We start from the raw sequence: 68,903 nt of genomic DNA, 5'->3' as shown, positions 1-68,903 counted from the left end.
TGACGAGACGTGAGACATGCGGATCCATGTGCAAGCTTTTATTTAAAGGCATGGCCATAAATACAGGCAGGGTCGAAACAATGGCAAACAGGTATGGCAGGGACAAGACAAAGAGTAATCCTAGGACAAGCGTGCGTCGACGATCAGTATCCAATGGGCAAGGCAAAGAGATAATCCAGGGAACACGGGCTAGAAACAAACACGGAAAAACAGGCAAGACTAAGACAACTAAATGGGCTCCGTAGAGTAGCTATCGCTAGGAGAGGGATAAGTGCATACAATACTCAGCAGTGAGGGAGAGAAAGTTCATGGTTTAAGTAAGGCATGTAATCAGTGTTTGCGTAGGATCAGGTGTGCCTGTGATTAGTGCAATCAGCTGTGTGTGTTGTCAGTGCAATGGGTGATGGGAATTGAAGTCCAGTGTGATGTATGGTGTGAGAGTCAATGTGGTGAGCGAGAGACCTCTGGTGGTGAATGAACGGAAGTGCAGGGACAGGGTTCGTGACAGCTGCGATACGTCACCGCTTCCGCCATGTTAATCGAGATGGTCCTCACTGCAGAACACAAGGTCCAGGGGGTGGAGTTGGATCTAGATCCAACTCCTCCCACCTTACATAGACCTAAACCTACCCGTCTCCACCCCCTGATCCATAAACCCACCCATCCCCACCCCTAAACCTACCCATCTCCACCCCTAAACCTACCAATCTCCACCCCCTGGATGTGGATCCAACTCCGCCCCCTGGATCTTTTGTTCTGCAGTGAGGGGCTACTGTGTTAATCCGGGCAAGGCTGCTTTAAAAACAAATGGAGCTGTGAGAGGTGAGCGTCTCTTTTGTATTTTTGTTTGTAGTTAGTGTAGTTCAGTTGTGGCGTCGCATACGCCGAAGATATCGAGTTTGTTTTCTACATTTTTCTTTGGTTAGTTAGGTTAAGAGGGTTTTGGGGACTCAGTTTAGAATATTTATGTTTTATTATTTTTGTTGATTTGACGCCTCCTTCGTTCCTCAGTTTTTCCTAATTTAATGTATTCTTATTATTTTTGCTTTATATATTATGCATTGTATATAGCTCACACATTGTTTAGTGGCTCAGGCTTAAAGAAATTAAGACATTTAATTGAATTCAAGCATTCTTCCTGCCTGTTTTTTTCTACCATCTCTACTCTCCCAGCAATATTGAATAATAATGTTGCGTTCCAATCCCTAGATCTTTAAAGATCGTAACACCAACATTTTAGCTTTTCTTGTGCCTCAGGCAACCCGATCTCATGAAAGTGCGTATAATAGTACACCAAATAAAAACAAAAACTCGTGGTATTGATACGCAAAAATGGATTTTGGCGTGTCTATGCTACGTGATGGGTAGGATTAGGGTTGTGGTGTAGATGCGTATCATATGTACGCGAAAACTGCGTATCATATGCACGCCAACAAACAGGGCCATTTCTAGCCAATTTGATGCCCTACGTGAAATCTCTATCCCCCCCCCCCCCCCACCCAATTACATATATATATTTTATATATATTTTTTTTAAATTATTATTATTATTATTATTTTATTTTTATTTATTATATATTCTTTTCAGACACCAGTTTCTTGTTACATTCAAACTGGTTGTCATAGTAACGGTACTAATTTGTGGAGATTGAGTTCCACAAATCTGAATGCATTATTTTTAAATTGACTTAAAATAAACATTTTGCACAATTTATTATCTGTAATATCATTGTGTTGACACTAGATGCCTGTATAGCCCTATGTAACTATCCCTAGTAGCTAAGACATTGCACATAATTTACACATAAATCACATATAAATTAATTTGATTACATTTCGATTTGGATAAATGTTTAGATACTATCAATGGCTACTTTTTGTCTTTATCTGTTTTTTGTTCAGTTGTTTTGTTGTTGTTGCTTGAAACATTTAAAGTGTCAGTTATTGCATTATTATTTCAGTCAAACCTATAAAACCCTTTGTTGCCCCAAACTACATATAAAAACCTGATCAGTGGCATAAAAGTAATCAATGCAGCTACTTAATCCTTTGCTACTCATTAACGCGTGAACTTCCACTTTAAATAACGTGACGCTCTGCCCTCTATGTGCATGACGCTTCTTCCATTAAGTGCAGTGTTAGAAGTGAATGAATTGATCAGCATTTCGACACCTCCATAAGGATGTATTAAACTCGACAAAGCAGTTTAATAAAGGATGTATTGATCTCGTGAATTATTGAATTTTACTATACCAATATTTTTTAATTGGCTGTTAATGTTTATAAGGGGATTTTACATGACACGCTGATCCTTTAACAATGCATTGGCGCAAAAACGTACACCTTTTGGACAAATCTCGCAACACGATTTATCAACTGCACAAATACTGCATAAACAAAATACTGATTTTGTGCACTTTATTTACTGTACCAATATTTTAAATTGGCCTTTGAGCTTCGCTTTATTGCATGGCAAAAAAAATAAAAAATAAAAAAAAAATAAAAAAAACGTTACCTAGCCAAATCACTGACAGAGCCCATTGATCTAATGGCGTTGATGAGCGCTCCAAATGCAAGCATGCAACGATCAGGCAGCAATTGACAGCACTCTGATCCAATGGCATATGCATCGTCAGATTGACAGTACTGTAGCCCATTGATGTTGGGGATCCAGTGGGGGCGGCAGTCATATTTCAGGGTGACCGTGCCACTCTTTATCACAACCCTGCTAAAATGTAGTACCAGTACGTGCGCTCATTGGCGCCCCTTCAGCTGGTGGCGCCCTAGGCGACCGCCTAGCTCGCCTATGCCTAGAAACGGTACAGCCAACAAATTTAGGATCATATGCACGCGAAAACTGCTTATTATATACACGCCAAAAACGCGCGTAGCATAGACATGCCAAAGTCCATTTTTGCGTATCAATACCACGAGTTTTCGGGTTTTTTTTTTTTTTTTTGGCATAATATCTACGTATTTTCATGAGACCGGGCTCCCTCAGGTCAGAACACAGCTCATTCCCTTTGAAATGCTGGGGGAAAATAATAATAATAATAGGCTACATCTTTAAGTATTACTAATTTACTATAATGGAGAAAATGGAATAAAATCAGCGAATACAAATCAAAAAGTGACAGACTGGTAGTCTGCTTCCTATTTTCATAGCACTCTATACAGATAAAAACTCCTCAACAAACATTAACAAATGTAACTGATAATCCATTATGGATCCAGTAAAACTTAGTTACAATGGTAAAATATTATGCACTGATACAGTGCACAGTAAAAATATAGTAAAAGTGATATGTAATATTAAAAAGTATATGAAGTACAAGTAGTAAGGTTAATAATATAATAAAATAGAGAGTACAACAGTACAATAACATAAGTGATATAGTAGATTTATAATAGCAACAATTATGTGTATAATACCATAATAAATGAATAACAATAGATGAATAATAGCAAGTGGAATATGTAATATCAAAGGTGGAATAATACAGAATAGACAATAATGAAGAATAAATTAATAATAAATTATAAAGTATATTAAATAATAGAGAAAACTAGTTTTATAATAGAATTTGTGTAATAATTATTACACAAAGTAAGACACTACTGAAGACAAGCAAAAATGTATGGTTGTCAAATCCAAGTTGTTTAATTAATTTGTTCCTTGAGTAAAACAAAATATATGAGCTGATATTGATTCAGAGGATTATATATATATATAGATAGATAGATAGATAGATAGATAGATAGAAAATCCTCTGAATTAAGCTCAATGACATTTTATTTCAGTTTTCAGTTCTAGCTTTCCCTGGGAATAGAGTGGTTTAATTGTGACGTCAAAACAACTTGACAAAGCTTGACATTTTGCTATACAATGCAAATTACACTCACCCATGCAGAAAACACAAATTTTGAAAATGTTTATTTTTCAATATATGTTACTACATAGGAATGTTTGGGGTGTGAGTGTATGCAGTTTACGTTGGACAACAAAATGCCAAAGTATAGTTATGTTTAACACAGACCAGAATATGAGATGCCAAAAATCCCCCAAAAAGAGATCCCCCACCCCACCAAAAATAACTTTTTGTTAATCAAAATGAATAATCATTATTACAACATCAAGAGCAATAATCAACAATGATTTTGTCATGATATTGCAGCTTCGCTCATTAAGGAGTTCCTGTGTTTTTCCTTTCTAGGCTATTTATATTATGCAGTTTTTGTGTAAATACACATACAGTACATGATCAGCATTAAACAGCCTGTGTAAATAATTTTAAATGTAGTCCATAGTATTGTGATTGAAGAAACTGGTTATATTTAAATATTTGACAAAAACGACAGAAACATTTAATAAGGTAATTATATTACATAATATTGTTATAAAAAAATGCCCTTACAAAGGTAAACAGTGCTCCTGGAAGTCCATTCTGGAGGCAAATATTGGCCCACAATGGAAAAGTTCATATTTGACCCTGGCAGAGATTGAGAGACAGAGAGAGCGAGAGAAGTTTGAATATGATCAGGGTCATTCTGGCCATTCATTCAGGGATGTTCTGGGCTTTAACTAGTACAAATACAACATTAGGCTGTGGAGGTATAGTCTCTTGGAAATGCAGAAAACAGGCTTTCTTCAGATTTCTTTGAGGCTTGTGTTGTCCTGTTTGCAATTGGCTGAAAAGGAAAAATATATACAGGTGCATCTCAATAAATTAGAATGTTGTGGAAAAGTTCATTTATTTCAGTAATTCAACTCAAATTGTGAAACTCGTGTATTAAATGAATTCAATGCACACAGACTGAAGTAGTTTAAGTCTTTGGTTCTTTTAATTGTGATGATTTTGGCTCACATTTAACAAAAACCCACCAATTCACTATCTCAACAAATTAGAATACTTCATAAGACCAATAAAAAAAAAATTAAAAAAAACATTTTTAGTGAATTGTTGGCCTTCTGGAAAGTATGTTCATTTACTGAATATGTACTCAATACTTGGTAGGGGCTCCTTTTGCTTTAATTACAATTCGGCGTGGCATGGAGGTGATCAGTTTGTGGCACTGCTGAGGTGGTATGGAAGCCCAGGTTTCTTTGACAGTGGTCTTCAGCTCATCTGCATTTTTTGGTCTCTTGTTTCTCATTTTCCTCTTGACAATACAGTTCAGGTCTGGTGAGTTTGCTGGCCAGTCAAGCACACCAACACTATGGTCATTCAACCAACTTTTGGTGGTTTTGGCAGTGTGGGCAGATGCCAAATCCTGCTGGAAAATGAAATCAGCATCTTTAAAAAGCTGGTCAGCAGAAGGAAGCATGAAGTGCTCCAAAATTTCTTGTTAGACGGGTGCAGTAACTTTGGTTTTCAAAAAACACAATGGACCAACACCAGCAGATGACATTGCACCCCTAATCATCACAGACTGTGGAAACTTAACACTGGACTTCAAGCAACTCGGGCTATGAGCTTCTCCACCCTTCCTCCAGACTCTAGGACCTTGGTTTCCAAATGAAATACAAAACTTGCTCTCATCTGAAAAGAGGACTTTGGACCACTGGGCAACAGTCCAGTTCTTCTTCTCCTTAGCCCAGGTAAGACGCCTCTGACGTTGTCTGTGGTTCAGGAGTGGCTTAACAAGAGGAATACGACAACTGTAGCCAAATTCCTTGACACATCTGTGTGTGGTGGCTCTTGATGCCTTGACCCCAGCCTCAGTCCGTTCCTTGTGAAGTTCAAATTCTTGAATCGATTTTGCTTGACACTCCTCATAAGGCTGCGGTTCTCTCGGTTGGTTGTGCATCTTTTTCTTCCACACTTTTTCGTTCCACTTAACTTTCTGAACATGCTTGGATACAGCACTCTGTGAACAGCCAGCTTGTGAAGGGAGTCAATGATTGTCTTCTGGACAAGTGTCAGATCAGCAGTCTTCCCCATGATTGTGTAGCCTAGTGAACCAAACTGAGAGACTGTTTTGAAGGCTCAGGAAACCTTTGCAGGTGTTTTGAGTTGATTAGCTGATTGGCATGTCACCATATTCTAATTTGTTGAGATAGTGAATTGGTGGGTTTTTGTTAAATGTGATCCAAAATCATCACAATTAAAAGAACCAAAGACTTAAACTACTTCAGTCTGTGTGCATTGAATTTATTTAATACACGAGTTTCACAATTTGAGTTGTATTACTGAAATAAATGAACTTTAATATATAAATAAATGAGGGAGCATTTCTGCACCGCACGCGCACAGAACAGTATACGCGCGCAAAAATAAGCACTTTTTCACACAGAGCCATGTGGGTTTGGATTTTGTTTTCCCTTCATAATAAAAAACTTCATTTAAACTTCACTTTTCCAATAACAGGTTGTGGTTGTTGATGCACTTTTTGTTGCGAAACCATGCTGATCCAGGGTAAATAAATACATAATTCAAATATTGAAAAATATTTGACAATTTACTTGTATATCATAATTTATGTAATTTTATATTCAGCAACACAATAATATAGATGTACATGTAATAAAATTCAATAAAGATTGAATCCAGATGTGTAACAAGATCCTATGTTGGGTGTCTGTGTGAGAAAAAAGCAAGAGGGAGAGAAAACATTTCTGAGAACAGCGCTGTGGAGAAGAGATATTAAGTGAGGAAGTTCAATAAAGAAAATTAAAAATAATAAGTGCGCACTAAATAAAACGATAGAGACGAGAGATAATTGAAAAATAAATAAATAAAAATCATTATTAAAGATTTTATGAATATTATGTGATCCTAAAATAAAGAAAAAGCATATAGAAAGTGTACATGCATCAGATATAATAAAAAGGTCATAAAATAAAGAATAAAAAATTAATTGAAAAATAGTGGCAACATTATTATAAAAAATTAATAGATGAATAAAAATATTACACGTGCTTATAACTGAAGACTTCCAAAATTTGTATCTTGTTGTCCCTGGGAGACAGTATGAAGGTTAATCCATTACAGAATTAGAGATTTGGGTTTGAGCTAACCAAATATAACTTGTGTAGTGCAATGTTGAATGAGAGCAAGATTGGGTGACCAAGTTCATAGAAATTTTGAATCAAAAGCTACAGGATATTTAAAAATAATAATGGAATTTGTTGATTAAATAATTAAATTAAATAAAAGGAATTATTTTATGTTGGTTGGGAAAATCCATTCACATTTACTAGATTATTGTGAACCATGCAAATATAGAAGAAAAAATATAATTGATGTCTTTAGTTTACCATACATACTGTTGTAACAGAAAGGATTTTTTTTTTTTTTGATTATAATACATAATAAAGGTAGATTACTGCTGCTTTCTGCATTTTGCAAAGAAAAAACTGCTTGCTATTTTCCTGCAATGAAGAACTTGCTTTACTAAAAAAGAATAAGGGAACTGCTGTTTTTAACCAGATTACCTTTTTTATTTATTTTATTTATTTTATTTATTTTCTTATTTTTACCTTTTTATTAAGGGGCCATAGAAAGAGATGGTTGAATAGTGAAAATTAGATAAAGAGCTGATTGCTCAGAGACAATTTGGTCACAGTTTACAAAGGTGCAATTTGAATAATGCAGTCTCTGAGTGTTAAGATTTCAGATGGCTTCTGGATCAGTGCCTTGACAAAGCAATGGAGTCTGGCGAAGAAGCAAAGACAGCTGTAGAGAGAAGGGGGAGGGGCTGATGGATTTTCAGCTACCCGCCGAAAAGAGGAGTGCACACTTCTGCATGGAGAAGAGCTGACTTAAAGCAGGAAAAGGTGAATCTTTCACTTGAGACTTTTCCTGAGTGTGAAGAGAACATCCTGAAATGCAAAACTCTGGCAAGAACAATCAAAAGCCAGACTGAGGAGAGGCAGAGAAACAACGGAGATCATACACCACAACATCGGGCCTTTGAGTGCCATCACAGACTGACAACCCAGTTCAACAGCCAAACAGCTTCAACAAACTGATAATCTAACCAGAAGGACTTCCATCCCTTCCCATTGTGTGCACAGGTGAAGCACATTTATTTGATCACTTTAGAGACTGTTTCAAAATTTGTTAATTATTTTATTAACGTTATTAATCTTGATTATTCACTGGTCTCACAGCAGTTCTTTGAATTCTGTGTTTTAACTAACATTCTCAATCTGCTTTTCAATAGGTACCAGTCCAGCCTTATGTCTTAAAAAATAAGAAATTTTGACAGACAGAAGTGGGTGCTTGACTCACCAATCAGATAAAAAAAAATCGAGCTGGATTTGGCATAGTGAGGGCTATTTCATTAACAAACTAGGGAAAAATGCACAACTGAATTATTGACAACAATGCTGATCTCTTTGGGAAAGAAAAAAAAATAGACAAGATGTCTAATAGAAAAATATATATGGCTGATAAAATAAAAATATTGGTCACTCCATTTTGTTTAATGGTAAATTTCTAGGGCTAGATTGCATAAAATCATAAACAAAAAAGTTACGCCAAAGATCCAAAATCATGAAATCACATTGCCATCACTGGGGATAACAAGATATAAATGTTGATGGCCATGGATCCTAAATTATGCAGAGATCTCTAATCCTCATCTCAAAAGTAGCTCATGAGCAATAACAAAAAAATATGACTAAACTTTAAATTAGACAAACAAGTGGCATTTGAGAAATTACAATTGGCTCTCTCAACTGCACAATGCCTAAGACAATTATTCTAAGCCAATTAATCTATTAGATTTTGTTTGAGAAAAAGAAAAAGGAGGTTTATACTGCAGTGTTAAAGCAAACCTTATAGTGACTGACGCTGTCCAGTTGCATAATGACATTTAGACACTATGTTGAATGCTACCAGGTCTACGCTCAGTAGAGTGTAACAAAAAAACTTCATGTTATATTCAGAATCCATGGCATTCCACAACTAAAACCATTCAGTTCACAATTAGCTGAAATCTCAAGACAAAATATGTTTATTGGCCAAAAAGGGGGGTGTGAAAGGGTGTGAAAAAGTATGAATGACGGATGGAATGTATGGAGTGAAAGAAGGTGTCTGACGAGACACTGAAACAAATCAATTATTTTGCCAAACAGCTGTATGCAGATTTTAATACAGTATGTGGGCCCACAGGGCAAATAACGCCCAGTAAAATAAAGACCATGGATGAATTCGGTTAAGTTTCCTGGTCAGTACCTAGGTTATTGTTGTGGCAGAAAGAAAAACAGTGCCACACTTGCGCAGCGCATTACATGGGAAGGCAAAGCAAGCAAGCTTGCTCTGTCCACCCCACATCTAACTTTCTTTTCAGCATGTCATGATGGAGCTGATCATGTCTCAAAATGATAAAATATTGTCTTTCTGACTGTTAACATAAAGTGGGTTGAGTGTTTTCCAGGTCAAAAGGCCAATGCTACTGAACAAGATAGGCCTAGGAAATTATCTAGTGATATAGTGGAACTCAGTTTATAAAACAAAGAGATAACTGAATTAGTAAATTGTTAAGAATAAATTTGAAATGAATTGAAAAATTGTAAGGATGCAGATAACTGAGTAAAACTAAATTCTTTATCATATTATAGAAAATAGTATACTCATTTTATTAACAGCAATGGAGTTGTGAGAGCTCAAAAATGGGGCCAGGACAGCCCTCAACCCACATGACACTTCCACAGGTCACACCAAGAAGGATAACTATCCGGATGAGCAAATGAGCATGCTTGATATCACTAACAAAAACTCTGAAAGTTTCCATTTACAGGTGACAGCAGTTATATCAAGGCCCAGGAATGGTTTGCTCCACCATTAAGAACCAGTGAGTGTGCAGTTATGGCCTCAAGGAAGAATCTTGCATTGATCAGCAAAATAGTTGCAAAGTGACACCCGGGTCCACATCTCTCACCTTAAAATACGCCAACCAGCTTCAACAACCCCACACAGCATGAAGTGAGGGATGAAGGGCGTGCTAGTAACGACCCTCCCTTGCCAACGAGGGAAAGACCATTGCAACGATTCGCAAAGAGTCACCCTGGTGAAGATGGAATGAGTGATGGGACAGCTAACGAGATGATCAGAATACTTGGGAGCCAACAAATGGAAAAGAGGAAGTGGAAGGAGAAGGAAACAGACAAGCAGACAACTCAGGAGAAAGTGACGAGGAGAGACGAGTGACACAAGATGAAGTACAAACTGATGACAAATCAAAAAGAGATAAGCAAGGAGCTCACATTCTTTTGTGAGAGGAAGCAGAAAAGTGGAAAGATATCTGATGATCATCACATGCCTAATGCATATTGTAATTCTACAAGCTCGAGCTGAAGACAACGGCAACCAGACTTCCTTTCAATTGCAAATGCAAACGAGAACGTCTCGGTTACGTATGTAACCCTCGTTCCCTGAAGAAGGGAACGGAGACGTCACGTCGGATGACCGACGAATTGGGATCTCGCCAGAGAGACCAATCCACTTCGAGTGTAACTAAACGAGCCAATGGACATTGGCATGCGATCATTGCATCCAGCTGCCGCTGATCACAGCGTGAGTATAAGAGGCAGCGGGTGCACCGTGACACTAATGCTTTCGCTGAGGAGCCGAGCCGGTGACCCGGCCGCTCAGCGGTGGTACAGCAAACTGTGGCGACGGACGTGGCGTCTCCGTTCCCTTCTTCAGGGAACGAGGGTTACATACGTAACCGAGACGTTCCCTTTCAGTCGGTCACTCAATCACGCCGGATGACCGACGAATTGGGATCCCTACCAAAACGCCACAGGAGCTGCCCCTTCCAGTGCCCTGTGTAGACCTCTTGATCCTTCCTATAAGGCAGACGATAGGACCGGGCTCTACACAGAGAAGGTCAACTACTGTTGTTCCTTGGACAACCCAGACAGTAGGACTTGGAAACACTGGGAAGCATGCCCTTCCGTTTGGAAGAGGCACACTGCGGAGTCACCTCCTCCCAGAGGGGGTTAAGTGGCATTTAGACATGTGAAGTAACCCCGTAGGGCCCTATTGCACATGGAAGTCTCTGAGATGGCACAGGCTGCATCACTAGAGATGGCAGAACGTGGTCTGCCAGGGGAAACACGGCTCTAATAAGCATACCGTGGAATACACATATGGGATCCCGGCAGGGTCTCTCATATGGGCACTAGCCTCACATCAGATTTCAAGAATTCATTGGCTGAAAGGCCTGGCGCCGGACGCCGTCCGGACGCCGGAGTGCTGGAGGACTCGACAGGGTTTGCCTGGTTAAGGAACTCTCTGGAGAATTAGGCGAAAGAACGCCGCAAGCCGACTCTGAGCCGGGCCTCTCAGTGCCACTACCCGTTTGAGGTGAGAACACAGGAGGAAACCGGTTCGACACGCAGGCTATAAAACCTAGCGAGCGTGTTAGAGTCGCCCAACCCGCAGCTCTACAGATGTCTGCTAGCGAGGCACCACGAGCCAGCGCCCAGGACGGTGCGACACCCCTAGTGGAGTGAGCACGCAACCTGAGCGGTAGGGCACACCTTGTGCTTCATAGGCCAAGGTGATGGCATCCACTATCCAGTGGGCCATCCTCTGCTTGGAGACAGCCTTCCCCTTCTGCTGTCCTCCGTAACAGACAAAGAGCTGTTCTGAGGTCCTGAAGCTCTGAGTTCTATCCACGCACTGTCGCAGTGCGCGTACAGGACAGAGCAAAGCTAGGGCTGGGTCTGCCTCCTCCAGGGGCAGCGCTTGCAGGTTCACTACCTGGTCCCTGAAGGAGTGGTAGGAACCTTGGGCACATAGCAGGGCCGGGGCCTCAGTGTTGCACTGGAGTCAGCCGGCCCAAACTCAAGGCACGATTCGTCGACCGAAAATGCCTGCAGGTCCCCACCCTCTTGATCGAGGCCAACGCAGTCAGGAGCAGGGTTTTCATAGAGAAACTTCAACTCAACTGACTGCAAAGGCTCGAAGGGGCAGTTTGTAGGGCTCTTAGCACCAATGCCAAATCCCAAGAGGGTAGGGAGGGAGGCCTAGGCGGGTTTAACCTCCTGGCCCCCCTAAGAAACCTGATAACCAGATCGTGCTTCCCCACCGACCTCCCCTCTACGTGGTCGTGGTGAGCGGAAATAGCAGCAACATAAACCTTAAGGGTGGAGGGGACAACCCACGCTCCAACCCTTGTTGCAAAAAGGAAAGCACGGCTCTGATCGAACATCTCCGGGGTCCTCACGGTGAGAGGAACACCATTCGACGAACAGGTTCCACTTCAGCGCATAGGCCCGTCTTGTGGACGGTGCTCGTGCTGAAGCAATAGTGAGAGCTACCTCCTGGGACAGATCACCTAGAACCTCCGCGTCCCGTCCAGGGACCACACATGGAGTTTCCACAAGTCTGGACGCTGGTGCCAGAGGGTGCCCGTCTCTGAGAAAGCAGATCCTTCCTCAGAGGAATCGGCCAGGAGGGGCTGTCGCGAGGAGCATGAGTTCGGGAACCAGGTCCTGTTGGGCCAATATGGAACCACTAACAAGACCTGCTCCTCGTCCTCCCTGATCTTGCACAGTGTCTGTGCTAGCAGGCTCACTGGGGGGAACGCATATTTGCGCAGGCCCAGGGGCCAGCTGTGTGCCAGTGCATCCGTGACGAGCGTTGCCTCGGACAGGGAATAGAACCACTGGCAGTGGGTGGTTTCTGGAGACGCGAACAGGTCTACCTGAGCAACTCCAAACCGACTCCAAATCAGCTGGACCGCCTGGGATGGAGTCTCCACTCCCAGGAAGTGCCGCTCGAGACAGCTTGTCGGCCGCCTGATTGAACACTCCTGGGATGTGGATGGCACGAAGGGACCTCAGATGCTTCTGACTCCAGAGGAGGAGGTGGCGGGCGAGTTGCGACATGCGACGGGAGCATAACCGCCTTGCCGGTTGATATACGCAACGGTCGCAGTGTTGTCCGTACGGACCAGAACGTCCTTGCCCCGAAGGCGCCCTCTGAGGCGGCCCAAGGCAAGGCGTACTGCCAGCAACTCGAGGCAATTGATATGCCAACGCAGTTGGGGACCTGTCCACACCCCTGACACTGCGTGCCCGTTGTACGTGGCTCCCCAGCCGGTGGCCGAGGCATCCGTGAATACCACAGCATGCCTGGATACCTGCTCCAGGGGCACTCCTGCCCGAAGGAACGAGGGATCTGTCCACGGGCTGAAGGTTCTGCGGCAGGCCGGTGTAATCTGAACCCGGTGAGTACCGCGTTTCCACGCCCACCTCGGGACTCGGCCATGGAGCCAGTGCTGAAGCGGTCTCATATGGAGCAGACCGAGCGGAACTATCGCCGCAGCTGCAGCCATATGCCCCAGGAGCCTCTGAAAGAGTTTCAGTGGGACCGCCGTCCTGCCTGATAAAGTCTTGAGGCAGTTCAGCACCGACTGAGCACGTTCCTGGGTGAGTTGTGCTGTCTGGTTGACCGAATCCAACTCCATGCCAAGAAAAGAGATACTCTGCGTTGGCATGAGTTTGCTCTTTTCCCAGTTGACCCGAAGACCCAACTGGCTGAGGTGCCTGAGCACCAGGTCCCTGTGTGCGCACAACTGCTCTCGAGACTGTGCAAGTATGAGCCAGTCGTCGAGGTAGTTGAGGATGCGCACACCCTGTTCTCTCAGGGGAACAAGGGCCGCCTCTGCGACCTTGGTGAAGACGCGAGGCGAAAGGGACAGCCCGAAGGGCAGGACCTTGTACTGATATGCCCGACCCTCGAACGCAAATCGCAGGAATGGCTTGTGTCGCGGGAGAATCGAGACATGAAAGTACGCGTCCTTCAGGTCGATCGCTGCAAACCAATCTAGGGGACGGACGCACCCAAAGATGCGTTTCTGCGTCAACATCTTGAACGGCATCTTGTGAAGTGCACGGTTCAAAACTCGCAGATCCAAGATCGGTCGTAACCCACCGCTTTTCTTGGGCACAATGAAGTAAGGGCTGTAAAACCCCGACCTCATATCGGCTGAAGGGACCGGCTCTATCGCGTCCTTCGCCAGCAGGACTGCAATTTCCGCACGCAAGACAGGGGCATCGACGGCCTTGACTGAAGTGAACCGGATGCCCCCGAACCTGGGGGGACGCCGGGCGAACTGAATCGCGTAGCCGAGTCTGATGGTCCGCAGGAGCCACCGAGACGGACTGGGGAGCACTATCCAGGCTCCGAGAGACCGTGCCAGCGGAACCAACGAGGCCACCGACATACCCGCGGTGGGGCAGCGAGGTGGAACACAGGGACCCGGCCCGGAGCCTGTGACGGCTTGGCCTGTAATGGCAGGGGGCGGAGTCTGGGTGTGCAGTGTAACACTCACCTGATTCCTCCTCGTGAGGGAGGAAACACAGGAACCCGGCTTGAGGCTTGTGACAGCCTGGCGTGTGACGACTTGAAGCGGGGACTCGAGTGCTACCGCCCTTACCTGGTTCCACAAATGGGCAGGAGGGGTGCTCTTGGGCAACCCACTGCTGCCTGCTGGCGAGAGAGGAGAAGGGAAGTGATCCCGTGATGCACGGTTCACCACTCTCCTCCTCTTGAGACCCAGAGATTGAGAAAACTGCTCTTTTACTGATGTTTTGGGTACCGCTGGCTGCTGGGCCAGCGGTGGAACAAAAACAAAACGAAACAAAAGATTCTCCACCCGGCCCTCCTCCGGGGGAGGGAGTGGTGCGGTCACCATCTCCCGACAAGCAGTCTCCACCATCTCCGGGTCGCCCGTCTCAGGGCCTCTTGCACTTGCGCTTGCCGCCAGGTTTGACGGGGGCCTGGACGGGCTGGGCGTCCTGCCTGCGACCGGCTCTACAACGCTGCCTGGTGGAAGGCTGCTGCGGCTGCGCGGGAGCGGGGGCAGCCGCAGGGGGGCGCCCACGGCGACGAGCAGGCTGAGGGGCTGCAGCCGGAGTGGAAGCAGTAGGTTTCCTCCGGCGCATGATGTGTTTGATCGCCTCAGTCTGCTTCTGGGCTGCCGAGAACTGCTGGGCAAAGCTCTCGACAGCGTCGCCGAAAAGGCCGGTCTGCGACACGGGAGCATTCAGGAACTGTACCTTCTCCTGCTCCTTCATGTCAGCAAGACACAGCCAGAGATGGTGCGCCTGGACCACTAGCGTGGACATCGCACGACCCAGAGACTGTGCGGTCACCTTCGTCGCTCGAAGCGCGAGGTCCGTCGCAGCACGCAGCTCATGTAGAACCGCCAGGTCGTGACCACCCTCGTGCAGGTCTTTCAGGGCTTTGGCCTGGTGGACCTGCAGTAACGCCATGGCGTGAAGGGCAGAAGCCGCCTCCGACTCGCAGCCGAGTCATCATCCCCAGAGGGCGACTCGCTCTCCGATGCAGCGACCGACATCTGGTCGTCAGGGGGAGCACCGAAGGAAACAGGCGGTATACCCCGCTCTGCAGAGGTCCCAGCCCGCTCCAACGGCAACCCCACCGGCTGCGGAGCGCCTGAGGGGTGAGGAACTCCTCTTGGGGAAGCCCTCACTGTCACCCTCAGATCACCTCTGACTCCACCGGATACAGCGCCGCCCCGCGAACGAACGCTGGATCGCGGCAGAGGGACTCCGCCATGTTTGACAAAGCGGAGTCTATTATGCAACTCCGAGATGGTCATGTCCCCACAAGAAGAACATGAACCATCCACGAAAGCTTCCTCAGCGTGCTGAATGCCCAGACACGTGAGGCAGCAATCGTGACCGTCCTGAGGCGCCAGGAAACGACCACACCCAGAAACGCACGGGTGATAAGACATCTTTAAAAAGACGTGATCACCCGTGTTGCTCTCTTAGAGAAATTTGCTCTTTATTAAGTGCTGAAGCACGCAGGGGAGCTGGCCACCACACACTCCGAGTGTGACTGTCTTCACGGGAATCGATCTCTTCTCCCATGAGACCGCGACCACCGCTGCTGCGCTGTAACGCCCGCACTCGCTCGCTCTTCTCACTCGCAGGATAGGAGAGCAGCAGTGATTCACCGCCGCTCGGCTCCGAAGCGAAAGGATGAATTAATGCGGTGCACCCGCTGCCTCTTATACTCACGCTGTGATCAGCGGCAGCTGGATGCAATGATCGCATGCCAATGTCCATTGGCTCGTTTAGTTACACTCGAAGTGGATTGGTCTCTCTGGCGAGATCCCAATTCGTCGGTCATCCGACGTGACTCGGAGTGACCGACTGAAAGGGAACCAACAGCAACCAGACTTCCCAAGAATTGACTTTTCAGCCCTCAAATAAATCTAGCAGTGACTTTTACGTAATCCAAAATGAACAAGCAAAAGTTGAGGAGGAAAGAATATCTAGACAAAATAGACGCATTGTAGATGACAATTATAACATCACTATCAAAGGCAATTCAGATATATTATGGGAAAAGGCAGAAGATAATAGTTGGTAACAGCAGAAAAAGAAGAATGGGAAAACTGCATAGTTTGTCTGGAAGCGAGACCGATTTTGTATATTGTACCTATACCTATACACAGTTCTAGTTGCAAAATATTTCATGATGAATTGTTTAAGACATGTCCAGGACTGTCTAATGCAATGGGGTTGGATGTATTAAAAATGGGAAGTAAATGTTTAGTAGAACGAGGCAAAGCGATAAATGTCTTTAGAAACTGTACCCAAAAAATGGCATTTTGCCCATATTGGTGCCAGTTTCTCCAATCCACAACGATCTACAGAGAAGCTACTGAATTGCAGTGTGAACGTACCCGTAAATGGCCTATTATACAAGAAACAAAAATACAAAAGCCGCAAGGAAGAATACAATTAATGGCAGATCAGGAATTTGAATGTTGTGAGAAAAAGGGAAATGTTGATGTAGGAAGGTTTAAAGGAAAGTGTAGCAAAATATGGCAAATACCGCGATGCACAGTTGACTATTTAGTGGTAAAAGAAGGCCCAACACCTATATTTGATGACACTGATATTCCATTAGTAGACATATGGTGGATGTGTAGATTAGAATATGGCCTTTTGACAACATTACCAGAGAATGGTCAGGATTAAGCACTAGGGTTATGTTGACACATAAAATGAGTCACATCTCTTTAGAAGAAGGGGAAACAAAGGAAGAGAAATCTAGATCGAGAAGAGCCTATGAAAAAGACCCTGCAGTTTATATAGATGCTATTGGTCAACCAAGAGGGATACCTTATGAATTTAAGGTAAGAGATGAAGTTAAATCAGGATTTGAATCAATATTCATTTAGATTGCGCAAAATAAAAATACAGAATGGATCAATTATATATATTACAACCAGCAGAGATTTATTAATTACACTGATGACGCCTTATCACTTTTAGGAGAACAATTGGATGCAACAAGTCGAATGACATGGCAAAACAGAATAGCTTTAGACTATTTGTTAGCTGAAAAGGGAGGAGTCTGTGTTGTGTTTGGGGATTAATGCTATACTTTTATACCAAGTAATACTGCGCCAGAAGGAGATCTGAACTATTGTTTCTTGGAATATTCAATGTATTATGTTTTGAATGTGTTTTTATGTTTTTGATACACATAACTGTGACAACCACAGGCAAGCACTGAACCAATTGCACGCTCATGCTTATAACATTGTATTTTACTGTAAAGGAAGAAAGGAGACAGAATCTTTTACTCTCTTTTAATCAAAGGTGAAGCGAGATGTTTGGTCCTGATTCTCCTCCAGAGTGCTACCGCATCATTCAGTGGTTGAGGGTAAACCTGTGTGACTTATTTAGTCACTAGATAGTGTTAGCTGAAAGGACTGGATTATGAAGTAGCACTCTGGGTAGACATAAACAAATTGTGAGACTTAATGAAGTCTCAAAGGGAGGAATGTAGAGGATTTTTATTGATATTAATCAGAACTACTCAGACATAATCAAGGTGAATTTTGCCTATAAGGTATTTGTTGAATCTTCCAATATATTCTGAAGGCCTTTGTGTCAAAATGTGTACGTGGCAAAGCAAGGCCTTTGTGTCAAAGTGTGTATGTGGCAAAGCACATCTGGAAGAAATGAGGAGGGGGCTTTCTCCCCCTTACCGTAAAGTCTAGAGGGTCTCTTCTCCTCTGGGACAGATAGAATTACATACACAAGTGAAATGTATGCATATGACTTAACTTTAGAATCCGCCTTAAATGGCTTGTATATAAACCAGAGACAAAGGACAGTCGAGAAGCTTTTCTGAAGAGAGAGCTTCGGTTTTATTTCGGCCGAATAAAATCTAATTTTTCTAGCATCAAAACTCCAAGTCTTTGTTTCATTCTTCGAACTGTGGGGCGCGACACTTCAACTGCACTGCAGCAGAACACAAACACTGACTGAGGATCCAGTTTATAACACAGTCCTTTGAGAGTTTGAGTGACACTGATCCTCCCGACTAAATCATGACATTTGCATACACTGTATCTGCCCTACAAAGACACATTTTTTGTCTTTGTGGTAAGTATGGAAACACTGGAACTGGGAAAATTAATTAAAATATTTTTGATTAAATTCTGATTGATTTGAAGCAATATTCACACCTTATTGTCTTTGAATCGGAATTTTTACATTTCTCAGCAATGTTTTTTTTAATTATTATTATTATATATTGTATTATTGATGTGTGTGGAGTAAGTGTTGTATGTTTTTATGATTGGTGTTTTCTAGTTGTGATAGCTGAGAGTCTGTGGACAGCTGTTGCTGATAGACTGATGCTTTGATGTGGCATTATGAGGCCCGGCTAAAGGCTAGTGAGGATAAAGGAGTGAGACATGGTGGGCAACTTTGTACATTTTGAATGTCTCCTTTCTCTCAGAAACCCATTAATAAAATCTTTCAGTTATTTTTTAAAACATATTTATTTAGATTTATTGACAATATTATATTAGTAATAGATTGATTTTATATTAACTTCTGAACCATCATGTGCCAATGTGTCACTACAGGCGTTCCACTAGCACTGTGACCTGCTACCTGTGCCGGGAATGTGAATTGTACCAAACAGTTTTCAAGTGGAAATGCAGCTGGAACTGTTCAACCAGATGTCAGGAAAGCATATGCAGTTTAACTTGCTGCTTGTTATTTTCAGATTTTGTATAGTACTGTAGTTGCATTTGTCATTGTGGTTTTCTTGCACAATAATATACAGCAGTGTCTTCATTCTTCATATTATTCATCTGCAGATACATCTGTTTCTTGTTGTTGTCTCTGGAGATGGTGAAGCGACCCTGAACAGACTGAGAGTAGTATATATAACTACTACCACCGTTGCAACCTGATCTCACAGAATTCCGTGTAATGTTCACGGACTTAATTAACCTCCGAATCTGTGGTGGCATCACGGAATCGCCGAAAATTCCGTGATGGGCTCACAGAAGGCATCAGCCGTGGTCCATGCACGGATTCACTGGTTCAACACCAGCGCTGCATCGGACCACGTAAAAAGAGTGACTCCGATGCAGTTATACTTTCACTGGAGTACCTGACCCCACCCCTACCCTAAACCTACCCAGTTCTGAACAATAATAATGACGATAAATTTCCCAGTATCGCGTCGGCATATTGATGCTAAGGGTTTCCGTGCGTGGAGCACGGCTGATGCCTGTCACTGACTTACATTGCTATCACTTCTGTGAGCCCATCACGGAATTTTTTCTGTGAGCCCATCACGGAATTTTCGGCGATTCCGTGATGCCACCACAGATTCGGGGTTAATTAAGTCTGTGAACATTACACGGAATTCTGTGAGATCAGGTTGATCAAAAGGTTGCTTCTACTAAATACTGAGCAAAGGGTCTGAATACTTAGGACCATGTGATATTTCAGTTTTTCTTTTTTAATAAATCTGCAAAAATGTCAACAATTCTGTGACATTTAAAGATAAGAAAGAGCAAAAATGCATCGGAGTAATTTATTCATTTGAAAATAAATGTGTAAATGAATAGACCACTTCACAAATAAATCAAAATAAAATACATTTATTAAAAATATCCATCATCTCCATTTCTCCCCCTCCTGGGTTTTTGTAAGGGTAGCTGTATGAAAACAAACAAAGTGAATCTCTTGCACAGTAATACACTGCAGTGTCTTCAGTCTTTAACTGACTCATGTGCAGATAGAAATTAGAGCTGTCCGTGGATGCTGTGAATCTGCCCTGCACTGACTGAGCTGAGCCTTTGTCAGAGTCTGTATAATAGTGCAAGATCCATTCCAGTCCTTTTCCAGGTGCCTGACGGATCCAGTGCATCCTATAGCTACTAAGAGTGAATCCACTACATGCACAGGTCAGTTTGTAAGAACCACCTGGAGACACGGTTACTGACTGCTCAGACTGTGTGAGCACAACCTGTGAATAAATATCTAAACAGAGAGACAAAAAAATAATATTTACACATCTAAAGAATCACAATACATATGAAATAGGATTGGGTGTTACATTGTAACTCCCTAAAACTGTCTAAACTCTTTAAGAAATAAATAAAAACACTCACTGTGTACAGCTGCCAACAGCACTAAGAGCTTTAGGGAGAACATTGTCTCTCCTCTTCAGATCAAACACTCATTTACAAGGTTTAAATAAGAAATATGGCAGTTTAGTTTGCATTGATATATTTGCTCATGCATGGGGACACACAGAGTGGGTGTGTTCAAAACCAAGGTTTTTTTCATTTTTTACGGAAGGGTGTCCTCTTCTGGCATCTAGATTATTCCAACAATGGGTCAATTGAGCATTCAAGGTTGTCACATGCCATTTAGTGGCTGAATTTGATCAAAAGTATTTACAAAGGCTAAAACATCAACTGACTCATTCAGTGCTCTATATTAATTTATTTATTTGCTTTGATTTTGCAATACTGTGGTTATTGTGTGAAAATATGTACTTTATAATACGAAAATGAAGTGTTTATTGAAAAATGTGTTTAGTTTAGATTTTGAACAGGTCCTGTGGCAGTTTGTGGCAAAGTGCATTGCGAGCACAATAATACACAGCTGTGTCCTCAGTGTTGAATTTTTTTCCTGTTAAAATAACTGCGTTGCTGGAGGATTCAGAAGAGAAACTAATCTTATTTTTCAGAGATTCTTTGACACCATTGCTGCTGGAAGTGTGGAACCAGCCGATCCATTCCATCGGTTTTCCCTGCACTGACTGAGCTGAGCTCTTAGCAGAATCTTAATAATAATAAATAATCCATCCAAGTCCTTTTTCAGGTGCCTGACGTATCCAGTACATGCTAGTGCCACTAACAGAAAACCCACTGCAGGCACAGGTCAGTTTGTAGGAAGCACCTGGAGACACAACTACTGACTGTTCAGACTGTGTGAGCACAACCTGACAGTCAATACCTGCAGATAAAGAACATTTACAAGACACAGCAGCCAGCAACAGCAAGAGAAATGAAGTGAACATGGTTTATATGAAGGCTGAACTGGTGGTGAGTCCTCCACTCAACAGTGTAGCTGTTTAAATATGAAACACACATCAGTTAATTTGCATTGAAACCTTGAATTAGCAAAAAAAAAAAAAAAAAAAAGAGAGACCGTTGAGGTTCATTTCATGGACAACAGTACAACCTATTGATATGGGAAATGTACTTCTGTGAAGCTAATAAATGGTTTTGTTTGTTTGTTGTGTTCTGGTGAGAGTGGGTACAGAACCAGACAGACTCAAGTGACCTACAGAAATGCTGTTTTCTAGCTAGTTTTCAGTCTTCGCAGTTTTTGTGTATAGTACTGCAGTCATTTCAGTCACTGTGGCTCTCTTGCACAATAATACACAGCAGTGTCTTCATTCTTCATATTATTCATCTGCAGATACACCTGCTTCCTACTGTTGTCTCTGGAGATGGTGAACCGTCCTTGGACAGACTGAGAGTAATATATAGACTGGCTATCATATCTGATCAATGCCAGCCATTCCAGCTCTCTTCCAGTCTTCTGTCTGATCCAAGCCATCCAGTAGCCAGCAATGTCCAAACCAGAGGCAGTACATGTCAGTTTATGAGATTCTCCAGGTTTCAGGACTACAGCCTCAGACTCAGTCAGTGTTTGACACCAACAATCTGCAAAATAAAACATGATCACTGTGTGTAAATTCAGATAAAAATAGACCATTATATTCTGAACAATAAAGACTAGAATCATACATTGAGAAGCAAGTAACAGCACTGAAAATCCCAGTATTTTGGGCTCCATGTTTAGGCACTGAATTATTGAGCTGTGCGGTGATACAGAAATTATTATGAAGGGCTCAAGAGAATGATGAATTTACATAATCCAACATTTAAATAATTAAATATTCAGTTAGGGATGTCTTGTGTTTAGGGGCATCATATTACAGAGTCACATGCATATGCATTTTATGGATCCACACAAGCGTGCAAAGTAATTAATTCAAATCTTTGTATATTTAACACTAATATTTATTAATTTGTTTAATGTGTATCTGGTAACATTCTGATATTTTTAATTGACTTTTAATTAAAAATAAATCATTACCAATTCTCTAAGAAATGAATGTTGTCATTAATTACTCATTTCCTGTTGTTTCAAACCCATATGACTTTTTTTTTATTCTGTGGAACAGAAAAGTAAATATTTGGGCTGCTTTTTTCCATATAAAATAAAACAGGTTTGAGACTGTCAAAGTCCAAAATGATCAAATAAATTGCAATAAATGTATAATTATTGTAGTCATTTAACTTCTGCACTTCTCCTTTTGTGTTTTACAAAATTAAATTATTTAGGTTTGGAAAGACATAATGATTTTTGGTTATTTTGGGGTAAATTATTCCTTCAATATGAAACATTCTGTTTTTATTATGTGTGTTATGGGAATTATTGGTGTTCATCTGGTGAGAACCTCATCGTTAAAGGAATAGTTCACCCAAAAATAAAAATTTGCAAAAAAATTGACTACACGCGTTACAAACGCAGCTTTTCGCGTTAATTCATGTGTTCCTGTGGCTCAGTGGTAGAGCATTGCGTTAGCAGCGCAAAAGGTTGTGGGTTCAATTCCCAGGGAACACACATACTGATGAAACAAAATGTATAGCCTGAATGCACTGTAAGTCGCTTTGGATAAAAGCGTCTGCTAAATGCGTAAATGTAAATGAATGAATTGATGGACTAGAGTTGTGTTGTGGATTATTGTGATGTTTTTTGTTTTGTTTTGTTTTTTTCAGCTGATTGAACTGTCATTTTGACGGCACCCATTCACTGCAAAGGATCTATCGGTGAGCAAATCATGTAATGCTAAGTTTCTTCAGATTTGCGCCAATGATCATCTACACCTTGGGTGAGTGTGAGTGAATTTTCAGCGAATTGTCATTTTTAGGTAAAATATTCCTTTTTATGTAAAATATTCCTTTAAGAAAAAATAGAGACAGCTGCTGAGCTGTTGTTGTTTTTAACCAGAATTAATAAATTTAAGAATGAGAAAAACTGTGCAAAAATGGTATCAGAGTAATTTATTATTTTACATTAAATAACAAAAACAGTAAATTAAAATACAGTCACTCTCCCCTCTGGGTTTTTGTAAGTGTATCTGTATGAAAACAAACAAAGTGAATCTCTTGCACAGAAATACACTGCAGTGTCTTCAGTATTCAGCTGATTCAAATGCAGATAGAGATTAGAGCTGTCCTTAGATGCTGTGAATCTGCCCTGCACTGACTGAGCTGAGCCTTTGTTAGAGTCTGTATAATAGTGAAAGATCCATCCCAGTCCTTTTCCAGGTGCCTGACGGATCCAGTGCATCCTATAGTCACTAAGAGTGAATCCACTACATGCACAGGTCAGTTTAACAGATCCACTTGGAGACACAGTTACTGACTGTTCAGACTGTGTGAGCACAACCTGACAATAAACACCTAAACAGAAAGAAAAATGCTTTACACATCAAATGAACTACAACACTGATGAAACAGGATTTGATGTTACATTGTAAGTCTGTAAAACTGCCTAAAACCCCCTAAACTAAAAACACTCACTGTGTACAGCCACCAACAGCAGAAGGAGCTTTATGGAGAACATTGTCTCTCTTCTTCAGATAAATCACTCATTTACCAGTTGTTTAAATATAAAATTTGGCAGTTGAGTTTGCATTCATATATTTGCTCATGGGGGACACACAGAGTGGGTTTTTTTTCATTTATCATCAAAGGATGCCCTCTTCTGGCATCTAAATTATTCTTAAATGGGGGTCAATTGTGCACCCAAGGTTGTTACCTGACATTTAGCAGATTAATTTAATAAAAAAAATATAACTGATTTACAAAGTCTAAAACATGACCTGTCCCATTCAGTGTGCAGTATTTATTTATTTGCTTTGATTTTGCCATATTAACTTTGGAATTATGTCACAAGATGTTTAATATGGAAAGGATCTTCAATGTATAACTTTGTTTTATTGAAAAATGTGTTCAGTGGTTTGGGGTTTTTGTACAGGTCCTGTGGCAGGTTGTAGCACAGTGTATCACGAGCACAGTAATACACAGCTGTGTCCTCAGTGTTGAAGTTTTTTCCTGTTAAAATAACTGCGTTGCTGGAGGATTCAGAAGAGAAACTGATCTTATTTTTCAGAGAATCTGTGACACGATTGCTGCTGGAAGTCTGGAAATATCCGATCCATTCCATGGGTTTTCCACTTGAATGTCTGATCCAGTTTGTGTAGCCTCCACCTGAGGCTGAATATCCAGTGATCTTACAGGCGATGGTAAACGTTTCCCTGGTTTTACAACCATGACAGGAGGCTGATCCAGTTCAATGCAAAAAAGACCTATGTACAACAAATAAAACATTTTCAGTAATACAAACTAAACTCCACATTTGATTTTCTAGAAATATTTATTTGGTATACTCAAAGGGGTACAGCTGCTAAAACTAGCAGTGCTGATATAAAGTACATGATGCTGCTTGTATTTTCACTGTGTTATGGCTCTGTAAAACACAAAGAGCTTTTATTCTGTCTGTGTGCTTCTGTTAAGGGCGGAGATTTGCATTGATGTAAACTTCTGATATTAGTTCTTATGGTAATTATTAATGATACTGCAAAATTATTTGTCTGATTTTCTATACTTGATTTATAAAAGAAAGTCTTGAAAGTCTGGTCATTTTGTGGTTATAATGGTTGTATCATGTTTAAGTGGAAAACTGTTTAATAATTCATTTTTTAACAATAAAAAAACCTCTTGAAAAAAATTTACTGTAAACAATCTCACTGCACTCACACAGATGACATGGTTTATAGGTGGAATTGTATAATACACTGTAATGAGTGAATATGTGTTGTTACCTTAAAGAATCATTTATACCTGATCTTAACCATAAAAATAACTTTTGTTGGTGTAGGATCAGAACGAGTCAGACAAAACTAAGATTCGATCAGAACATCGAAACATGAGGAGCCGACATTCCAGAAGAGGCCCCAAGAAAACAGGACAACGTCATAAATTAGATTCCTTGCTCCAACCTCTGAAGGAAGCCTAACCAACAAGCCTCTTCCAGAACAGCTTGCAACATTAAGACAAAAGAACACTTATTGATAAGTCCAACGCAGGAAGGAGATTGTCAAATTTGGGGCAAATAGTCAAGATTAATGGTCAAAGAGATGGCCATCACATGTGTTCCACAAGAGAAATCACAAGCTTCTTTAGATTGACTTTTCCCCCACACATACAAGACAAAGACTGAGACTGAAATTCCTTTGTCCAAAGAACATGTCTTTTGGTCTCCACAGAACTACACAGAGACTTTCTTTTTCATATGCATATAAAATCATCCTAGAAGGACATTTCCAGGCATAACACTGTATTATGTATGTAACCCACACATTAGACTATCATGTTTTAAGCACATATTATGTATGTCCTTTTAATAACTATTGAATGACTTTAAGGTTTATTCGTGTTTGGTATGAGTTTGACAATTCTAGCTTGAAATGTTTCTTCCAATTGATTCTTTGTCAAATGTATCATATTCTGGTTATAGAAATCACATCCAAAAGTATACTTTGCAAGAGTGTGTAAAATTCAGACCATGTGACCAGATAACAAACTGATTTATGATGGAAGGAACAACCCTAGCTAAGATAATAGCCTATCTAATTGGTCAAGACACCAAATGGGATGTGTCCAAAAGCCGAGTTTAAAACCTCAGGACACCATCTAATCTTTCTCTCTCTTCCCTTCTCCCTTCTTTCTTCTCGCCACCGCGTTTTGACGCTGTTTTAGCGCTCTTTGAGCATGCTCTGGCCTACAGGCCAGTTGCTACTTAACACCACGAGGAGAGAAAAAAACACCTAGTCTCGTTACTCATTTTATTCTTTTATTTTAGCTTCTTTTCTTTCCGTTGAGTCTCGTGTTCGAAAGTTAAGTTTGTCGCAAAGTCCAGCTCCGACTGCACCCGCTTCAAACTTCAACCAGCAACTGACTCCAAAACGATCCTCAGCCAACGCCCAACCATTGGCTTCCCAAGACATCACTTCAAAGACTACTGAACTTCCAGCCAATAACCAACTCGGGAAAACCTCTTTCCTGCAACGACGACGACAGAAGGGAATCCCTGTAACACAAAGGCAACGCCAGCAAGTACCTCCAGGTCTAACTGAAGTGGTGCATTTAATATAAATTTTATCCTCATTGAGAAACTCAATGCAAGGTTTAATTAAGTGATTGATGGTTATTCAGGTCTTTGCAATAGCACATATTGCTATAAACTTGGGATTTCACATTCTCATTCTCTAAACTCATCCTTTCTCTCTTTCTGCAACGTGTGAATGCGTGTGTTCATGTTAGATTAGTTCATGTCTTAGGTTTATATAAATAAAGTCTTATTTATATTGAAAAGAGAAGTATCTTGTGTTTTGTGCTTACAAGTTAATGTCTTAATCTGCCGATCTTGTCACTGTGCTTATTAATGGTGTTTTCACTATATTTTGGATTTTAATATCCAGTGCAGAATTAATGTTATACGGCTCGTTCAGTGAATCGCTGCCGACTCAGTGATTCTGTTCAAATTCCCTATAAAATCATAAATGATTCCCTTTGAGCTAAATTAAATTATATTTATGTACCAAACGCTACATTGGTATAGTCATGTTTTCAGTCATGTTAAATGATATTTTGAGTTGAATAAAACCAGTTAAAATGATGTTCATTTGTTTAATGTGTTTAGACTTGTTTTTGTACAGAGTTGTGGCTTGATTAGTCACTGTGACTGTCTTGCACAGTAAAACACAGCTGAGTCCTCGGTCTCAAAATTCTTCCCCTGTAGAAACACTGTGTTTGTGGACGTGTCCTGGGTGAAACTGATCTTGTTTTTCACTGAGTCTGTAGTTTCAGTGCTACCATCACTACAAATATATCCGAGCCATTCCAGTGCTTTTCCAGTTGGTTGACGGATCCAGTGAATGCAATAGCTTGATACTGAAATCCTGCAGGAGATGGAGAATGATTCTTGAGGTTTCACAACCAAAGATGGAGGTTGAGTGAGCTCAACACAGAAAACACCACCTGAAAATAACAATGAAAGAATGTGTTATTATTAGTTATGTCTCAAAACTTCTTTTAACAGTTATGAAGCTTATTTCAATGCTTTACAGTTTAAATAAAGCATCAGTGAAGCTCACAGGATGAGCTGATGAGAAGATCATGGTTTGAAGTTAGCTCAGCTTTATCACTCTTACTGATCCACATTTAAATTCACTTTAAATTATTTGCTTGACAGTTGCCTCTTATTCTTTTCACTCGTGCCTTAAAAGGAGGGTTGGGTTAGGAGGATTCTAAGGGCATGATGATGGAGGGGGGCCCCCCGAGGGGGAAATGCGATTTCTACTGAGGGGGACGACCCCCCACCCCCCCGGAACGTGATTTACTGAGGGTATCTGTACGGAGGGGGAACACCCCCCTCGGACCGCAATTTATAATGAAATTTCCCTAATTTAAAATTACCACACTGAAGTCTTTGCTTTTTCTAAATGAGCCATGAAAAAATCATTAATATCTTCTGTTTGTTTCTTCTTTACACCTATTTTACTAAAAATTAAAGATGAAAAATCTAATTATACAGAAGTCTTTATTCTTTATAGTGAGTGCACGAAAAATGTGCAGATCCCTAAGCGGCACTACAGAAATATGTTATTTCTCACGTTCATTTATTTTGATGTATTCATGGACTTTTTTCTTTCTAAAATAAATGTATACTAATGAACATATTGCATTGATCAAAGCTGATCATTTACAGATGTATAACAAAAAAAAAAAATCCAGACAAAAATAGAAATAATATTTTTTTACAAACATGAGAATATAATTTGTGATGAAGTTACTGTAGGCTTATTGGTGTTTCTTCAGAAATTCTCAATTAGACAGTCTGTTTCTTTGTCAAGAAAACAAACATTCAGTCAGTGACATTTGTAACGTCAATTAAGACTGCTTAACAAGAGCGCCCCCTCTTTGAAATATAACAGTGAGTCTGGAGCATAAATGAAGGCAACAGTAAAGGTGGTGGTTTTTGTATTGCTTTGACACTGAACTTATTCACAGTGTCTCTCTAGCGCAGTAATACACAGCAGTGTCTTCAGTCTTGAGGCTGTTCATCTGTAGATACAGTTGACTGCTGGAATCATCTCTGGACACCGTGAACCTGCCCTGAACTGACTGGGAATAGTATGGTGTATTGGATGTGCTGAGAGTTGCAACTCATTCCAGTCCTTTACCAGGTGCCTGTCTCACCACAGCTGCCCAGTAGCTGCTGAATGTAAATCCAGAGGCGGTACAGACCAAACGAAAAGATTCACCAGGTCTTTTTACCTCATCTTGAGACTGAGTGAAGGTCTGAAAATGAATATCTGTTGAAGAGCGAGAAATATATAAACTGAAAAGTCAGAAAAAACATAACTATGTGCTTGCTAAAAGCATTTATACAGTTGTTATGGGGCTGACGAGACGTGAGAATCCATATGCAAGCTTTGTTTGAGCAGAGACGTGGTCATAACAGGCAGGGTCGAACAGTGGCAAACAGGTATAACATGGGCGAGACAAAGAGTAAACAAAGACAAGCGTGGGTCGATGATCGGCCAACAGTCACAAAAGGGGCTTGACAAGAGAGGTAATCCAAACGTAAGCGATAGTCCAGGCAGGGGAAAACACAATCCGAGGCGAGGCGAGGCGAGGCAAGGCGAGGCGAGGCGAGGCGAGGCGAGGCAAGGCGAGGCGAGGCAAGGCGAGGCAAGGCGAGGCAAGGCGAGGCAAGGCGAGGCAAGGCGAGGCGAGGCGAGGCAAGGCGAGGCGAGGCGAGGCGAGGCAAGGCGAGGCAAGAAAAACTAACAGGGCTCTGTAGGGCAGCGATAAATGCATACAATACTCGGCGGAGAGGGAGAGAAAGGCCAAGGCTTATAAAGAGTGTCTGATTGGATACAGCTGTGTGCGTGTGATCAGGTGAGCGTGTGATTAGTGAGATGGCTGATGGGAAATGCAGTCCATTGTGATGTGTGGTGTGAAAGTCAATATGATGGCAGGGCGACCTCTTGTGGCAGTCAGAACGAAGAGCAGGCCCAGGATTCGTAACAACAGTAATATATTATTATTTAGAAAATAACAAACCATTTAAAAATAGTAGTATCAGGACTGAATTAATTATTGTTGTCATTGCTATTGATGCTCTTCAACAAAAACCACATACAGTCAGTGAACAGAAACACTCGCTGGCACAACAGCTTATGAGAGATAAACATCTCAGTTTTGCATGAACTCCTCCTCCAGCCTCAATTCTTCTTTATACCAATTTGTATGAAAAATAGACATTTGTACATAAATAAATTAATATGTAATATTAAATTTGTGACAATAAATTTGAATATGTGACTTTTATGAGAACATCTTTCATAAATGTTAAATGACTATTTAATATTTATAAAGCATTTTCAGCTGGATGAAAAGTGTGGATGAATTAACAAATCCATATGTGGATTTAATGAAGATTACTGTATACTGACCTGAAAATCATTTTCTCTGATAATATTACAATCAGAGCATTATGTGTGACAATCATTTGTGCGTGTTTTTCTTTTTTTTTTTTTTCAGCACAGCACTGTTGCCAAATTCATCAATGTTCACTCAGGCACTGAATCGTGTGCAGCAGCTTCTCACACTGAAATAGTAATGGGATATTTTATGAGAAATAAAACAATAAGAGTATTGAATTTAGGTGGATATTTACCTAAAATCTACAGTAGGAAACAAAACTTGCAGACATCTTTTTTTTTTGTTTATCAGCAACGAAGCAGCTCTTTATTGTGTGTGCAGCTTGTAAATGACTCTGCACTTCAGGTAATGACTATTTATGTCCTTTTTTTTTTACCTCAAACTGTATCAAAAAGAGAAGGAGTGGGGCTGGTGTTGAGTACTGATGAAAGGCTAAAAATGCCCCTGGTATTACGTATCTCTTATTCATGTGTTCAGGTTTTTGTACAGAGCTGTGGCTTGTTTAGTCACTGTGACTCTCTGGCACAGTAAAACACAGCTGAGTCCTCAGCCTGAAAATTCTTCCCCTGTAGAAACACTGTGTTTTTGGATGTGTCCTGGGTGAAACTGATCTTGTTTTTCACCGAGTATTTAATATTAGGGCTACCATCACTACAAAGGTATCCGAGCCATATCAGTGTTTTTCCAGTTGGTTGACGGATCCAGTGAATGCAATAGCTTGATACTGAAATAATGCAGGAGATGGAGAATGATTCTTGAGGCTTCACAACCAAAGATGGAGGTTGAGTGAACTCGACACAGAAAACACCACCTGAAAATAACAATGAAATAATGTGTTATTAGTAATTTTGTCTCAGTTCTGAAGCTTATTTCATTGCTTTAGAGTTTAAATAAAGCATCAGTGAAGCTCACAGGATGCAGCTGCTGCCAGCAGTAGTAGAGCTGATGAGAAGATCATGATTAAAAATGATGTGAATTTCTCCTTCTGACCCCCAGACACACTTCACTTTAGTACATGGAGCAGATGGAGAATTTGCGTACATTCACTTTGTTTTTCAAAATGTAAAAATTCAGAACTTTTGCCATTTCATTTTTATTTTATTTGATATCTGGAACAATTGCTTTCTAGAGAAAAGGGACAATGTATGTCTAAGCATAAAAAAGAAAAAAGAAAAAAAAAGCCACTTTTCTTTCTTTAAGGTGTAAAAAATGTTCTTAATATAAAGATAAACCTTTTATGTTTTGATATGAAGACCTATTTAGAGATTATTATTGGTCGTTTAAGATGCATGCAGGTTTTTATTTTGAAGCCTAATTTTTGTTTTTTGGAAAAATATTTTTGATCATTATAAACACTGTACTTTATTGCAATTTGTAGCATAAAATTGAGAAACCTCTTTATACATCTATTGTATAATCTAGGAGTAGTTATATCCTATACTGTCCATCAATAATGATTTATGACCATGATTTATGACCGGATTTATGGGCTCCCTGTCAGCGTTGATCGACAGGTTGTCCTATGTCAAATGTATACCAGGGTAGATTTCTGACCTGATTTATGGGTATATGACCCCCTCTGTCACCCTGACTGTCACGTCACAGGGGTCCTGTGATGACATTTGTTGGATTTATGAGTGGATTTATGATGTTTTTTATCACTCACCTGGTGCCATGGAGATTTTATGGCGTTCCTTCCAGGCCTGTAGCTAACGGTCAGTCTGGAGGTGTTGGGGGTCTTCTTGGTTCTGGAAAAAATGGCTGAGCAAAGAATGTGTATTGCCACCTTATGTTTGTTTGATCTGTATGTTATATGTTAATGCCTAGTCAGGGGGGTCTTCCTGGTTGTGGAAAAAGTGGCTGAGTAATGGGTGATGTGGTGGCTTCTTAAGAGGACCAATGTTTGTTTGATTTGTATGGCATATGTTATTGCCTAGTCACCAATTTGTTCCTACCGGCTTGTCTACATCCGACTCTGAATAAGGAAGGTTGTCAGGACGTCTTCCTTTCCAGGTTGGGGGTGAAAAAAAAAAAAAAAAAGGCGTCATGTTTGAGGGTTGTTCTTTGTTTTTGGGGGGATGGAAGGCATCCAAACACATGTCTAATGTCAAACCCCTAAACGGTTCAGTTCTGCTTGATCTATAGGCTAAATTTTGATAGCTAAGACATTGCTGTTTTGATTGTATGAAAACTGAAACATAGAATTAAAGAATTCACCAATTGATGAAAATTTCTATATGCGTCTGAAAAAGGTGCTATGTCTGGGCAAGTTTTTCTTCATCATCTCAACGTGTGTATGCTAACACCTCTGTAGGATCAGAACAACCTAATCTGTAGGTTGAATAGATAAACTTATAAGGAGGCTTAAGTTAAAAATTATTCAAACCACCAACTATCCATTTACTTCTGACAGTGAAGGTGATTGTGGGGTCTGACTGACAACGGACGACAGTATCCTCTTTGTGCTTGTGTTAATGACTTTACAGCATTCACTCATATAGATGTGCACAGAATCATGCTTTAGTTCAGTTCAGTTCATTTTATTTATAATGCCCAATAAAACAACAATGGTTGACTATTGTGCTAAACAATATTGTTTAAATGAAAAGTACATAAGATGATATGACAAGACAAACAAATAAACATTTTAACCCTTGTGCAGTCCTTATTTGGGAGTCACACTCATGGTATTCACGGTCAAAAGTGACCGGATACCTGAAATTTTTTTTTTTTTTTCAATCTAATAAAATCTAGTAAAATCAATCTAATATATTTTTGTTCAATAATATTTTTTCTTTTTTCTTTTGTATTTTGAGAGAATTTTATGGTACTAATTAATATTTATGCAATAATTATGATAAATTTTTCCCATTGAAAATAGTAAAAAAAAATTTTTTTCAAATTTTTTCAAATTATTTTTCAATTTATGCAGTATTTCAGATGAAAATAGACACTAGGCCTTTAAATTCCAATTTTTGAATGCAGATTAGCACCTCCTGGTGTGAGCAAAGAAAGAAAAAACATGTAATTTCATGGTGTAACCACTAGTTGCCTGTATAGGACTCTATAGAGAGTCTTGTGAATTCCCTAGTTGTTTTTAGACATAATTGTTTACTTTTATTAGGTTGTGGATATAAATGTATATTTAGGCATTCTCAAAGACTACTTTTTGTCAAGGTTTATATTTTTTTGCATTATTATTATTATATAGGTTTTTGCATTATTATTACTACAGTCAACCCTGAACACAGAAAGCATTTTGTTACACAAAACATTAAAAAACTATAAAAATGTAACAAAAATGAAGAGGAATGCTTTATCAGAGCCTAATCCTTCAGGGTCTGATCTGATTTCAACCTCTTATTTCACTCAACTCATTTTGGCTATATGGTTACAGCCATACCAATTCATTTGAGTGTGTATAATTGTATATGTGTGTCTGTGAATGTGTGTGAGTGGATGTATCTGTTTTACACTCTTGATGTTTTAGAGTATAACCCATTCCTTGTTGTCCACTTTTTAACTGCATTGTAGCTGAATTATTGATTTTATTTTACATAGTTGCTGTGTTACAGGCACACCAGTTCATTGGGGGGTGTGTGTGTACAAGTGTGTGTGTGTGCGTGTGTATGAGTGGATGTGTTGATTTTGCACTCTAGATGTTTTAGAGTTTCACCCCTTCATTGCTGTGCAATGTTTTTCTGCATTGTTGGGGATTTGTAGATTGTACACACAAAAATTTTCTGTATTTTTAAATGTTTTCCCGTTTCCCATTCATTTCCTATGGTCGGTCATTTTTGACCGAAGACCATGAGTGTGACTATTTTTTTTACGACCATTTAACTTTTTCGAATCATGCCCTCAATTTTTTTGTGTGTTCACATACCAAGTGCCATAAAAGTCAACGAGTTTCGTACCATTCTGGTGAAGCTACGATTTTTAAAAATTCAAAATGTAAAATCCTCCGGTCAGAAATGACCGAAGAGCGCACAAGGGTTAAATAAGCCCTGCTTTAGACAAATAATCAACACTTTGGCTGATTATTTGGGCTCTCTCTCTCTCTCTCTCTCTCTCTCTCTCTCTCTATCTCACACACACACACAAATCTGAGTATACTAAATTTTAAGTATGAGCAAAAATGTTTTACTTTTTGTTGTTATTTAATAAATGTTTTCATTTGAATCTAGCCTGTAGATAGTATGTGTACTGTAAAAGAACAAATATACATTTCACTTAAAACATCTCAGTAAAACAATTACACCTACGGTTTTGAACATGTTTAAAAAGTTTTAAACACATTGTCACTAAAGCAAGTCATGCTGTCTATTGTCTTTTAAATTAAACTTTAGTTTTATTCTTTAATTTCTTTAAAAAAGCCTGATGATAATGCACCCAAGTGCTTTTCTCACACGAGTAGAAAACTCTAATAATTTTTTACTTCAGAAAAGTTTTTTTTTTTGTTTGTCTTTTTTTTTTTTTTTTTTTTTGTAGATGTATGACTGAACCTTTCTCATTTGACAGACCTACCTTTTCAAATTATTTATTATTTCAAATTATGTTTAACAGCCACAGGAATACATGTTGTTTTAATGTTCATGAAAACTTTATTGGTGTAAATTTCTCACCTAGAACACAAAACTTGTACATTTTGACTATTTTCTAGGTATCATGTCATTTTAAATGGTTTACTAAAAGATTAAAAGACCAGCATCTGTGATTTTCAAAATGAAAGAGTTATAAAATATAAGGATGTTTCAACTATTATCATCATTTCCTTTTGACCCTAATAAAGTGGTAATGAATTTATTATGGCAATCGATACAATGTAGGCTACAGTTCTCGTACTATGTGTGTAAATAGCTGTGCTAAAACATTTCTGAGTATTTTCGCATGCCAACAGATTTTGTCAGGGATGCGTCTCATCTAAGAAGTGTTTTGTAAATAAAAATTTTTTTACATTACTAGATTTAGTCATATTATCAAGATTTCGGATGGCGTTTACAATTTTTGTTGGACTGTGTATGTTTTTAGGTGAAGACACCTCTTTGTGAGCTGTCATCATAACAGGAATAAATGAAAATTAAGAAATTAAGTAACAGTCTTTTCTTTTTGAGAAATTTATTTTAGTGCAACTTTGTGTCTGTCCATGATGTGCGAACACACGAAACATCAACACGAAAATTAAGTCTTGCTGTTTTACCCTTAAAGCTATTACAACTGAAACAAATCAAACTATTGCACTGAAAGCTGCACATTCATTTAAGTTTGACCATGTTTCCACACTCTTGTATTGATAAATTTAATCCATAACCTTTCATACATTCAAGAGACCAAATCTCTAAGAAAGAGTGTATAGCAAGACAAGAAAATGTTTATAATGCATATAGAATTCGGAAAATCTGTTTCATAAACAATTGTGAAAGGATGACTGGATTTAATCATCTTGCTCAGATAGCAGATGACACAATTCACATTTCGTCTATTTGGCTGTATTTGTTTTAAGACTCCTCTGCAAGTTCATGCTAATCCTTGCATGGGAAAGAGCATGGCGAGCACATACTTATTCATTTAAGAAAATGATTGAACTTTTTATTTTGACAAACCTCTATTTCAAATTATTATTATCTTTTTCAACACAACGACATTAAACATTAAAGAACGTCATCAGTCACTGTCACCATCTTCTGTGTGCACGTGCTAAACATCTTTGTTTCTCCACTTCTGTCATATTTATTTGATGTAATGCAAACATATTTTGAGAACTATGATGTTCCACGTTTTGTAAAGGTCATAGAAAGAATTCAAACATAATCTTTACATAGGAATTATCTTTGCAAAGCAAATTGACTAAAATCATTGAATTACAAAATGCAAAATGTATACATTTAAGAAAAATTGCTAGAATGCATACAGAATACAGAAATCCTCCTCTTGATCTATTGTGACTGGCATTTTACTAAGTCAGACGGTCAGGATTATGGACGACACGGCTCACATTTTGTTTGTTGGACTGTATGTGTCACTACTATGACTGTACTGTAGGTGAGGCCTTCTCTCTGAGAGCCATCAGCATTCAGCGTTTATAGAAATAAATGAAAATTAAGAAAATTTCTTGAGAGTGTTTGACTAAGTCGGTATTTCTTTTTAGGACGATTATGCATCTATTTGATGTGATACCCCATTAAGTATCGACACAAAAAATAAGGCGTGCTGTTTTACACTTACAGCTATTACAACTGAATTTACATATCTTACTCAAATGTGCTCAAAGTTACACATTCAGTAAAGTTTGAGGTCGTACACAGTCTTGAAAAGGCAACAGACACAAACTATCAAGGAATTTTTTAGTGCTCTCTATGTAACTCAAGAGTCCAAGTCGCTAAGTAAATATCATATGAATACAGAAAACCCACTCACGATCATCTGGGTATATTTTTGTAAATGTTGTTTTAAATTACTTTTTTCTTACTCCACTACATCTAGAGCTCTTGTTCAGATTTTATTTGTCGTACTCGTTTCAACATTTCCGCTTGAGATTAAAGCGTAGGTAATGTGACTGCAATTAAGAACCATGACATTATACTACATTCCCTTTGAAAAGGTTATAGACGTAGTCGTTTATACAGGAAATATGTTTGCACAACAGAAATATGTATCAGTATAACAAATACCTAATACTGAAATCCACTCTTCTAAATTTGTTAAAGTTTTTAATGCTGATTTTGATGGCCTACCCCCTGCTAGCTGATACCACTCTATACTTTTTCATTGTTTTTAGAGGAAGATTATTCTCAGAATCTGGTCAATCATGTCATGAGTGTTTGCCAGAAAATATGAACAAATACATTATAAGAAAATAAAAGGATGGTCCTTCTACGAGAGATTGTTTAAACCGAGATTGTGATGTACTGTAGAGCTTTCTCTGGTCTGTCCACAAAGCGGCCAAGAGACACACAGATCTTACAGTTTCTCTATTACATGTACATCTATTTCATTTAGAACACAAAGCTGCACATTACAAGTTGAAGACAGTGTGGAAACACTATTTTCTTTGTACACATCTCTAAACATGACTTTAATAAATAAATCACAGATGTCATGTAGTTAATTCATTGAAAGGTGCATGTTTTTGACCGTTGTAGACGGTCTGCACCAGCACACAGACACATGTTTTAGGTATTTATCTGAACAAAAGGTTTGATCCTGCGGAAACACGCACAACAGCAGCTGTGTGTTGTCATGATTGTCTTTATAACTGATCCGCTTTTATTAAAACAATGCGGCATTAAGTTACTGTATCCAACAGCACAGTTCCTTGAAATATTGTAGTGTATATATATATATTTTTTCCTTCTAAATATCATGTATTTAGCTTAAATATTAGTTGATAAGTGTTTACAAAGTTGTCATGCCTGTTGTTGAATTTTATAACATATCCACAGCCACAGCCATATCACCCTGCAGCCCAAGACCGGTTGCCCATGGAAGCTAAGCAGGGCTGAGCCTGGTCAGTACCTGGATGGGAGACCTCCTGGGAAAACTAGGTAGCTGTTGGTAGAGGTGTTAGTGAGGCCAGCAGGGGGTGCTCACCCTGCAGTCTGTGTGGGTCCTAACACCCCAGTATAGTGACGGGGACACTATACTGTAAAAAAAAAAGCACCGTCTTTCGGATGAGATGTTAAACCGAGGTCCTGACTCTCTGTGGTCATTAAAAATCCCATGACACTCATCGTAAAGAGTAGGGGTGTAACCCCGGTGTCCTGGCCAAATTCCCCCTCTGGCCCTTGTCAATCGTGGCCTCCTAATAATCCCCATCCACTTGATTGGCTTTATCTCTCTCTCCTCTCCACCTGTAGCTGGTGTGCGGTGAGCGCACTGGCGCCGTTGTCCTGTGGCTGCCGTCACATCATCCAAGTGGATGCTGCACACTGGTGGTGGTTGAGGAGAGACCCCCCCCCACATGATTGTAAAGTGCTTTGGGTGTATAGCAATACACAATAAAGCGCTATATAAATGCATCATTCATTCATTCATATATTTCACCAAACCTAAAGGACTGAAAAATAGGTTTAGCATAAGTCTGTATTTCAGCTGTTAGCCTGAAAATGCAAGTGAACTGAGATTTCATATTGAGATAATCTACAGAACGTAAAACAAGCTCGCAGTTTTGGATTCTAGCTTATGTTCAATATTGTTTGTTACAGTTTCACAGGTTTAACACCTCATTACTTGAAGACACGTACTGTATAAATCACAAAGTTTTTCAATGTAGTAGGCCGACTCTGAAACCAGACCTAAAAATAAAATTGCTTGAGACTTAGCTGTATGAAAATTGTTGTTTTATCTTTCTATGATTTGTTCGTGTTCATCATATACGTATTTATGTGGACTTCCTTAATTTAATAAAATATTTAACAAAATGTTTGGGTAATGTGTGTGAATATAGAATGTGGCACAAGGATCTTTGAAAATATTTTATCCTAAAATATCCATGTAACACTCGGAATCATTTAAGATTGAGAATAATAATACAATTAACACATTAACATTTTACAGGAGATGTGAATGCGAGTTCTTGGCTGATTTGTACATTATTAAATTAAAATAATTCTATTAGAAATTGTCATGAACTGAAGGTGTAAACAAAAACACTGCATTTAACAGCAAGATACTTTTAATGCCTTGTTCGCAAGAAAAACATAGGATTGTTAAAGAGCTAATAATCTCACTGAATGTATCAAAGCATCCGATGTTTATTACTACTGAAGGTGCTACATCCTTGGTTGTTTCACACCTACAGGCCCTACCTACATTCAGAATTTGGTACGATGCCTGGCATGAGGTATAATGCGAGCAAGCCGCCAGACTACATATCCATATCATCCTGTTGGAACAAAATGCTTCATGACCAAAATTATCTCATGCTGGTAAATAAACGTCGGGAAGACTCTGAAACAAACTTTTTGTCTCAAAGCAGCGATGAGTCTGACTCTGATGAGTATGATCGAGACTGGCCCCTTCCTGAGGTCAACCCTTTCGAATGCTGCAAAAAGAGTCTATATTTTGAGCAAAGCGACGTACCTGTGTTAAACACCATTTTTCAAAGATAGACGAGCTGTTTCAGTCAAGTTACATCTATTTTAAACCGAATAATCAGTCTGTGTATTCAGTATAATTGTGTATTCGGTATAACCAAAAACTGAACTATGATATTGTAATGTTTTTTTTCAGCGTTTACTCACCCATCTATGTGTTCCTTGCTGTATGTTTAATTGTTTAATAATTGGCTATTGGATTAAGTTATCCCAAGCCACAATACAATACTGTTACTTGAAACAAATTGCCAGCGTCTTAACAAAAATCCTAATAAATGACCTGAGTTATCTCATAATCTTTAATCAAAAATATATTTCATCAATCAAAATATTGCGAGGCTTCGCCGGTCAAAGCAAATCCCTAACCAGGCCCCTTGAGGGCAACACCCCCATCTCAACAACCAACCAACCAACATCCGAAACGTAGAAACAAGACCTTTCCCCCCAACAATTCATTTCGCTCGAATGTACAGAAGATCCACCGCTACTTCCTTGTGACTACAGCTACGCTACATCCCCTGTGAGCAAAGAGAGCGGCTGTCCTCATAAACTCTGCAGTTATCACAGGCTTTCCTAGATCTTGACAGCACGGTCAACGGAGCTACTGCAACATCTTGTTGATCAAAACATTATCTACAGTATATGGACCAACAGAATCAGCTCCAACAATCCAATTTGTCTGAGCCTGGCGCACTCTGCAATTTTTCAATTAATAAGGCTTTAATAAGACGGATCTGAACCATAAACCTGAAATTGAAGCTGAAATTGGAATTGCACAAGGCCTGGACCGTTGTGGATTAAAACAGTCGGTCCAGATTCTAGGAAACGGCGACAACATTCTATATCGATTAGGGGACAAAGTTTATCTCCTGGAGAGAATTGAATTCTGAAAAGGATGTCTGATGCCGCGCAAAAGCTGATGGAGAGCGACCAGAGTTCTGACGCCGCTGCGGATGATCAGCTGAGGTGCGGCTGCACCGCGGGGAAAACGTGTCACGTGATTGGCTTCATAGACACTATGTTCAAACCGCATTACCGAGGACAGATGATAAAACTGATGCAAACGGTCATCGAGCATGCTTGTGATCCGATTCATGATTGTACGGGGGATACCAAGCGTGTAAAAAATCTCAAGAACGAAATGGACTTTGTAAGAAGCTTGAAAAATAACCCATGGCCTGATTTGACTGGCATGCTTATTCACAGCAAACATCCAGCCTCTTTAATCATGAAAGAAATTCTGGATATGATGACTGAACGTAGGGATCAGATGGGAATTCACGAGGTTCTCTGTCTGTGTACGTGTGTAACAGATTTATGCACGTCGTTGGCTGCAAAAAAATTTGAATTCATGATGAGTGAAATTGTTGAATCGCTGGCCAATTTCATATTAAACAAAAACATATTGGCCATCAGAGATTTTCTTTGCTGGCTAGACCACTGTGTGTAACAGTGATTTGATCATTTTCTTCACTACTTCAATGTATGAATGTATATTCATCAATATATTGTTAAAAATAAAAGGTTGAATCACTCGTTATCCTTTACAAGTCTTTTTTTTTAAATTTCAATCAATTGAATAAAAAGAAAATGAGTAGCTGAATAGAATGTACGAATGTAGACGGAAATAATTATAAAGAAATTATCTTGTATCTTATCGAATATGATGAACACGAACAAATCATAGAAAGAAAAAAACACGTCTCAAGCAGTCGGCCTACTACAGTGAAAAACTTGTATGTCCAGTCTATGGCGGTCAAAAGCAGGTAGGAGCATTCGGGTGTATATTCATCGTAAGATTCCAAAACGTAGAGTTTCACAATCTGCAACTCTTTGTCAAACACAAATCACGATCACAAGACACAGTGAAATCTTGTTTCACAATATCTTCATCTTCAATGAGAACCTTTCTTAGGCTCTTCCCTTGATTCTTCCTCGGTGCTAAAGTCAGCTCCTGTCTCATTTCAACAGAACTTCTTGGTGGTGTTACACACATCATTCTTCTAGATGTTTCAGGACTGTTTGGAACAGCAGCAGCCATTGTAACAGGAGACTGCAATGTCTTCTCCGGTTAACTATGTGGCTGCTAAACCTTATTTAAATACCAAATTCTGAATGTAGGTAGGGCCTGTAGGTGTGAACCATCCAAGGATGTAGCACCTTCAGTAGTAATAAACATCGGATGCTTTGATACATTCAGTGAGATTATTAGCTCTTTAACAATCCTATGTTTTTCTTGCGAACAAGGCATTAAAAGTATCTTGCTGTTAAATGCAGTGTGTTTGTTTACACCTTCAGTTCATGACAATTTCTAATAGAATTATTTTAATTTAATAATGTACAAATCAGCCAAGAACTCGCATTCACATCTCCTGTAAAATGTTAATGTGTTAATTGTATTATTATTCTCAATCTTAAATGATTCCGAGTGTTACATGGATATTTTAGGATAAAATATTTTCAAAGATCCTTGTGCCACATTCTATATTCACACACATTACCCAAACATTTTGTTAAATATTTTATTAAATTAAGGAAGTCCACATAAATACGTATATGATGAACACGAACAAATCATAGAAAGATAAAACAACAATTTTCATACAGCTAAGTCTCAAGCAATTTTATTTTTAGGTCTGGTTTCAGAGTCGGCCTACTACATTGAAAAACTTTGTGATTTATACAGTACGTGTCTTCAAGTAATGAGGTGTTAAACCTGTGAAACTGTAACAAACAATATTGAACATAAGCTAGAATCCAAAACTGCGAGCTTGTTTTACGTTCTGTAGATTATCTCAATATGAAATCTCAGTTCACTTGCATTTTCAGGCTAACAGCTGAAATACAGACTTATGCTAAACCTATTTTTCAGTCCTTTAGGTTTGGTGAAATATATGAATGAATGAATGATGCATTTATATAGCGCTTTATTGTGTATTGCTATACACCCAAAGCACTTTACAATCATGTGGGGGGGGGTCTCTCCTCAACCACCACCAGTGTGCAGCATCCACTTGGATGATGTGACGGCAGCCACAGGACAACGGCGCCAGTGCGCCACCGCACACCAGCTACAGGTGGAGAGAGAGAGAGATAAAGCCAATCAAGTGGATGGGGATTATTAGGAGGCCACGATTGACAAGGGCCAGAGGAGGAATTTGGCCAGGACACCGGGGTTACACCCTACTCTTTACGATGAGTGTCATGGGATTTTAATGACCACAGAGAGTCAGGACCTCGGTTTAACATCTCATCCGAAGACGGTGCTTTTTTACAGTATAGTGTCCCCGTCACTATACTGGGGTGTTAGGACCCACACAGACTGCAGGGTGAGCACCCCCTGCTGGCCTCACTAACACCTCTACCAACAGCTACCTAGTTTTCCCAGGAGGTCTCCCATCCAGGTACTGACCAGGCTCAGCCCTGCTTAGCTTCCATGGGCAACCGGTCTTGGGCTGCAGGGTGATATGGCTGTGGCTGTGGATATGTTATAAAATTCAACAACAGGCATGACAACTTTGTAAACACTTATCAACTAATATTTAAGCTAAATACATGATATTAAGAAGGAAAAAAATATATATATATATACACTACAATATTTCAAGGAACTGTGCTGTTGGATACAGTAACTTAATGCCGCATTGTTTTAATAAAAGCGGATCAGTTATAAAGACAATCATGACAACACACAGCTGCTGTTGTGCGTGTTTCCGCAGGATCAAACCTTTGTTCAGATAAATACCTAAAACATGTGTCTGTGTGCTGGTGCAGACCGTCTACAACGGTCAAAACATGCACCTTTCAATGAATTAACTACATGACATCTGTGATTTATTTATTAAAGTCATGTTTAGAGATGTGTACAAAGAAAATAGTGTTTCCACACTGTCTTCAACTTGTAATGTGCAGCTTTGTGTTCTACATGAAATAGATGTACATGTAATAGAGAAACTGTAAGATCTGTGTGTCTCTTGGCCGCTTTGTGGACAGACCAGAGAAAGCTCTACAGTACATCACAATCTCGGTTTAAACAATCTCGTAGAAGGACCATCCTTTTATTTTCTTATAATGTATTTGTTCATATTTTCTGGCAAACACTGCGACATGATTGACCAGATTCTGAGAATAATCTTCCTCTAAAAACAATGAAAAGTATAGAGTGGTATCAGCTAGCAGGGGTAGGCCATCAAAATCAGCATTAAAAACTTTAACAAATTTAGAAGAGTGGATTTCAGTATTAGGTATTTGTTATACTGATACATATTTCTGTTGTGCAAACATATTTCCTGTATAAACGACTACGCCTATAACCTTTTCAAAGGGAATGTAGTATAATGTCATGGTTCTTAATTGCAGTCACATTACCTACGCTTTAATCTCAAGCGGAAATGTTGAAACAGTACGACAAATAAAATCTGAACAAGAGCTCTAGATGTAGTGGAGTAAGAAAAAGTAATTTAAAACAACATTTACAAAAATATACCCAGATGATCGTGAGTGGGTTTTCTGTATTCATATGATATTTACTTAGCGACTTGGACTCTTGAGTTACATAGAGAGCACTAAAAAATTCCTTGATAGTTTGTGTCTGTTGCCTTTTCAAGACTGTGTACGACCTCAAACTTTACTGAATGTGTAACTTTGAGCACATTTGAGTAAGATATGTAAATTCAGTTGTAATAGCTGTAAGTGTAAAACAGCACGCCTTATTTTTTGTGTCGATACTTAATGGGGTATCACATCAAATAGATGCATAATCGTCCTAAAAAGAAATACCGACTTAGTCAAACACTCTCAAGAAATTTTCTTAATTTTCATTTATTTCTATAAACGCTGAATGCTGATGGCTCTCAGAGAGAGAAGGCCTCACCTACAGTACAGTCATAGTAGTGACACATACAGTCCAACAAACAAAATGTGAGCCGTGTCGTCCATAATCCTGACCGTCTGACTTAGTAAAATGCCAGTCACAATAGATCAAGAGGAGGATTTCTGTATTCTGTATGCATTCTAGCAATTTTTCTTAAATGTATACATTTTTGCATTTTGTAATTCAATGATTTTTAGTCAATTTGCTTTGCGCAAAGATAATTCCTATGTAAAGATTATGTTTGAATTCTTTCTATGACCTTTACAAAAACGTGGAACATCATAGTTCTCAAAATATGTTTGCATTACATCAAATAAATATGACAGAAGTGGAGAAACAAAGATGTTTAGCACGTGCACACAGAAGATGGTGACAGTGACTGATGACGTTCTTTAATGTTTAATGTCGTTGTGTTGAAAAAGATAATAATAATTTGAAATAGAGGTTTGTCAAAATAAAAAGTTCAGTCAAATGTTCAATCATTTTCTTAAATGAATAAGTATGTGCTCGCCATGCTCTTTCCCATGCAAGGATTAGCATGAACTTGCAGAGGAGTCTTAAAACAAATACAGCCAAATAGACGAAATGTGAATTGTGTCATCTGCTATCTGAGCAAGATGATTAAATCCAGTCATCCTTTCACAATTGTTTATGAAACAGATTTTCCGAATTCTATATGCATTATAAACATTTTCTTGTCTTGCTATACACTCTTTCTTAGAGATTTGGTCTCTTGAATGTATGAAAGGTTATGGATTAAATTTATCAATACAAGAGTGTGGAAACATGGTCAAACTTAAATGAATGTGCAGCTTTCAGTGCAATAGTTTGATTTGTTTCAGTTGTAATAGCTTTAAGGGTAAAACAGCAAGACTTAATTTTCGTGTTGATGTTTCGTGTGTTCGCACATCATGGACAGACACAAAGTTGCACTAAAAGAAATTTCTCAAAAGAAAAGACTGTTACTTAATTTCTTAATTTTCATTTATTCCTGTTATGATGACAGCTCACAAAGAGGTGTCTTCACCTAAAACATACACAGTCCAACAAAAATTGTAAACGCCATCCGAAATCTTGATAATATGACTAAATCTAGTAATGTAAAAAAAATTTTTATTTACAAAACACTTCTTAGATGAGACGCATCCCTGACAAAATCTGACACACATAGTACGAGAACTGTAGCCTACATTGTATCGATTGCCATAATAAATTCATTACCACTTTATTAGGGTCAAAAGGAAATGATGATAATAGTTGAAACATCCTTATATTTTATAACTCTTTCATTTTGAAAATCACAGATGCTGGTCTTTTAATCTTTTAGTAAACCATTTAAAATGACATGATACCTAGAAAATAGTCAAAATGTACAAGTTTTGTGTTCTAGGTGAGAAATTTACACCAATAAAGTTTTCATGAACATTAAAAACAACATGTATTCCTGTGGCTGTTAAACATAATTTGAAATAATAAATAATTTGAAAAGGTAGGTCTGTCAAATGAGAAAGGTTCAGTCATACATCTACAAAAAAAAAAAAAAAAAAAAAAAGACAAACAAAAAAAACTTTTCTGAAGTAAAAATTATTAGAGTTTTCTACTGTGTGAGAAAAGCACTTGGGTGCATTATCATCAGGCTTTTTAAAGAAATTAAAGAATAAAACTAAAGTTTAATTTAAAGACAATAGACAGCATGACTTGCTTTAGTGACAATGTGTTTAAAACTTTTAAACATGTTCAAAACCGTAGGTGTAATTGTTTTACTGAGATGTTTTAAGTGAAATGTATATTTGTTCTTTTACAGTACACATACTATCTACAGGCTAGATTCAAATGAAAACATTTATTAAATAACAACAAAAAGTAAAACATTTTTGCTCATACTTAAAATTTAGTATACTCAGATTTGTGTGTGTGTGTGTGAGAGAGAGAGAGAGAGAGAGAGAGAGAGAGAGAGAGATAGCCCAAATAATCAGCCAAAGTGTTGATTATTTGTCTAAAGCAGGGTTTATTTAAAAATGTTTATTTGTTTGTCTTGTCATATCATCTTATGTACTTTTCATTTAAACAATATTGTTTAGCACAATAGTCAACCATTGTTGTTTTATTGGGCTTTATAAATAAAATGAACTGAACTGAACTAAAGCATGATTCTGTGCACATCTATATGAGTGAATGCTGTAAAGCCATTAACACAAGCACAAAGAGGATACTGTCGTCCGTTGTCAGTCAGACCCCACAATCACCTTCACTGTCAGAAGTAAATGGATAGTTGGTGGTTTGAATAATTTTTAACTTAAGCCTCCTTATAAGTTTATCTATTCAACCTACAGATTAGGTTGTTCTGATCCTACAGAGGTGTTAGCATACACACGTTGAGATGATGAAGAAAAACTTGCCCAGACATAGCACCTTTTTCAGACGCATATAGAAATTTTCATCAATTGGTGAATTCTTTAATTCTATGTTTCAGTTTTCATACAATCAAAACAGCGATGTCTTAGCTATCAAAATTTAGCCTATAGATCAAGCATAACTGAACCGTTTAGGGGTTTGACATTAGACATGTGTTTGGATGCCTTCCATCCCCCCAAAAACAAAGAACAACCCTCAAACATGACGCCTTTTTTTTTTTTTTTTTTTCACCCCCAACCTGGAAAGGAAGACGTCCTGACAACCTTCCTTATTCAGAGTCGGATGTAGACAAGCCGGTAGGAACAAATTGGTGACTAGGCAATAACATATGCCATACAAATCAAACAAACATTGGTCCTCTTAAGAAGCCACCACATCACCCATTACTCAGCCACTTTTTCCACAACCAGGAAGACCCCCCTGACTAGGCATTAACATATAACATACAGATCAAACAAACATAAGGTGGCAATACACATTCTTTGCTCAGCCATTTTTTCCAGAACCAAGAAGACCCCCAACACCTCCAGACTGACCGTTAGCTACAGGCCTGGAAGGAACGCCATAAAATCTCCATGGCACCAGGTGAGTGATAAAAAACATCATAAATCCACTCATAAATCCAACAAATGTCATCACAGGACCCCTGTGACGTGACAGTCAGGGTGACAGAGGGGGTCATATACCCATAAATCAGGTCAGAAATCTACCCTGGTATACATTTGACATAGGACAACCTGTCGATCAACGCTGACAGGGAGCCCATAAATCCGGTCATAAATCATGGTCATAAATCATTATTGATGGACAGTATAGGATATAACTACTTCTAGGTGTCACGAATCCTGTCCATGAACTTCCATTCACCCTCCACCAGAGGTCACTCGCTCACCACATGGACTTTCACACCACACATCACAATGGACTCCAATTCCCATCATCCATTACTGATCACAGCTGTCACCAATCACTCATTGCACTAATCACACACACACCTGATCCTACGCACACACTGATCACATACCTTATTTAAACCCTGGACTTTCCTTCCGTCACTGCCAAGTATTGTATGCATTTATTGCTGCCCTACAGAGCCCCTGTTAGTTTTCCGAGTCTTGCCTTGTCTTGCCTGTGTTTTCCCTGCCTGGACTATTGCTTACGTTTTGGATTACCTCTCTTGTCTAGCCCCTTTGGATACTGTTCGCTGTCGTCTGACCCACTGTTACGGGGCTGACGAGACGAGAGGCGTGCGGATCCATTTGCAGACTTTTATTAGGCAGAGACGTGGTCATAACAGGCAGGGTCAAACAGTGGCAAACAGGTATAACAGGGGCGAGACAAAGAGTAAACAGAGACAAGCGTGGGTCGATGATCAGCGAACAGTATCCAAAGGGGCGAGACAGGAGAGGTAGTCCAAAACATCAGCGATAGTCCAGGCAGGGGAAAACACGATTAAACAACAAAGGCAAGGCTAGGCAAGGCAAGGAAAACTAACGGGGCTCTGTAGGGCAGCGATAATGCATACAATACTCGGCCACGAGGAAGAGAATGTCCAGGGTTGAAATAGTGTGTGTGATCAGTGATGCTGTGTGATCAGGTGTGCATGTGATTAGAGCAATGAGTGATTGGTGACAGCTGTGTGCGTGTGATTGGTGAGATGGCTGATGGGAAATTCAGTCCATGTGATGTGTGGTGTCCTCTAGTGGTAAATGAACGGGAGTGCAGACCAGATTCGTGACACCCACGCCCATTTTAGATTATTCTTTGCATTGCCTATGGTATACCTGTCTGCCATTGTTCGACCCTGCCTGTTATGACCACGTCTCTTGTCAAAAGTCTGCAGATGGATCCGCACGTCTCACGTCTCGTCAGCCCCGTTACACTAGGTCTTATAATTTGATGTTTATCAACACAAAATTACATAGTGAAAGATAAAAAATAGTGCCAAATAAATGTATATACGGCCACACAAGGATCCAGCAGCTTTTCACGTGGACATTGGCCAGGTATGAATGTGGCGAGACTGTTATTAACCCTCGAGCAGGGCTTGCGATCGCTGGAGGATTATATACAGGAGTACTTAGAGCTCGCATATTTTTCTGATATGCCGGACTGTGTGCTCATTGATTTCTTTTGTGAGGGCATTAACCAGCCGCTCAAATCAGTATTAACCCTTGAAGGTCCCCGTTCGTCTCTAGTGGATTTTATGGATTATGCTCTATTGACTGTGGGTTCATCGTTCACTGTGGGTGTCGCGGAGGAACGCGACCCCGCACTCAATTGTGTGATCGCAACCGCGCAGGAGCACGCTCACAAAATGGCGGTGACAGCGGAGCCCGTTCACAAAATGGCGGCCATAACAACACCCCGTCATGTTCTCGCTGATCTTCAGGAGTCAAGCCAAGTCACAGCTGATCTTCAGGAGTCAAGCCAAGTCACAGCTGATCTTCATGAGCCAAGTCAAGTCACAGTTAATGTCAAAGAGCCAAATCAAGCCACAGTTGATCTTAAAGAACCAAGTCAAGTCACAGCTTCTTTTCGTGAGTCAAGCCAAGACACAGCTGATCTTTATGAGCTAAGTCAAGTCACCATTGATCATCATGAATCAAGCCAAGTCAAAGCTGATATTCACAAGCTAAGTCAATTCACCGTTGATAGTCACAAGTCAAGACAATTCAAAGCTGATCTTCATGAGCTAAGTCAAGTCACCGTTGATGGTCACAAATCAAGCCAAGTCAAAGCTGATCTTCACGAGTCAAGGCTAGTCCAAGCTGATCTTCACAAGCTAAGTCAAGTCACCATTGATCGTCACGAATCAAGCCAAGTCACAGCTGATGTTCACAAGCTAAGTCAAGTCACCGTTGATGGTCACAAATCAAGCCAAGTCAAAGCTGATCTTCACAAGCTAAGTCAAGTCACCGTTGATCGTCACGAATCAAGTCAAGTCAAAACTGATTTTCATGAGCTAAGTCAAGTCATAGTTAATGTCAGAGAGTCAAATCAAGTCACAATTGGTCGTTATCAACTGAGTCACGTCTCAACTGATCTCCCAGAATCTTGCCCCGTCTCCGCTGACCGTCCAGAGTCACGTCACGTCTCCGCTGACCGTCCAGAGTCACATCACGTCTCCGCTGACACACCCAGATCATCAAGGTCAGTCTTCCACTATCCCAGTTTGATGTCTAGTTTGAGGGATGTACCGCTGGTGTCTGCACGCACGGCTGGTATCCCCAAACCAACTCACTCTAACCCTCCTGTTCTTATGCATATTCCCCTGTCTGAGGCACTTCCCCGGATGGGAATCGCTTTGTGTTGCGTTTGGGCTGCGTACACCACCGCAGAACTGCCCGAGGTGGTGGCACCCGCTGTAGCTTCTCCAGAGGTGGTGGTCCACGCTGCAGAACCTCCAGAAGCGGCGGGGCTCGCGTCGGCGCCTTGTATGGTGGTGGCGCCCAGTAATGTACTCTCAACCTGTTGTGTTGCGGTCGAAGAGACCGTTACTGAACTCTCCCTGTGTCCTGTGTTTAACACTGTAGAACCTCCAGAGGTGGCGGCAACCGCCGCAGAACCTCCAGAGGTGTCAGCGGTATCAGTCAATGAACTCTCGTGCTGTCCTGTCACGGCTATGGAGGCCGTCAATGAACTCTCGTTCTGTCCTGTCACGGCTAGGGAGGCCGTCAATGAACTCTCGTTCTGTCCTGTCACGGCTAGGGAGGCCGTCAATGAACTCTCGTTCTGTCCTGTCACGGCAAGGGAGGCCGTCAATGAACTCTCGTTCTGTCCTGTCACGGCTATGGAGGCTGTCAATGAACTGTCGTTCTGTCCTGTCACGGCTATGAAGGCCGTCAATGAACTCTTGTTCTGTCCTGTCATGGCTATGAAGGCCGTCAATGAACTCTCGTTCTGTCCTGTCCCTGCTATGGAAACTAACCATGAACTTTCTGTGTTCCCTACCTCAGTCCTTGTGTCTGTGCATGTTCTGTCTCATCCTTATGTCTCCATTCTCCCTAGGTCCCAGGCTCTGCTGTGGGTTCCTGATCCGTCGTGGTGGGCTCCCGCGTTATCTGCTCCACCGTGGTGGTCTTCTGCTCCACCTGTTCGATCTGTGCCACCGTGGTGGTCTGCTGTCTGGTTCTGGTGGGCTCATGTCCCGTCTGCTCCGCCCTGGTGGGCTCCTGTCCCGTCTGGTCCGCCCTGGTGGGCTCCTGTCCCGTCTGGTCCGCCCTGGTGGGCTCAAGTCCCGTCTGGTCCGCCCTGGTGGGCTCGTGTTCTGTCGGCTCCGCCCTGGTGGGCCCCAGTCCCGCCTGCTCCGCCCTGGTGGGTTCCAGTCCCGTCCACTCTGCCCTGGCTTCCTGCTCTGCCAGCTCCACCTCGGTCCCAGATCACTCCACTTCCACAAGGACCTGGCCCTCCATCCCTCCCCCTGTTCCGCCTCCGCTCCACCTCCCTCCTGATTATAGACTGTGTGGAGCGTCTAGAAGCCGCTCTTTGGGGGGGGGGGCTCTGTCACGAATCTGGTCTGCACTCCCGTTCATTTACCACTAGAGGACACCACACATCACATGGACTGCATTTCCCATCAGCCATCTCACCAATCACACGCACACAGCTGTCACCAATCACTCATTGTTAAGGATGTAGTAACACCTGAATAATTACTATCCAATACTTTACAAAACCCTCAAAAGCTTACAATGATTTCAGTCATTACTGGGGAGTTATCATGATCTTCACTTTAGAATACTGATCCAAATAATCAGTAATTCCTTCTGAAGAATTTGGTAAAACTTGAGTCATTACTAGTGGGTTAGCATGACCTTTAGAATTAATAATACATTATGTATTATTCATATTAATTATCAATCTGAATACAATAGTTCTTAGTAGTTCTTAGGGAGGTATGAAAAAATAATAGTTACTGATTAGCTAATGGTGAACCACATTCGACAAAGCACTATTACTTACTAATTTATTAATCAGAGTTTCTTGTTAGTTACTAGTAGTTACTGGAGTGCTAATATTGTGTTACTCATGTGTTCTTGTGTAATTATTCATTAATGATGGAACAGAATTCTAAAGTGTTACCGAAAACACATTGCCATTTTGCAGTAACTGATACTCACTGGGTGCTGTAGATAAAATCAATAGCAATAATATAAAGTACATGATTCTGTTTGTCTGTACTCTCTCAGATGGGACCTGTGACTCTCTCCACCTCAGGACTTAAAGAGCTCTTGATATGTCCATAAGCGCCTATTTACAGTCATGGCCAAAAATATCGGCACCCTTGGTAAATATGATCAAAGAAGGCTGTGAAAATTTATCTGCATTGTCAATCCTTTTGATCTTTTATTTAAAAAAATCCCAAAAATCTAACTTTTCATTGGATAATAAGAATTTAAAATGAGGGGAAATATCATTATGAAATAAATGTTTTTCTCTAATACACATTGGCCACAATTAACGGCACCCTTTTATTCAATACTTTTTGAAACCTCCTATAATGCCTGATGAGGTTAGAGAACACCTGACAAGAGATCAGAGACCATTCCTTCATCCAGAATCACTCCAGACCCTTTAGATTCACATCTCCATGTTGGTGCTTCTTCTCTTCAGTTCACCACTCATTTTCTACAGGGTTCAGGTCAGAGGACTGGAATGGCCAGAGCAGAAGCTTTGGTTTTGTGCTCAGTGACCCATTTTTGTGTTGTTTTTGAGGTTTGTGTTTGGATTTTTGTACGGTTGGAAGATCCAAACATGGCCCATTATAAGATTTCTAACAGAGTCGGTCACTTATTGATTTTGTATCTGTTGGTGTTTGATAGAATCAGTGATGGCGTGTGTCTAAACAAGATGTCCAGGACCTCCAGCAGAAATATAGGCCCACAACATCAAAAATACAGCAGTATATTTCATTGTACACATGGGGTACTTTTTATCCATGTGTTCACCAAATCCATCTTGAGTGTTTGCTGCTAAAAAGCTAATTTTTTAGTTTCATCTGACCATAGAAGTCAGTTCCAGTTGAAGTTCCAGTCGTGTCTGATAACTGAATATGCTGTAGTCTGTTTTTGGATGAGCGAGGAGAATTTTTCTTGAAACCCTCCCAAACAACATGTGGTGATGTAGGTGCTGTTTGACAATTTTTCTATTTTCTGAACTATTTTCTGAAATTCTCCAGCTGTAGTCCTTGGAGAGTCTTTAGCCACTCAAACTCTCCTTCTCACCGTGCATTAGGACGATATAGACACACGTCCTCTTCCAGGCAGTTTGATTGGAAATTCTTAATTATTTCCCTGATGGTGGAAATGGGAATTTTCACTGCTCTAGCTCACTTCTTAAAGCCACTTCACTAATTTGTGAACTAACATGGACTTTTTTCCTTCTTCAATGAATTGACTTAAATTAAATGTATACTGTGGCACATTGCATTGATCTAAGCTGTTTTTATAGATATTTAACACTAGAAGCGCCAGAATTCCAAAACTACTAGAACAGCCGTGAGCGGTCATTTTGACCACTATATTATAAACTCTATAATCTCTAAATAAATTGCCCAAATGAGAGATTAATGTATTAACTGTGTTAGGATATCTTTAAAAAACAAATAACACCAACATGTAGACTTTTATTTAGTTAAAATGATAATTATAAATTTAGAAATATTCGCATCATTTCATAGTAAAATGTAATTATTGCATATTCAGTATTTCTCTGTATTTATTTTACATAACTCAGAACAACAAAATAACATTTAAAATGATCTATTTGATTATGATTTTTTTTTTTACAACATTTATGATACATTATAACACAGAACATAAGCTGGAAACAAGCAGCTCTAAAGTTAAAAAGAGTCACGAACGAAGTTTGGAACCATAAAACAATTACGCTACAAATTTTATATTAAATAAATATATCTATATCATGCTCAGCTATTTAAGATTCACAGTCAACACAAGTTACTTCTGTTCTTCTAGCACAATTTCCACACACGGGTTTGTGGCATTTGCAACAGGTGTCGCTGCTTTATTTTGTTTGCAGATTCTCCGCACCTGGCACTGTCTCCGCTTTGGTGTCAGTTGCGGGGTTGATTGTGCTTTTGGTACATTTTCTAAACGCTCCCTATAAACTCTTTATAAATCTATTTTTTAAAAGGCAATAATAATTTGTAGTCCAAGAATTTGTATTTATAATCAAATGAGCATATGCTAATAGTACTGGAGACGCTGACAGAGACAATAAACCGCTGGAAAGAACAATAGAATCATGAGATTTAAAGCGGTCAATATGACCGTTATGGCTTTAATAGGTAGAAATGCTCATATTTTTTTTTCCTTTTATGTAATTTATATAAAATCTATTGTAAGTAAAAATAGAAACACTTTTAGGAAAAGTCACAAACCAGCAAGATTGTATTTTTTTATTCAACAAAGTTATTGTACATATACATTTCAAAACGGTCATTTTGACCGTCATGGCAGTTCTAGTGTTAACAAAAAAATAAAAATAATAATTTTTTTACAAAGATGCAAACACTAAAATATCATTTTTGATTAAGTTGCTCTAAGGCTTATTTGTGTTTCTTTAGAATTTCAAAAATGGACTGTCTATTTCTCTGTCAAGAAAACAAACATTCGGTGAGCAAGTCAGTTTGTAATGTCAGTTAAGACTGCTTGATAAGAGCACCACCTCTTGGAAATAGAACAGTACATCTGGAACATAAATGAAGTCAACAGTAAAGGTGGTGGTTTTTGTATTGCTTTGACACTGAACTCATTCACTGTGACTCTCTAGCGCAGTAATACACAGCAGTGTCTTCAGTCTTGAGGCTGTTCATCTGTAGATACAGTTGACTGCTGGAATCAGATCTGGACACCGTGAACCTGCCCTGAACTGACTGGGAATAGTAGATTGGAGAACTGGATGTGCCGATGTATGCAATCCACTCCAGTCCTTTACCGGGTGTCTGTCTCACCACAGCTACATAGTAGCTGCTGAATGTAAATCCAGAGGCGGTACAGACCAACCGAAAAGATTCACCTGGTCTTTTTACCACATTTTCAGACTGAGTGAAGGTCTGACAATGAATATCTGTGGAAGAGAGAAAAATATAATTAACTGAAAAGTCAGCAAAAGTATTAAAAAAAATAAATAAAAAAAAACCCTATTGCAGTGTTCTTGATATAAGTATTATGCTGTAATTTCCGATTATTATTTAAAATTGAACAAACCATGTAAAAATAGCAATATCAGGACTGAATTAATTATTGTCATTGCTGATGAAGTTCTTCTACAGAATCACATGAAACACAGACACACTTCAATGACACAATGTAACTTATGAGAGAGAAACATCACAGTTTTGCATGAACTCCTCCTCCAGCCTCAATTCTTGTTTCTACTTATGAGTATGAAAAACAGAAATTTGTAAATAAATAACACACTAAAATGTTAAATTTGGAGAATGTCGAAAAGCATAAATGGCCTAGATAAAGCAAAAAATAATCATTTGTAATTGATGAGAACATTAATTTATTTCAGTGACTATTTAATATTTTAAAAGTATTTTTGGCTAGATGAAAAGTGTGGACGGATGGATGTGTGATGAGGGATGGTAGCATGCAGGGGCGTCTCTAGACCCTTTTACTGTGCCACGAGCCCCAGCTACTGATAAATCCTTATGTGTTAATGGACATTACAATATACAAGCCTGAGAATTTTGTATTTTTTTTCTGATAATATTACTATCAGAGCGTTATGTGTGACAATCGTGGTTTTTCATTCACATGTCTAGAATTAGTTCTAGCAATAGTACTGGTCATTATTGTGTGCAGCTTGTAAATGACTGTACTTCAGGTAAAGACTATTTATATGAGGGCTGGTGTTGAGTGCTGATGAAAGGCTAGAAATGCCCCTGGTATTACATATCTCTGATTCATGTGTAAACCACACTGAAAAATAACAATGAAATACTGTAATGTGTTATTATTAATTAGGTCACAAAACTTCTGATAACAGTTGTAGGGGAATTACAGTTAAGACCCAAGGACCAGGTGTGTTGAAGGAAGACCAGGAGTCAGAGATGTGATTAATTAAAGAAAATTTACTGAAGTATATAGTTTGCAGTTTCATCAGCAGAAGTCAGCTTTAAGACTCGCACAGAGTTCGTCGACCGGTCTGCTTTAATGCTTCAATTAATAAACACCAGCAATTATACCCTAATAGAGGTTGTTAACTGCATCAATGCATACGCCAGCAAAATTCTGATTGGTTCTAAAACCTAGATAAACTTAGACAATTTCCACATATGGACGTAAGCACTTCAAGCATATCTCTAAATGATTATTGTAGGCGTCAGCGATCAGGTAGACACCTATTCCGGATGGCGGCAATGATGACTCAGAACACACACACACACACACCTTGAGTGACCATGGCGGAGCAGGGGACTTGGGAGGCCATGGTGGATCCGGGGACTCGGGTGGCCATGTCGGAGCAGGGAGCGTGGGCACCCATGGCGGATCCGGGAGCTTGGGCGCCCAAGATGGAGCAGGATTCTCAGGGGAGTAGCCCCCCCAAAAGATTTTTTTAAAGATGGAATTAGGGATCTTTACTCTCTGGAAGGAATCTGGCGGGCGTTCTGGAGGGATAGGCTCTAGGGGGCGCTCTGGCAGCGCAGACTCTTGGGGGCGCTCTGGCAGCGCGGAGCTGGACGGGACCAGCGGAGGCACAGGAGGGCTTGCCATACTTCTTGGTCGGCGGGCTTGCCATACTTCTTGGTCGGCGGGCTTGCCATACTTCTTGGTCGGCGGGCTTGCCATACTTCTTGGTCGGCGGGCTTGCCATACTTCTTGGTCGGCGGGCTTGCCATACTTCTTGGTCGGCGGGCTTGCCATACTTCTTGGTCGGCGGGCTTGCCATACTTCTTGTACGACTCTTTGGCGGCAGCAGGCTACTAGAGCGAAGGATGCCATTCAAAAACAGTACAAGATTAATAAGTTCTATCAGGGAAAACTCGGAGGCAGGAAGATCGCAACGGATCGTGTCATCGTCCAGCCCCCGCAGAAAACACACACCAAGAGCGGCGTCGCGCCAGCTCAGCTGATGAACTAGCTCACAGAAATCCTCCACATACCGCTCCAATCTCCGACCGGCCTGCCGCAAACCTCACAGCCTATCCTCCGCCGTTATCGAGTCAGTTTCGGTTACGGTCCGATTTTCTGTCACAGGTGCGTGGTTGTAGTGTAAATAGAAATGAAGGACAGGAGAACGAAACAGCATCAACTCACTTTTTCCCATTTAATAACTCAAGATCGGACAAACTATGAGGGGAAAACAGAGGGCTTATAAACAGACAGGAACAAAAGAGCAAACAAGATAATGAAACTCAGGTGGGGACAATGAATGGACAATCAACTAACGAGAAACGGAACCAAACCAAATAAGGAAAACGGGAACTCAGACGGGTTGACTCGTGACAATTGATCAAAGCTGATAATTTACAGATATTAAAAAATAAAGAAAGAAAAATCCAGAAACACATACTTTTTACAGACACAAGAACACATTTCATGATGAAGCTACTCTAAGGTATATTTGTGTTTCTTCAGGCTTAAAAAATGGACCGTCTATTTCTCTGTCAAGAAAACAAACATTCAGTGAGTGAATCAATTTGAAACAGTGAACTAAGACTGCTTGACAAGAGTGCCCTCTCTTGGAAATAGAACAGTATGTCTGGAGCATGAATAACAGTAAAGGTGGTGGTTTTTGTATTGCTTTGATACTGAATTCATTCACAGTGACTCTCTAGCGCAGTAATACACAGCAGTGTCTTCACTCTTGAGGCTGTTCATCTGTAGATACAGTTGACTGCTGGAATCATCTCTTGAGACTGTGAACCTGCCCTGAACTGACTGGGAATAGTACTTGTCAGAACTGGATGTGCTGATAGCTGTAACCCATTCCAGTCCTTTACCGGGTGCCTGTCTCACCACAGCTGCCCAGTAGCTGCTGAATGAATATCCAGAGGCAGTACAGACCAGACGAAAAGATTCTCCTGGTCTTTTTACCTCATCTTGAGACTGAGTGAAGGTCTGACAATGAATATCTGTGGAAGAGAGAGAGAGATATAATAAACTAAGAAGTCAGCAAAACGTAAAACTATTCAGAAGTAAACTCAATAGTTAGCTTGCTAAAATGTATGCAATGATAAATCATTAATATTATTTAAGAACGAGTTACAGACCAATTAAGTGTAAAATAGTAATAACAGGAGTAAATTGATAATTATTGTCATTGCTGATTTATGCTCTTCTACAAGAACCATAGTAAATGAACAGGCTTATGGCACAATGCAACTTATAGGAATTATACATAACAGTTTTGCATGAACTCCTCCTCCAATCTGTCATTTCTTTTTTCTACCTTTGCACAGAAAAAAAATAGATAGTAAAACATACTGGGCCTTAATAGAGTAAACAAAAATGTATTTGCATTCATGACATTTATGAGAACATGTTGCCTAAATGATAAATTATCAGGGTTTTTTTAATATTTTAAAGCATTTTTTGATAAATGGATGGATATGTGTTGAGGGATGGTAGTGTATATATCTGATTCATGTGTTCAGGTTTTTGTACAGAGCTGTGGCTTGTTTGGTCACTGTGACTCTCTTGCACATACAATAATTTTCAGTCTGAAAATTATTTCCCTGTAGAAACACTGTTATCGGTTGTGTCCTGGGTGAAACTGATCTTGTTTTTTATTATTTCTTTTTTTTTTAATGAGTCTTTAATGTTAGTGCCACCATCACTATAAAGATATCCGAGCCATTTCAGTGCTTTTCCAGTTGGTTGACGAATCCAGTGAATGCAATAGCTTGATACTGAAATCCTGCAGGAGATGGAGAATGATTCTTGAGGTTTTACAACCAAAGATGGAGGTTGAGTGAACTCAACACAGAAAACACCACCTGAAAAGACAATGAAAGAATGTGTTATTATTAGTTATGTCAAAATATATAACAACACTTCTGTTAACAGTTTATGAAGCTTATTTCATTGTTTTATAGTTTAAATAAAGCATCAGTGAAGCTCACAGGATGCAGCTGCTGCCAGCAGTAGTAGAGCTGATAAGATCATGATTTGATACTGAAATGAATGTAATTTTATTTGTCCTACTGACCCTCAGACTCCAGTTTTGTACAAAGGGATGATGGAATTTACATACAGACAAACAACAATTATTGCAAGACAAGCAACAATTATTTTCTAATTAAACTGATTATATTTCATCATGTTTGTCATTAGATTTGAGAAAACATTTTTACTCCCTTAAAACGTTTTATTTTTTCTGCTGGCACAGAAAATCTGACTAGATAGTAACTGGTTAGTTGGCCCCATAATAATTCAGTGTGTTTTTGTTTTCAATTTGTAGGCTTTGAATTAGATTATTCAACTTTCCTGACACACAAAAAAATTGGGCCCTTCATGAAGAGTCTATACAGATTTTCTTTTTAAAGGGGTCATGAACTGAGAAATCATTGTTTATGGGTTCTGTTATCTTTAGTCATGTCATGCCAGTTGCGTATGGTGTAGACACAGAGTAAAATTAAGAAAGAGCTCCAAATCGCATCAGTGAAACACTGTTTGTTTGTTTGCTTTACTGTGGATACATTTCACAGTTCGACACAGGCTTTTCAGAACGACTGAGAGATCTTGCAGTGCCGGGGGGGTTTTTTCTTCTTTTTTTCTCTCTTGCTAAAGAGCATCAGAGTGCTATATTAGTCAATGGGGAGTGAATATTTTTATATAGGCTATTTTTATACAACAGCTATTTGGGTCCTCAAATCTATTAAAAAAATAGGTCCCACTTTATATTAGGTGGCCTTAACTACTGTGTACTTACATTTAAATTAATAATTTGGTACAATGCACTTATTGTGTACATACATATTTGTACATTGTACTTATATTTTTAAAAATACCTATATGTAGTTACATCTGTAATTCATTTCTGTAATTACATTTATAATTACACTGTTGACCCATCCCTTACACCTTAACCCACCCTTAAACCTACCCATACCACCAAACCTGTCCCTAACCTTACCCATATCCCACCTGAATAACAGCAAAAGTGTTCTGCAATACAATATGACCACAATAAGTACATTGTACTTATTTTTTGATGCAAGTACATAGTAGTTAAGGCCACCTAATATAAAGTGTGACCAAAAAACACAGTTCAACTGCGATGGGACCTCATGTTTGTATCACTCATCTTGTAAGTGACATTTTCAGTCTATATGAGTAAGTCACTGAATCATTTATTTGATTGATTCGTTCAAGTCACTGAGGGAAGAAACAACCAACTGTCTATTTGAATGAGTCAAATGTTCAAGCTGAAAACACTGATTCATTCAGAAACATATCTCCATGTGTTGCTCAGAGATGCGGGGATTTCAACTCAACTACTTTGGTTGGCCGTACAAAAACAGACTAAGTAGCTGGCCATTGAAGTGTAAGTAACCTAACAGTGTGTTTACTGAACTGTTGTTCACACTTGCAATAGTGCTATTGGTCTGAATATCAGCACGTAATTTTGCAGCAAATAATTATCCCAAACAACAGCTTGCTCATGAGGTATTGCTTAAATTAATCACATTATTCGAGTAATAATTTATCATTTATATCATTCTACACCGTAAAAAGTGAAAGTTGACTTAACTTAAAAAAATTGAGGAAACCCGTTGCCTTAAAATTAATAAGTACATAATAATAATAAAAAAAAAAAAGTTAAGTTAACTTGACAATTCAATTAACTTATTTTTTTAAATTATCATTTACTTAAAAACTTTAAGGCAACAGGTTTACTCATTTTTTTTAAGTTAAGTCAACTTTCACTTTTTACAGTGTATCATTTATCATCAATCATTTATTTAAATAATAATTTACAAACACAGTTTGCATACATTCATCAGATGTCCTTCAGGCAGAAATAAAATTAGAGCTGTTTGCAGATTGTTGTAATTTTTTCTTTTCTTTTTTTTCTTCATTATCAGGTAGATCTATGTTGGTTCCCTCAGTGGAAAATCCACCACATCAATAGGTCAGTTTGTGGAATAAACCTTGTGTTTCATTGCTTAATTTAAACATCTAATCTAACCTTTTGTGTGTAATCATATATAACTACCATCCCTACTTTTGTATGGCTTTGTGGCTGCAGTTAATAAAAGGACAGCAAGCTTTTACCACGCAATGAAAATAGTTCACACAGTTTTCACACCACGAAGGGCGAGTTAATGGAACTGACAGCACACATTTAGGACAATATAAGAGAACAGAAACATGCAGTAACACACAACAGAAGCAGCAGCTTATGAATGACTTCTTGCTGATTAATTGTTGTGAACACGATGGAACATCAACACATATATGAGATTCCCTCTCAGGATTCTGCCAGGGAAACTGTGGCAGTTGAAATGAACAATTTCTCAGAGTCAGATAATGGAGGGGTTTCACCTGAAGTCGTCTATGTGAGGGTAAAATTGAAAGGAAAAGACTGCATGTGCTGCTCTGTGTTTAACATCATGTTTTGCAACTGCTTGTTTCTTGGTTTTGCTGCATTGATATGTTCATTAAAGGTAAGTGAAATAACTACATGATCCTTTCTAGAACAACATGTTAGACTATACTCAAATTTACTCAGTTTTACCAAGTTTTCCTCTATTGTTTTAAAGGCAAGAAGCAAAATGAATGAGGGAGACATGGTGAAGGCTCAGAAGTACAGTCGACGTACATTTATGAGCAACACAGCGGCCGTGATTGTGACCAGTGCGACTCTAACTGTGTTCCTAGTCTTCTATTGTAGTGGAGTCTTTAATAATTGTGTTATCTTGCATAATTTACCTGGGGTTTCCTCAGCAAGTTCCTCTGACACGTCTTTTCCCTCTTTTGAACTGTCTTTTGACGTTGAAAGGCAAAAATCAAAACCCCGAAATTATTATGATCAAAGTAGACACAACTCTTATCCATCTGGAAGCAACATTAATGGAAGTCCTCAGAGACCCTCATACAGTGGAGGAAGATGGAAAGGGTGAAGACAGAAATACAAGTGATACTGTGAGGAGAAAATGATCATCTCAGTTTTATTGAAATGTCATAATGTCATAAGTTTAGTTTGATTAGCAGAATTTGGATTATAAACCTTTTCTACGATTATATTAGAGTCATCGGGTTCACATAATTTGCTTCTGATATCACTTGCTGAGAAGACATAAGGATATAGCAATTTCTTGATTGTATTGTCTTTTATTTATGTTTGAATGAGCATGTTATCAACTTTAACAGAATGTATTTTAGTGGTTTCTATATGCTTTGTATTTACATAATTCAAATAAGTCTTATGAAACTATACATGCATATTCACTTATTTTTTTAGAGGCAATAATGAAACGCAGGTGTTTCCTGAGGGTCACACATCAGTAAATATGTCTCTTTTATTGTAGACACTCCCTTGTCTCCATATATGTCTGTTGCTTCAATAAAAGTATAGTTTTTAATGTTTTTATTAGTCTTGCTAATAAATCACTTTGCTAAAACAAAATGTGAATGAGAATGGATCTACAAATAAACCATTTTTTTTGACTGAAATTATATTACAGCAACCAAAGACTTGCACAAGAGTCGTACAAGACCTGACCTGACACTTGACATTGTTGTTTCTGAAAGCCTTTCAGTCAGAAGCGCAATGCCGTTTAGTCCAATTGCTGAAGGCTTTTAGTCTGAGGTACAATGCCTTTCTGTCCAACCTGGTCTCACAGAATTCCGTGTAATGACCACGGACCCTTAACTCTGAATCTGTGGTGGTATCACGGAATCGCCGAAAATTCCGTGATGGGCTCACAGAAGTGATACCAATGCAAGTCAGTGACAGGCATCAGCCGTGGTCCACACACGGATTCACTGCTTCAACACCAGCGCTGCCTCAATTGACGTGGATTACATAAAAAGAGTGACTCCGATGCAGTCGACGATTCAATGCTTCGATTCGAGGAGCCTGATTCGACTCCCAATCTCACAGTCAAATATTTGCCGGGTGTTGATCATGCCATTTTGGCTATATGGGGGTGCTCAGTGTCTGATTTCACATCGAACTACCGGTTTTCTCCCAATAAGTTAATATACAGCCTATTATGATAATGCTGTAAATAAGAATCTTAAAAGAAAGAAGCTTTAAATAATTATTAAGGTGCGTGAATAAATCCAACCTATAGATTAAAGTTTCACTTTCTAATCAGTCATGGACAGAGGAGCATGGCGGCAGGGATTTAAATCTAAGACTCAAATTGAAACAGGCAGAGTGGAAGACTTCTTTTTTTTTCGATCAGGTCTGTCGCTATGTGTCGCTGGCGGTGTGAACGGGCTTTATGCTTTCAAATCGCTCTCGCGGTACTTTGATGCCATACACTGATCATTCTGCGCAGCGCCGCTTCAAGTCGAACACACCTATTTTAACACCGTTTCTACATCGCAACAAGTTGTCGCGCCGCAACAGCTAAAGTCTGTCTACACTGGACGCGACAAAGCCACCGTTGAAAATCATTTGAAATTTGTGTCAATAAGTCATGAATAGAACGCGGCAGCAGTTTTCTGTTGGGGAATCGAGGAATGCCCAACATTTTTGACGCTCTCGGCCACTCTCAACGCTTTCTCCGCGCCGCTTTCAATCCCACAATACACAGCGTGAGTGTTTACGCTCAACTTCCATAGGAATTGATTGAAAATGCTTGCTCTGCTCCGCTCGCTACGTGCCAGTGGAAACGCACCGTTACAGTGAATACACAACATGCGATGCTTCACATTCACAGCCTTACTTAGAATGAAGTGCATCGCGAGAACTCCCTGAGAATATAAGCACGCATACACCCGCGACCAATCAGATATGTCCACTTTAAACATTACAACATTTCATTCCGCAGCATAATATAAACTTTTCTGAACACCTTAGTTATTTCAAAACATAACATTTGAAAGTATTTAACCACATTTGTATAATTAATAATTATACTGACGACCTATTCCATTTTTAACAATATTATAAATGCTTTCGTATAAAAATAGCAATTTTGTGATAAACCTGAATAGAAACCATACAAGCACAAACACAACATATATCCACAACATCACATGACTATATAAAAATATACATTATGGCACTTTAATTTTGTTAAAATCTAAATTTGTATGTCAAGTGTCTGTTTAAAATATATAAAATAAAAGTAAAATAAATCTACTCTTGCTAAAAATATTCTTTAAAGATCATTTTTAACTACAAAGGTATTTTACCAATACTTTATTCAGACACCTGGTAGAAAAGTTTCATGAGTAATGTATGAAAATTTGTGCTGTTAAACGATTAATCATTCAAAATGAAAGATTTTGTTTTCATAAGATATGTGTATGTGTATATTATATATATATATATATATATATATATATATATATATATATATATATATATATATATATACACACACATGCATGTATATATGTAAGAAAAATATGTTATGTTTATATTTTAAATATATTTATATATAATATAAATTATATGAATATAAATATATACATGTAAATATTTTGAAATTGTGATGTAAATATTTTATGTAATGGCCTCAGAAGGAGTCAAAAGGGTATGGTCAACATAGACGGTTCAGAAAAGTGCAGACTAAGGATGCTCAGATCAAAGGCCATGTCTCTATGATTAAATAATCTGTACTTACCCAAAAAGCGCTTAAAACAGTAGAACAGTCATATGACAAACCAATGACCAGATCAGTATAACCAATTACAGTGAAGAAGACTTGAGTGATATTGATTTTTACTCAACTACAAGGTAAAAATGTTCATGTATCTTTCTGTTCAGGGAGTCTCTCTTGGTTGTTGTGACCAGTGGGCTCCTGGCCGTGAATAAAACTTTCATCCCTGCAAAGAGCAGCTTGGGAGTGGTGTCTGGTATATGCTGCGCAGCTGATGAATAGAAGTACTAAAAATTCTATGCTCAAAAGACCACCGAAAAGACAGTGATAGTGTTGGAAGACTATAGAGCCGTCCTCAGGCTGAGGTAACAGCGTACAGCTGAGAAGGGCGGTGAGAGTGTATAGATGCTAAAGACCTGTGTGCTCATGTGTGATTGAGGTAGTGATAGTAGCTTCTTGACGGGGAGGCCGTCACCATACTTCAGGGAAGTATTGGATTATATTGTTGTACCTTGGGATATATAGGATTATATCCCTGTTAAATAAACGAATAAATAAATTGTAAGTATTCGAGGAATTCAGGGAATTAGCTCGAGATACTGTAGTTCTTTTAATTGTATTGTAAGTATTCGGGAATTCAGGGAGTTAGCCGGAGATACTTTAGTTATTACATAAACAACTGTAGTTGTTTGAGTTGTCTGTGGTGAAGTCAGATTAGCATTGGGAATTTCCACGACAAAATATATACTGTATATGTGTATTTATATACATAATAAACATACACAGTACACACACATATATTATGTAAACAAAAACTTTTATTTTGCATGCAATTAATCATGATTAATCGTTTGACAGCACTAATGAAAATATAACGTATGAAGTACTTTTTTGGACTTTAAACATTATACATTTTAAATATTCATGTAGGCATTGAATATTTGCGACTGTCACGAATCCAGTCTGCACTTCCATTCACCCTCCACCAGAGGTCACTCGCTCACCACATGGACTTCACACCATACATAACACTGGACTTCACCAATCACTCATTGCACTAATCACACGCACACCTGATCCCACGCACACACTGATCACACACCTTATATAAACCCTGGACTTTGTTTCCCTCGTTGCCGAGTATTGTATGCGTTTACCGCTCCCCTAGCCACTCTACAGAGCCCTTGTCAGTATCATAGTCTTGGACTACCTGTTCACCTGTGTTTGTTTCTAACCCGTGTTTCCTGGATTAACCCTTTCTGTGCCATTCCGTGTTTCTTTTCAGTTCCTGTATTGTTCTGCGTTTTTCACTCTCCTTAGTCACAGCTGCGCGTCCAGAGTCACAGCTGCGCGTCCAGAGTCACAGCTGCGCGTCCAGAGTCACAGCAGCGCGTCACAGCTGCTCGTCCAGAGTCACGTCACGTCCGGGCTGACACACTCAGATCATCAAGGTCAGTCTTCCATTATCCCGGTTTGATGTCTAGTTTGAGGGATGTACCGCTGGTGTCTGCACACGCTGCTGGTATCCCCAAACCCACTCACTCTAACTCTCCTGTTCTTTTGCATATTCCCCTGTCCAAAGCGCTTCCCCTGATGGGAATCGCTTTATGTTGCTTTTGGGCTGCGTACACCACCGCAGAACTGCCCAAGGTGGCGGCACACGCTGCAGAACCTCCCGAAGCGGCGGGGCTCGCCTCAGCCTCTTGTATGGTGGTGGCGCCCTGCAATGTTCTCTCGGTCTGTCGAGTTGCGGTCGAGGAGACTGTTACCGCTGTAGAACTTCCAGAGGTGGCGGCAATCGCTGCAGAACCTCCGGAGGTGTCAGTGGTATCCACTCACCAACTCCCGTCTTGCTCTGCCACAGCCACGGAGGCCGTCCTTGATTCCTCGTCCTGTCCTGTTTTGGCCAAGGAGGCCGTCCCTGAACTCTCGTCCTGTCATGGGTATGGAGGCCCTCTACGAATCCTCGTCCTGTCCTGTCGCAGCCAGAAGGGCTGTTCCTGAACTCTCGTTCTGTCCTGTCACGGCTACGGAGGCCGTCAATGAACTCTCGTCCTGTCCTGTCGCAGCCAGAAGGGCTGTCCCTGAACTCTCGTCCTGCCTTGTCACGGCTACGGAGGCCATCAATGAACTCTCGTTCTGTCCTGTCACAGCTATAGAGATTAATCATGAACTTTCTGTGTTCCCTGCCTCGGTCCTTGGGTCCGTGCATGTTCTCTCTCCTTTTTATGTCTCCATTCTCCCTAGGTCCCAGGCTCTGCTGTGGGTTCCTGATCCGTCGTGGTGGGCTCCTGCTCTATCTACTCCACCGTGGTGGTCTTCTGCTCCACCTGTTCCATCTGCTCCGCTGTGGTGGTCCACTATCTGGCTCTGGTGGTCTTCTGCGCTGCCTTGGGGGGCTCCTGCTCTATCTGTGCTGCCGTTGTGGTCTGCTGTCTGGCTCTGGTGGTCTTCTACACCGCCGTGGAGATCTTCTGTCCCGTCTTCTCTGCCCTGGTGGGCTCCTGTCCCGTCAGCTCCGCCCTGGTGGGCACCAGGTCTGTCGGCTCCGCCCAGGTTTCCTGCTGTGCCGGCTCTACCTCGATCCCAGACCATTCCACTTCCACATGGACCTGGCCCTCCATCCCTCCCCCTGTTCCGCCTCCGCTCCACCTCCCTCCTGGATTATAGATTGTGTGGAGAGTCTGGAAGCCGCTCTTTGGGGGTGGGCTCTGTCACGAATCCAGTCTGCACTTCCATTCACCCTCCACCAGAGGTCACTCGCTCACCACATGGACTTCACACCATACATAACACTGGACTTCATTTCCCATCATCCAACATTGATCACAGCTGTCACCAATCACTCATTGCACTAATCACACACACACCTGATCCCACACACACACTGATCACACACCTTATATAAACCCTGGACTTTGTTTCCCTCGTTGCCGAGTATTGTATGCGTTTACCGCTCCCCTAGCCGTAGCTACTCTACAGAGCCCTTGTCAGTATCATAGTCTTGGATTACCTGTTCACCTGTGTTTGTTTCTAACCCGTGTTTCCTGGATTAACCCTTTCTGTGCCATTCCGTGTTTCTTTTCAGTTCCTGTATTGTTCTGCGTTTTTCACTCCCCTAGTGTTAGCTGCGATACGGAACTTTTGTTGTTTTCTAGTCTGTTTACCCCTGTCTCCCTGTTCGGACTCTGATTATTTCCCTTGCCTGGATTACAGCTCGTGTACCTGGATTATCTCTCTGCCTTGCCCCATTGGATACTGTTCGCCGATCGTCGACCCACGCTTGCCCTAGGTTTACTCTGTCTTGTCCCTGCCCTACCTGTTTGCCATTGTTTCGACCCTGCCTGTATTTATGACCATGCCTTTAAATAAAAGCTTGCACATGGATCCGCACGTTTCACGTCTCGTCAGCCACGTTACAGCGACACTATTGCGATATTGCATTACTTCATACAATAGAGCAGCAGCCTCCATAATAAAAATGTTCTCGTTTTTTTTTAAATATCTGTAAATTGCCTTTGATAAGACTAAATTGCTTCGATAAATGTAATAAGTGCCATTGATCAAAGCTGATCACTTACAGATATTAAAAAGAAAGAAATCCAGGAACATATACAGTACACATACTTTTTGCAGACACAAAAACAAATTTCATGATGAATCTACTCTATAAGCCTTTTTGGTAACACTTTATAATAACTGCACGCTATGAATCATTAGGTAAGCATTAGTAAATAGTTAGTTCATTTATAAAGCATTGTCCCAACATTAATAGTCATTAGTAAGCAGTTTATAAATACAGCTATAAATGCCTTGTTCTTGATTTATAAGCATATCTATTACAAAGGAGACTTAAAGGCTTAGTTATTTTTCTAACAAAAAATGAACAAACACAAAACAGGGATACAGAAATCAGAAATATTTATTTCAAGATGCAAAAAAAAAAAAAAAAAAATGAAACTGTACATTTGAATTTTTATTTTTACAAGGCGGTTGAGCGTATGACGTAGGCGCCGCAAAATGCGCAACATAAGCTCCGGGGAGAAGCACGCAAAAATCTCAGTCTCCTCTTGCCTTATATCGAAATCCTCTACATTTTTCACTTGAATCTTCGTTTTAATAGTTAGTGACAGGTGTTTTGTTTTCCTTTCTCGTGCGTCTGTGTTCGTCACTCTCTCCCAGGAGCTTACTCTCGCGAGACTACGCGCTTCTCTCCGGAGCCTTCTCTACACCGCCTTGTAGGGGAACACACCTGCTTGAGAGACCGGAAGCTGGACTAAACGGTTTATAAAGTTTTAAGAATCGACATTTTTCTTAAACTAACGCATAGTTTCGCTTCAGAAGTCCTTTATTAACACCCCGGAGCTGTGTGGAGTAGTTTTGCGATGGATGGATACTTTTTTTTCGGATTCAGAAACAGGGGCACCATTCACTGCAATTATACAGATTGGAACAGACAGGACAATGTTGAATATAACTCCGAATGTATTCATCTGAAAGAGGAATGTCAGACACGCCTAGGATGCCCTGAGAGTGGGTAAATATTTGGCTAATTTTCATTTTTGGGTGAACTATCCCTTTAAGACTAAAATTTTACTCTTTATTTATACATACAGCCCCTGAAGTTGTTTGAAACCATTTGATTATTATTGTTTAATGTTAACTGTGTTTAATAGTTTAGTTTTATGTTTTTTTTTTCTTTATTTTAGGGAATGTAGGGGGAGGGTGCCATTTTTGTTTGGACTTCTCCTCTTTTCTCCTGGTTATGGGTAGATAGGAAGAGAGGGAAGTTTTGTGTATTTTTATTTTTGGTTTATCTCTTTCTAGGAAATTT

At 39.9% G+C, this 68,903-nt stretch overlaps 1 protein-coding gene and 1 gene segment (V, D, J or C); one reads left to right on the top strand and one right to left on the bottom strand.

Moving 5' to 3' along the window:
• Nucleotides 1-27,140: 27,140 nt before the first annotated feature.
• Nucleotides 27,141-30,895, bottom strand: LOC131536984 (Ig heavy chain V region XIG14-like). The segment is given in 2 exon segments: nucleotides 27,141-27,453; nucleotides 30,838-30,895. Coding segments are annotated over 2 exon segments (351 nt in total).
• Nucleotides 30,896-62,792: 31,897 nt separating this feature from the next.
• On the top strand, nucleotides 62,793-67,407 carry LOC131536962 (mucin-7-like). The gene is made up of 3 exons (XM_058770187.1): nucleotides 62,793-63,056; nucleotides 65,390-65,520; nucleotides 66,317-67,407. The coding sequence occupies exons 1-3, from the start codon at nucleotides 62,982-62,984 to the stop codon at nucleotides 66,975-66,977; spliced, it is 867 nt and encodes a 288-aa protein (XP_058626170.1). The 5' UTR covers nucleotides 62,793-62,981; the 3' UTR covers nucleotides 66,978-67,407.
• Nucleotides 67,408-68,903: the final 1,496 nt, after the last annotated feature.

This window comes from Onychostoma macrolepis, chromosome 03, assembly GCF_012432095.1.
Source record: "Onychostoma macrolepis isolate SWU-2019 chromosome 03, ASM1243209v1, whole genome shotgun sequence".
Taxonomy (NCBI): domain Eukaryota; kingdom Metazoa; phylum Chordata; class Actinopteri; order Cypriniformes; family Cyprinidae; genus Onychostoma; species Onychostoma macrolepis.
This window is presented reverse-complemented; position numbering and strand designations above follow the sequence as displayed.

What these genes read in the sequence shown, in the direction of transcription:
- LOC131536962 (XM_058770187.1), top strand. Translation starts at nt 62,982, where the DNA reads ATGCCCAACATTTTTGACGCTCTCGGCCACTCTCAACGCTTTCTCCGC. An exon ending in TCAATCCCACAATACACAGC is followed by an intron (nt 63,057 to 65,389) that starts GTGAGTGTTTAC and finishes CACTCTCCTTAG; the next exon opens with TCACAGCTGCGCGTCCAGAG. An exon ending in GACACACTCAGATCATCAAG is followed by an intron (nt 65,521 to 66,316) that starts GTCAGTCTTCCA and finishes CATTCTCCCTAG; the next exon opens with GTCCCAGGCTCTGCTGTGGG.